General features: G+C 37.8%; 2 protein-coding genes across 2 annotated transcripts in view; both read right to left on the bottom strand.

Annotated features, from left to right (window-relative positions):
* Positions 1-18,789, bottom strand: part of LOC116423786 (guanylate-binding protein 4-like) — a 20,972-nt gene extending 2,183 nt beyond the window's left edge. Inside the window, exons 1-10 of the mRNA XM_031969370.1 lie at positions 18,606-18,789; positions 17,086-17,281; positions 11,782-11,909; positions 9,008-9,117; positions 7,897-8,090; positions 5,556-5,801; positions 3,848-4,128; positions 2,795-3,007; positions 2,171-2,273; positions 1,068-1,261 (exon numbers count right to left, since the gene is read on the bottom strand). Of these exons, the coding sequence (XP_031825230.1) occupies positions 1,068-1,261; positions 2,171-2,273; positions 2,795-3,007; positions 3,848-4,128; positions 5,556-5,801; positions 7,897-8,090; positions 9,008-9,117; positions 11,782-11,909; positions 17,086-17,275 (1,659 nt within the window). The 5' untranslated portion in view covers positions 17,276-17,281; positions 18,606-18,789. The remainder of the gene's footprint in view (positions 1-1,067; positions 1,262-2,170; positions 2,274-2,794; positions 3,008-3,847; positions 4,129-5,555; positions 5,802-7,896; positions 8,091-9,007; positions 9,118-11,781; positions 11,910-17,085; positions 17,282-18,605) is intronic.
* Positions 18,790-35,703: 16,914 nt separating this feature from the next.
* On the bottom strand, positions 35,704-61,775 carry LOC100929421 (guanylate-binding protein 4). The gene is made up of 11 exons (XM_031968566.1): positions 61,613-61,775; positions 58,929-59,124; positions 51,776-51,903; positions 49,049-49,102; positions 48,028-48,118; positions 43,718-43,963; positions 42,025-42,305; positions 40,978-41,190; positions 40,362-40,464; positions 39,259-39,452; positions 35,704-36,883 (listed from the first exon to the last, which is right to left on the bottom strand). Exons 2-11 carry the CDS (start codon positions 59,116-59,118, stop codon positions 36,662-36,664), a joined length of 1,722 nt encoding a protein of 573 aa, XP_031824426.1. The 5' UTR covers positions 59,119-59,124; positions 61,613-61,775; the 3' UTR covers positions 35,704-36,661.
* Positions 61,776-72,089: the final 10,314 nt, after the last annotated feature.

Raw genomic sequence — 72,089 nt, 5'->3', positions numbered from 1 at the left:
TCCTATCTGTGTGGCTGAGGACACGTCATTTAAGCTTTCCATGGCCCCCAGGATTTCTCTGAGCCTGCAGTGGTGCTGATTGTACTAGTAGACACTAGTAGCAAGTGTCGCTGCAGTTACTTATAGCAATGAGGTCACAGGACCCGCTCACTCTATTACATTTGCAGGAAAGAGTCAAAGACACACTATGGGGGCCTTGAACTTAGCCCTCTACAGTTTTCAGAAAGGTATGCCTTAGCAAATTCTATCTGTGACAGATTCAGCAATGGAAGTTAAGCCAGGACTTTTTGACTTCAAGACAGAGAGGATCTTGGCAGAGATATTATTGTAGATTGCTGAGCAGGAAATAGAATAAGGAATAAATAGAACAAATAAAATAATACATAATTATTTAAACCTGAATGCACAAGGTAGTTGGGATGGCCCTGGATCTTTGTTTCAGAGAGTTTGGTCTTTAAGTTCTGGAGCCTTCTACTGGGGGGAAAAAGGCCCATTCCAATGAAAGCTAAGAGGTGATTCATGGGTCTCCTATGGGAGAAAAAGCACTAAGGGACGTTCTCTAGACTAATGACTGTGTGCTCACAACTTAGCACATGTATAAATGGGAGGCAGCAGAAAAGCTTCTGGACATTATGTCTTTGCTTTGAACTAATCGTGTCTTCTGGTTGACTAGAAAAACACAGGCTTTGGTAGGGCCTGGAAAACTTTGAATTTTATAGTATAAGGAGCTGAAGAATAATGTGAGCTTAATATAGTCTTGCCTGGACAGCTTATTGGGAGAATTGGGGATGCTCTATGAGTGACACAAAATTCATTGGATGGTTACAACAATAATGTACACTCAGTGAGGCAGACATTAGTGACCCTCTATTACAGGTGAGAAAACTAAGAATGGGGAGGAGAAAAGGGCTCAAACCTAGAGCTTCTGGTGAAAAGTCCAGAATCCTTTGCTCTCCATAAGGTTGATACACAAATAGGCAAATCTGCCTTCCCTGTTTGTTTGCCCAATTATTTCCTGCGATGTATTAACCTCCTAAGCATAGCCATGAATCCCAATCTCCTCATACCTTTAGCTTAGCGTCCAGGATCATATTCTGTTCTTCCAGGATCTTATTCCTCTCTTCCTCCATCTTCCTTTTCAATTGGATGATGTTTTCTTCAAAAGTTCTCTGCTGAGCTTCCATATTTTGATGTATTTCAACTTGTTGCTGTTTCAGCAACAACATTTCCTTTTCAGCTGCTTCTCTTTTGAACTGTTCATCTTTTTGATGGGATGGGAAACATCAAAAATTTAAATCAGATATGACTAGATTTCATTTCTTGTCAGTCAGCAAGCATTTTTAAGTGCTTCCTAGGGGCCAGGCACTGTGTCAAACACTTGAGAGACTCCCTCCCCTTTCAAAAAAGAAGTAAAAGCAATTTTTGCTAAAAGAGTAATAACTCCTATAATAAGGGAAGAAAGAGTATCCAAATAATTATGCGTATGAAAGACAGAAAGAGAGATAATGGGAGAAAATATGAATAAAAAAGTTGGCTTTAAAAGCTGGAGGGATGAGAAAAGGCCTTTTGAAGAAGGTAGGATGTTAGCTGAGGTATGAGGCAGAGCATTATTGCATAGGGACAGTTAGTGGAAAGGCCTAGAGATCAGAGATGTTTTCCTATGATGGAGGAACTGCAAGTAAGTTGGTGCTGCTGAAAAATGCCATACATGGAGGGCAATAAGTTTTCAGAAGCAGTAAAGATAAGAATGGGCTAACTTCTGAATATTCTTAAATATTAGGGAGGAGATTATATCTGATTCTGGAGTTACCTCTAAGTAGTAGGGACTTATTATCCTCCACTGAGCAGGAGGATGACACATGTATTTTCTCCTGAACTTAGAACCCAAATTGATTATGAAAAAGAGACTTAAAATTCCTAAATTCCTTTTTTCTATATTAGATTGAGAAAAGTAGAGCTAAGAAAGTCTGAGGGAGCAGCCTCTCTGACCTGCTGATCATAGTCACAGTTGCTGTTTACAAATCCCACAGAGAATGGAACAGTAGAGAAAAAGAAATCCCAAGTATTTCAGGAAAATGTTCATGTCATAATGAGGCCAATATGCAGAATTTTATTCCAAACCTACCCAATCCCCTGTATGACTAGATCATCAAAGCCCTGCTCTGGTTACCTTGCAAGGCCTTCTCTTGTTCAGTGAGAGCTTGATCTGTCTGCAGAATGGAATCTTCTGTCACTGCCAGTGACTGTAGAAACTTTTGGAGGACCTCATCAGCCTGGACAACCATAAAAGACAGACATACATAATTATCCCCAGACTAAGTCAGATGTTGATAAGAGTAGGAACGATATCTGCTATATAGATTGGATCATTCTTTTTTTTTTTTTTTAAGATATTGAAAACATCTTTGGAACATGATTATCTCAGGAGAATAAACATAGAGACGACTGATGTGACTTACTGGTCAGTGAATACAGGCCAGGCCACAAGGAGGTCCAGCTATGGATATCACATTTCATTGCAAGCTTGAACTTGAGGTACTAGGCCAGCCTGCATTAGGCCTGACCTCTTAGGGTCCTCTTACAGGCTAGCTTTCTAAATCACACAGTTTATTCTCTAGGCAGGAAGAAGGGATTTCTGTCAAGAACTTCTAGTTGAGATGTGCACTAAAAAGTCCAAGACGGTCTAGACTTTCTCCTCTTAGAGTGTTATTGGTAGGAGACAGTCACTGCTCCAACACCCAGTGGAAACAGTGGAAGTCTTTTTGTAACTCCTGACCTCCAGGTTTTTCCTTACCTTTAGCCCTTTCCTGGGCACTTGAAGATAATTGTTTATTATTTCTTCCTTTTTTTTCTTGTAGAGATTGTAACCTCCTGACACAGAGAAGGTCCCTTTAGAAATGGCTTGTCTCAGGGACTGTGAGAGGTGCTCAAGCTGAGTTTGACAATTTTTGGTTGATATTTCTTCATTTTGACGTATGAAACCATCCTTCTTGGTTTCTAAGATTTGCTGCCAATGAAACAAAAAAAAGCAGAGAAAAAGATGAGATGTTAACAGTATTAATAATAACAGAAGATATTGACGTGATGCCTCAAAGGTTATTTTATTCCCTATTTTATTGGGAAGGGAGTGATATTCTGAAGAAACTGTTGAGAAAAGGGAGTGATATTCTCAAGAAACTGTCAAGAAAAGGTCTATCTGCTTTTCTTTTTTGGAAAGATGTATAGTGAAGGAGAATAAAATTTCAAATTCTGAATTTGGGGAACTAACTTAGGCTCTGGTTTTAAATCTGCTAGTCTTTATCCAGGTCCCTATTCTCTTTGGAGCCCACAGTCCTTACCCTCCAAGTGAGGTGATTATATCCCACATGTCCCTGCTGATCTTGAATGTCCATAAGAATGATTCTGCCTTGGGCTAAAGCAAGGGAGAGCTACCAGGCTGAGTAAGACTGAGCAGGTATTTGGACCGGCAGGAGAAGTTCCTGAAAAAAATCTCAGGTTGCTAGGCATGGGGAGGTGTATGTATAGAGATGAGTAAGTCTGTGAACTCAAGAAAAACTGCACTGAGCTTTGAGAGAGCTCTAATGCCACCTATTTAGAAAATATGTGAGTGGATGGTGTTTTGTTTCCTAAGAACTAATCCATTTCAATGTATCACAAGAGGGAGCATCTTTTCATGGCAAGTGAGATTTGGGCCTTTATGCCTCTAGCTCTTTGGAAAGAACAGGTTCTTCTGTTATGGACTGAGAATACAGATCAAAAAAATAAAAAAAAATAAAAAAGTGGAAAGTGTCTGACCAGTCTCTAAGTTTCACTCAGAAAAGTGAATTAAATAAATGAGAAAACATACCACCAATTCCTTCTGAAACTTCTGGTTCTCATCCTTGAAAGAATGCTTCATGAAAATTGAGAGGGCTTCCTTCTCACACAGTGTATGTACGCTTAGCAGGTCCTGGAGAGTTTCTGTGGGGAAGTTCACCTTCAGGGCCATCAGGGCCACATAATGCTCTGCAGCTTTTTGCACAGCAGCTGAATTCTCAATTTGAGCCAAGGACAACACGGCATTCTCCAGGCAGGGAATGTCACCACTAGAGATTGTCTTCACATAGGTCTCCAGCAGCTTTCCCAACCCTGATATTCAAGATGAGGCAAAGAGCAACCTTCATTCAATTTGATCCAAGTGTTACTTAGCTAGTAGAACCTATATCTGGGCAAGGATCTCTTTGATAATATTCTTAACCAGTGACTTCCAAGAACAATTAACCTTGACTAAAGGGGAGAGCAGGATAACTCAATGTAGCCTCTTCTATTTTTTAAACAATTAAAATAGTTAGGAAATCTAAATTTTTTTCACACCTAAATTTGCCTGTTGGCAAACTACGCATTTCTCCTAATTTTGACTTCTGGGGTCAAGCAATTGGATGTAAGCTTTCTTCCAAGGGCTTGTTCAGTCCTTTCACTGATTTTAGGTACCTTCTTCTTGAACTGTTTTGGAAATATATGTCTTTCCTAAAGCAAGGTACTTAGAACTGTTCACAGCGTGCCAGATGTGGCCTGACTGGATCTGAATACTTAATTCATTCTTGACAATGACGGCTTGAATAACTTTGTATTTGAGACTATTGACTGATAGTGAGTTGTTAATCAGTATAATTCTTCAGTTCTTTCCCCCAAGAACTGTTTTCTATCTCTATCTCCCCTATTCTCTACTTAAAGCAAATGGAAAACTTTGCATTTCTCAATAGGTTTCATCATTCATTTGGAGTCACTATGTGATTCTACCAGGATTACATTGTATCTTGTTTAATTCATTGATTGTATTATTCTTCTGTGCCATCTGCACATTATATTATTATTCTATTGGTATTTTTTTATAATTCTGTCAATATTATTGAGGATATTCTAAAACTTTTAGGCTTGGCATTATAGAATTCCCTTCAATTTGACCTCAAGTCATTAAGGGCTGTTTTGGAGATCTGGTCATTTAATGTATTCTGAATCTGCCTAAGAGTATGGTCATCTCTTTTGTATCATTCTCATGATCATAGCATGATACATTGATATATATTCTGTTGAAATCTCACTGTCCTAAATCGACACTGTTTCTCATGATCTACATCAATCCAGTTACAGTGTCAAACAAGGACATTTGCTTAATCTGCTGGATTTTAGTGATTTCCTTTTCTTAGTGCTTACAAACTATCCCCTTCATACTGAGCTCTAGAATATTCTCAAGAATAGAAGTCCAAGTCACTGGTTTATACTCTTCTAAATCCATACACTTTACCTTTGGAGAATTAAAGCAATTCCCTTTCTTTCTACTTGTGGCACCTGTCTACTTCAGTTTAATCTAGTTTATTCTCCGCCAAATATCATTAGCCTTGTCTCAGAGTGCATATTCTTAGGGACTTTTAAACTGAAATCCAGGGAAACAAGAAGGAGATGAAAACAAATATCTTACAATACCTGTACACATACAAAGAAACAAAGAACACATATCCAATCCATATCAAGTATTCAGTGGAGCCAAAAAAAAAAAAAAAAAAAGCCCAACTCACGATTCCCATTCACCATGATGCCCCCACTGAGGATCTTGGGTTTTGCATTGGAAAAGATGTATGAGCAGAAGTTGTCTGTCTGACTCTTGAATTCAGGCTCCAGCTGGCTTTCTTGGACATTTTGAAGACAGGTTAAGAGTTTCTTATCATATATTGGACAGTCAAATGTAAAACACTTGCGTTTTGGAAAGAATTTTCTGATGCACTCTCGTGGAAGGTTGGCCCTTTGAACTTTGGGGTGTTTGTCTGAGGGATAGGAAAATAGAAATTATGGTAAGGTATAGGCCTGGGATAAGGGGGTGATGAAGCCTGGCAATTTCTATATCTAAGTCTTCATGTATTCAATCCTAAGGCAGAATGATAGGCACAGAATTTTTAAAACAAGAAGTGATTTAGGGATAGATTATAGAAATCAAAAGCAACTCCTTATCAGGATAATAAAATATTTTGTTATTCAGAGGAGACACCTAAAAACATGGAGAGAAAATAGATTTGCCCCAAATCTGAATGGAATCTCTCACAGATTCATAGTTGAGCTAAGATTAGGAAGAACTTGGGAAATTACTAGACTAATTATACATAATATAAAAAGAGAATTGTGGCTCCCTAATATGAACAAGATGCAAAACTTGAAGACTAAGGTCAGGCTCCCAGATTAATAAAAGGAGATGCTTTTTGTTTGAAGCTAATAATTCTACCATTATAACCAGAATTAGTCATTGAGATGCAACTATCTCAGAAGTCATTCTCTACACTTCCTTTCCCCCTCTATATCGTCAGTTGCTGGTTCTGTTCTTATAATATCTCTTGCCAATCTGATACTTTGGATGGACAAGTCTGATTATGACATTGTATGGCTCAAGAAGCTAGCTGTAGTGGCTTCCTTAGTGCCTCTGAAGCCAAATGCAAACATGGCTCTTTGATTGAATTCATATTATTCTCTTTACATCTTCTAATTCAGTCACAGTGGCCCTCCTATTCTCTCTCTATGACATTCCATTACTCATTTGCATATTTATGCCCAGGGAGTTCATATGTCTAGACTTTTTCATCCCTCTTCATCACCCTTGGAACATATAATTTTCTGTAGCCTTCTATTTTGACAATATCTCTTACAGAAGCCTTTGATGATCTCTGTAGTCCTTTAGTCCTTTTTGTCTCCCTAGTTTCCCACATTCATTCTATATGTGCTTGCTCTTTACCTACTTATTTTTTACCTTCTAGCATATAAACTTTTTGAGGGTAGGCTTTTTTTCCCTATATGCTGAACACCTAGCCCAGTCCCTTGTGTAAAGTCAATATTTAATTAATGATTTTTGATTGTAATTGAAGTTTATTGTCAAACATGATTTAAAGACATTACCAATGAGATTAGCATCCCCACCTAACAGTATATAATTAGAAGTTTGTATATTTAGATTTATAACTTATTATAAAATATATTAGAAAAAGAAAAAGTTATTAGAATTATTAGAAAAGTTATTAGAGTTATTAGAAAAAGAAAAGTTATTAGAGCAATCTGCATTTGATCAGAAATCTTTAGGATAAGTAAGATATATTTGAGAGAAATAAAGCCAATATTCCTCTAGAATTCTCAAGGGGAACCCCCTCCTAATTAGCTAGTTGACGAATTAGATAATTTTTGCTTTTATATTATTTATTATATATTTTTTTAGATCTTGGATTCCTAACTATTCATTTTATACATAAAGATACTGAGGTCCAGAATTATGAGGTGACTTGCCCAAAGTCACCTAGTCAGTAAGTACCAAAGATGTAACCTGAACTCAGGGCTTCTGACTTCAAGTGTCATTCCTCTTTTGATGTAGGACAGGCCTTTTCAAGGACATAGCTATCTATTTTTGTTTGTTATGAACAAGATGTATTCTGTTAGTAGAGAGGATAAATTCCTCAAGCTGTGCCCCAGACTAAATAAAATAATCTTTGAAATTCTGTCATTCCCTTTTATGAAATTTCATGTTCACCAACCTACTGCAGGGAATATACAAATATTTTTCTTCTTTTGTAAGTTCATAAGATACCAATCCATCAAGAAGTTGAAAAGTTAGTTATGTCAGTGTCTATTCTACTGGGGGAGAGAGGTCATTAGATTATGGAAATTCTGGAGCTACAAAAAAAGAGATAAACTGACTCTCAACAAAGCTTATATACCTTTATAGCTTTAAACCCCCCTTTCAATAATCTATGAGAATAAAAAAAAAAAATAGAAGCTCTAGGAATCAGCATCTAAACTCCAAAGAAAATGAAATACATTTTGTGTCAGTTACCCTGTACTGTCCAGGGCCACTTATGTGCCCAAACTTGTTTTCGAATAAATTACCTTTGATGAGTTTCAAGGCATTTTCCAGGTATTGATCTGGGGTTATGGGATATCCATCTATCTTAAGCTCCAGGGAGAAATCCCGCACTGCCCACACAAAGTCTGGGAAGAAGCCCACAAACTCTGCTGAGTCTTTTCTAGCAGCTTTAGGTGAGGATTTAGTCTTGATTAGTTCTGTCAGCTCTGTGACATAGCTAAGATTATCAATAAGGAAAAGGAAACATCCATCAGCACCATTAGTTCTCACTTCTAATTATTGGATCTTCTCTTCCCTCCACTGAGTCTTAGAAATTCTCTCCCTCTCCTGTCCTTCTGTCCTTATGTGCATTCAATCACAAAACAGGAAAGGGAGCTTTTTGGGGAAGTCTTTGATCAATTTGATGCTTCTTTCATTTCTTTGGTGAGGTCCCAAGTCTCAACCTATTTTCTGTTTGCTATAATAGTAGAACACAAGGTCTTGTAATGAACCAGGCAGTCAAGAAGCATTTATTAAATGTTTAGTATGCATCAAAAAGATGTTTTAAGTGACAGATACAAAAATTAAGATAAAAACATTTCTCTGCTCTCAAGGAGCTCATATTCTAATGGAGGAGATAATATACAAACTATTATACTATGTACATGAATATAGCCCTATACACACACACACACACACACACCCACCCACACACACACATACACACACATACACATCTGTGTATTTCTATCTATGTTGCTAGATTTGTGAAGACATATGAGTAATGTGAGATGAGGAAGAGTAGAGAAGAAGCAGCTTGGCAATGATACGGCAGAGGGAAAGATAAAATGATCAGGACATTTCAGAATTCTTCAGTGTGAAAGTGGAAAACTTAAGTATTATTGGAAACTTAACTGAGGCCCATTCAAGATTTCAGTTATGAAATCTTACTTACTTACTTACTGTCAGACTAGCATCCAAGAATCCATCATTCTAGTTTGGGAAAATTGGCCCAAGAATGTTGACCACCTAATGACAGATATTTCTGGGTAAATTAATTCCTGATGACAGCTCCTAAAGTGTGGGTAGTTTGTCATCTATCCTGATGAGAGAGAATTAGGATTGAAGATAGTCAAAGATATTCTGAAAGGATACTGCATCTGTTCCAAGGCCTGATGGTTGATGGTTTTCATGCTGTTGTACACAAAAGTGCTGCTGAGCAGGACAGCCAAGGCAAAGATCCATGAATCATTCATGGAGTCACCCTATGAAACAGATTATATCAGTGAGTCCATTATTCAACCTTTCTGATTTTGTTTGTGTGTGTGCGTGCACGTACGCATGTGTCTCTCTGTATATGAAGGAGATTGTAGCTCCCAGATGGCCAATGAGAGTTGTAGCAATAAAGACTGACTGGCAGCACTGAAGGTGTGTACCCAGTACCAATTGGGGTCTACCTGATTTCTCTTTTTGTTTGGGAAAGTCTCATGTCTGTTGCTTATCTGTAATGTTCATTCCTCTCTCTCTTTCCCCTCTCTGTAGAAGGTCACGATCAGTTGGGAAACTCAGGGTAAGGTATAAGACCCTTCAGCCCAGAGAGACCTGCTGACAATGTCTTTTTCTGCTCCCCATCTCCCCTAAGGGCTCTCGGCCTTCCTGAGAAGTCAGGGGGTGGTGACAACCTGTGCAGAGATTGAAGCAGAGTGATACCAGCTGGAAGAATGATACCAGGGGACAAACTACATACAATAGCAAGTTGTTTATGTGGTCCCCTGTGCATGGTGGTGTTTTTGTTACATTATATAAAGGGGAAAGTCTTTGAAATAAAGGGACTCCATTTTTCCACCATCCTTGAGAATTCCGTCTCATCACTTCTTCACTAGGAAGGTATATTTTAATCACCCTGGTGTGGGGGCTCTAGAAAGCAATGGTATGTTTTTGTCACCCCAACCTGGGGGCTCTAGAAAGCTGGACACAATACTTTTACATTTCCATGTACTCTAAAAGCCATGATAGGCAAGATGATATCATAGATGTGGGGAGGGGAGATTCATGATTCCATCTGTACTTAGGATATGGATTCTCTTAGTTAAAGAACTTTGAATGGTATGAAAGAACACGTTACTGAGTTTTTGTTGAACTTTGGAATCATGGAGAGAAATCTTCTTGGGTGTGAGGAGAAAAGAGTAAAGGTCAAAAAATTGCCAAGGGCAACCAGCATGAGAGCTATCTTAGGGTTCTGATGGGATTTTTTTAACTTTTTAAAAAGTTGGGTTTTTTTTTTTATTGCTAAGGGAATGGATGTTGACAATAAATCTTTCCGTTTTATGACAGAGGTTTGGACCCCAGGGATTACTGTGCCCATCATGTCTCCCCCAAGAGAAGCTGATCAACTGAAATTTCATCACCATGCTGATTGACTGAATTTGTGATTCTTCATACCTTCTCAACTGCCTCAGTTGCCTCTCTCCTCTGACTGGAGGACTTGAGAGTACAGTACTAAGCTCTTTCAAAGCCTTCTTTTAGAGGGACTTAGATCAGAACTATCTAGGGAACTATTCATTTTCTATCAGCAGGTCTACAGGTCAGCAGGTTTTGATTCCATGCAATACTGTGCCCTGCACAGGAACTCCCCTTTTCCTCTCCCTTATTTCAGGTTCCTTTTATCCTCCTCCATTAGTTTGTAATCTTCTTTTTCTAATTTGTATCCTTAGCATTTGGCACAGTCTACTTGGCACACAGTAGTTGCTTAATAAATTTTTATTGAATTGACTTCTCATTGTCATAATCCTCCTGGGGAGGACCCTAGGACCTTTGCTCATAAGAATTCACAATTTCTCCTTGAGATTCTGCTCATGAATATGGACCTTGAGAGGGAGAAGGGAAAATTGGCAAGGAATCGAATGCTAAGGAGTTTGGGGCCTCAGCATGTACAGTTGAGCCACCCATAGAGATGGTTCCATTCATATCCCATCCTCTAGCCAGCAATTTCAGCTCTTTTGCCTCAGAGGAAGGGTAGGACCCTTGCAAAAACCTACAAGAACAAACATATACACATAAAATAAAGCAATCTGATGTCACAGAATGCTTATAGAATGCGAATAGAATTCTCATACAGAATTTGAGATTATCAGTTTCCCTGGCTTTTTATATACCCAGCCAATAGCTCACATCTGTGCATTGCTTTGCATTTGTATCTAACCATTGCAAAAGTTTACTTGAGCCTAACAATGACCAAAGAATGTAGGTGCTATTATTGTCCCCATTTTAAAATAAAGAAACTGAGTTAAGAGGGGTCAGGTGACTTTTTCAGGGTCACACAGCACATGAATGCTTGAAGCAGAATTAAACTCAGATCTTTCTGACCCTAAGTCCAGCATCTAGCCACTAGATCTGCTGTCTGCTTCTTGAAGTTGAGGACTGTGTGACTTTGGTATTTTTGTCCTGTGAGCCTAATAGGGAGTAGATTCTTAGCAAGTACTTGCTATTTGATGGATTGATCATTTGTATTCACTGGTGAATTTATAGCTTGTAGGAAGAGATTCAGAAGGGGGATTTCAGAAGCTTTAAAAGAGGAACCTCCTGCAGAAAATGGGGTTCCCAGACAACCAGTCTAACCCGAGGTCCAGTGTCAACTTCATTTTGGGACTTTTGGCCGATTTCTTTTGGCCTATTTCTGCAGTTGGAAAAAAAGTTTGGCAAGTCCTCGATATGATGAGAGTGGTAGATCCCTGGGATAGGTCATATATGTTTACATAACATGGCCTTCTTGTTCAGAGTGTCTCGGCCTCAGCCCAGGACCCATCTGGCTCGATCACCCCACATATGCCTTGCACAGGCATTCTTGCAATACATTTTGTGTCCCATGTAAGAGGTCATTCCTTGTTAGGTCACACAGAATCGAGCGAGCAGAATGTCACTGTTTTTACCTTTTCCACGTCTCCAAGGCCCTCGGTATCAAGCAGAACTAAGATATGATCCAGTTTGAGAGGGTGAAGAACACACCACATCCAGATGCCCTTTGTCTCAGACTGCACAGTAGAGCCCAGGGCAAAGCCTGAAAGGAAAGGGGGAGACATGAGGGCCCAATGGAGGTAGAAGGTCCAGAGACTAGAAGAAACTCTTAAAAGAGAGCTCAGGGAAACCTCCTCAATGAGGAAAGAAGAAGAAGGATCATACTTAGCATTTTAGCACATTCTGAAGTGGGTTGTGGTCCCTTTGAGAAACTGATTTGTGATCCTTTCTGATTGATTTGTGATTCAGATTACTCCCAGCCACTCCTCGAAGCTAGGACCTTTGATTCACAAATTCTGGTCAAAAGCACCCCTTTGAATTCCAATAGGAGATCTAGGCTTGTCCCAGCCCCCATCAGATCTGAGCCAACTTGGGACCCCCCATCCCCAACCCCGCCATGGGCCTCTTTAGCTAAATCTCTCATTATGCCAAACTAAAATCCTCTTTTGGCAGAGGTTCCAAACATGCCACTATGCCATGCTTGGCACCCCAAGGAGCTTCTGCCCACTGGAATACTGTTTCCACTGCCTCTTTACTCTTACCTATTTCCTTAACTAGAATTTAACCTTACTTCCAATCCCCATAATAAACCTCTTCTATCAATCTAGGTTTTTGGGTCTGTAGATTCCTTTACAGAGGACCTCTGCGCCGCCAGAAAGGGAATCCTCAGAACTCCCTACCCTTGCGCTGCCACTAGATCTTATTTAACTCCCTGACTATCAGAAACCCTAATTCCATTTGTGTTCCCCAAATCTAAACCTCATCAGTTCCATGTGTGTTCTGTCATTCCATCTTCCCAGTAATCCTGTGAACTGTGTGTTTCTTTTATCTCTGTTTCACAGAGGAAGAAATGGAGATTCAGAGAGGAGGGAGGTGGTAAAATTCATAGCCCAGGGTCACACAGCCAGGAAGCAGCTTTCACACTCAGGTCTTTCTGCTTCCCCCTCTCACATTATCTAGTATCAGCAGCTGGGGTCCAGGGGACTGTCTGCATTCAGTTCACCCAGAGCTGGGAGATTAGACTTGTGGGGTAAGATTTATGTAAAATTGTTCAACAAGATCAGGGGCAGCTTCTGCTGTGCACAGAAACATCATCTTCCTTAACAGTATCAGCCACACCTAAGGCTCCAAAAAGTTTAAACCAACTCCAGAAAGCTGAGTATAGAGAATAGAGTAGCTGAGAGGAAAGCATCATGGGGGTGTTAGCAGAGAACAAGGAAGCACTTGCTCCTGATGGACCAAGGATGCAGGCTAGATGCAGGAGGCTAAGCAGGTCATTGAATATCTTTGTGCCCTTTCCCCACCCAGCCCTCAGGTAACTTTCTAAACCTGGAAGTGACAGGGAATAACTGATCTACATGGGAAGTCAAAGTTTCTACCCTGCAAGAAGCACAGGCCAGTTACAGCCTCCCCTGCCTCTCAGCACACACACAGCCCAGAAATGAGAAGAGTTTCTACAATTAGGCCAGTTTCTGTTTCATTCTGAATTGCTCCTAAAGGTGTCCTTGACATAAACTGCTGGGAGCTGCAATCTCTAAGCTGATTGGCAAAGCCCAGCACTGAGATCGGACGTGCCCAACAGTCATGCAGGAACAACATGTCCTATGATTCTCATTAGTGGACTGCTATTTCCTATGTTATTTATAATTGGCTTGATTACAGCACTAAACATTATCTAAAAAAAATCTGATAACAAGGGGAATTTGGCCAAGTTAACTAGAAATGATTCCACATGCATATTCTGTCCTAATAAAACTAATCTCTCACTGATAGAAAGGATAAAGGAGAGAATACTATGGAAAGCATTATCACTATCGGAAAGAATCCAAAGTTCCAAGAAATAATGGTGTTTACTGAAATGGATGAAGGACTGGCCTTCCCTCCCCTCCCTCAATCTTTAGGTTAAAGGGCCCAGGGATTTCAGAGAAATGTTTGCTCAGCTAGATTAAAGGAGGTGTTTTGCACTTCAAAGGGACTGCTCAACATTGAGGAGTATTTGTTTGGTAACCCTGACCTATAAATTATGTTAAACATCTGCCATTGTATCTTTTGTCCTGTAAAGTCAAGTCACTGTTTAATGTCAAAATATGTCACTAAGGGTGAACAAGAATGCTTATAAGGCTATCCCTACTTCAGTTGGGCAGGGGATCTGAGGTCGTTCCCGGCCATGCAGGCTATCTAGGCTGGTAAGAAATAAATTATTTCTAAATTATGAACCATCATGGCTGGCTTGAATTTTATTGCCTGGGCTATTTCATTTAACAACATAGACTCAGAAAAGATCAGTATGTCTAGGAACGAAAAGATGGTTAAAGTATACCTAGGAATTGCCCTAAATGCCTATATACACAGTTCCAAGTCAGGGAAATACAGGAATCAAACAATCCATAGGATTGACAAAGAAGACATAAGTTGTAATCAATAATTAACACTGAACCATAAAAAAACTTACTCAAATATTAAATGTCAAATGTCGTAACATATAAAAGTCAATAAGTCAGACACATGTCTGAAAACTATGTTGACCTAAAGAAAAATACATGATTATCGTATAGTATAAAAATAAAGCCTGAAGGAGCCTGAGAGAAGTGGGAGCCTCACTTCTATCATTTCCTCACTCAAACTACACCACAACTCCTGGCTTCCTTTGATTCTGACCCTATTCTTCCTGCTCAGCCCCCTGGACCCCCTGCAGAGGCTGGACCCCTGCAATGAACCAACTGTCTCTAAATGGGGGTTGGAAGCAGAAGCAGAAGGCATTTATTACACACCTACAATGTACAAGGCACTGTATTAGGCAATTCACAAAAATTATTATTATTATTATTATTTTTATTAAATAACTTTTTAGTGACAGAACCTATGCCAGGGTAATTTTTTACAACATTATCCCTTGCACTCACTTCTGTTCCGATTTTTCCCCTCCCTCCCTCTGCCCTCTCCCCAAAGATGGCAAGCAGTCCTATACATGTTAAATAGAACGAAAATTATTTGATTTGATTCTGATGACTGCTGTGTAACATAAATGCTCTCATTGCATCCATTTTACATTTGGGGAAAATGAGGCAAACAGCACAAGTGACTTGCCCAGAATCACACGGTGAGTCAGTGTCCAATTCCACAGCAGAACTTGGATTCTGACTCTAGATTCTGCATTCTATCTCTTTTGAAGACTTGTCCAGTATGCCCATAAACTGCAAGTTTGCAGAAAGGTGGTAGTTCTCCTTAATTCCCTGATAACCCAAAATGCTTTCCTCTTGAGGAAAATCATCTTATTTTTCACTATTTTCTGTCATTTAGATTTTGAGATGCATTGGTTTATAGGTATTTATTTATAGTATTATTTGTAGTATTTTAAATATTATGATTGAGTACTATACTTTCTTTAGTCTTTGAAAGACCAACTTGAACCTGACCTTTGCCAGTTTCAAAGTAGGAAAAGTGTAGAGGATCCTTGTACAATTATTTGTTAGATTTGAGTATTGATCTCACCTATTAGTAGCAGATAAGTCTTGGAGCCCTGGAAACAACATCCTCTTCCTCCTGGACACCAGTGCTAACTGCAGCCCACCCCAGGCAGCCATGGTCCAGAAGAACAAGCCATTAGATCCAACTATTGACTCTGCAGGCCCTGTGGTTTCCATTTCTTCAGTAGTCACATTGGCGATTGAAGACCCCCCAAAACAATCCTTGCTTTTGACAAATAGTTTTAAAAAGGTAGTTTTAATCATTAAAGAGACAATAAACAAGATGCAATACTATCTGATTTTCTGTTGATCCCTTAGTTAATGGATCTTTCTGTGATTCCAAGATGAAACCTTGTGCTTATGTTATAGTATGTGCTTTAGTGTAATATTCAGCTCATTATAATATGAGCTTCTTGAGAGCAGGGATTGTTTTGTTTTCCTATTGTTATCGGCTCTTAGCACAGTATGTGATGTGTATTGTTTAATAAATATTCATTTATTAACAGGAAGAAAGGGAGAAAAAGGAGATTCTAAAAGTAAGTTTGTAGATGTTTTTCAGAGCTCACTTTGAATATAGCAATAAACTAAATCAATTCCCAAAACATTTCAGAAGACAAGCCCCACTCTAGTATAGTGCAGAAAGCCCTCACAGGAGAGTAATAGAATCTGGGTTCAAATCTTGCCTATGTTGTTTACTACTTATGTGATTCTGGGCAAATATCACTGTGCCTCTCTGGGGCTGAGTTTCTTCAGGTATAAAGAGAGGGAGGGTAAGGGCAGCAGGTGGTGCAGTGAATAGAGAAATAGCTCTGAAGTCAGGAGGATCTGAGTTCAAATTGGAACTCAGACATTTAACACTCCCTTAATATGTGACCCTGGGCAAATCACTTAACCCCAATTGCCTCAGCCAAAAAAAAAAAAAAAAAAAAAAAAAAAAATAGAGAGTGGTGGGAGTTAATTAAATGTCCCCTGTGGTCTCTTCTTAGCTCCCAGTTGATGATTCCATGAAAGCAATCAATATGTTCTGATTAATCATAGGAGTAACTGACAACTACCTTGTCAGATCTACATAATGCAGAGCAGAAGCCATAACCCTGAGCAGACACAGATTGGTAGTAGGCGAGACAGGAAGTTTCCAGGAGAAAAGTCGCCAGGAGACAGCAACAGGGACACTTTTCAGCGTTTTAAGAAATGCAGACATTTTCAGTGTTGGAGCACACAGGTCTCCATGTGTACTTTTTCTGGGGTAATTTCATTCACAATGAATGAAAAAATGAAAAAACAAAGCATAGTCTAGCTTTTTGGAGGACATTCCACCACCTGGCCCCTTGTCTCCTGCCTGGAATATTCCCCCTTTTTGTCTCTGCCTTTTGGTTTCCCTGTTTTCCTTCAATTCTCAGCTACAATGAAGTGAGAAGCTTTTCTGGATCCTTTCATGCTAGCACTTTTCCTCTTAGGATTATCTCCTGTGTATCTTGTATAGATTCCATCTATACTCATTTGTTTGCATGTTGTCTCCTCCCTATTAGGCTGTGAGCTTCTTTGAGAGCAGGGATTGAATTTTCATTTCTTAGTATTCTTGGCACTTAGCCTAATTTCTAGAACACAGTAGTCACTCAATAAATGCTTGTTGACTGACTGGAAGGCAACAGAGAATGATATTTACCTTCATTAGGTCTCAGACATGCCTCTAGCAACTCTAATGCTATGTATAATATCCTGCAAATACAGACTCCCAGAGTCTCCACTTACCTGAGTTCTTTCCTGCCAGCCTGTTCATCAGGTAGGATTTCCCAGTACGGTACAGTCCAACAATAGCTACCACCACCACTGGCTTGTCGATGGAAGTTAGAATCTGTAGGGCTTTGGGGTTTACTGTTAGTTTTCGATCTCGGTTTTCTACCAGACACATGGGGGCCTCCATAGGTACTACTGATGCCATGGTCACCTGTAAATGCAGAGGAGCCCCTTAGACAGTAATCAAGATCCAGAATTTACATAATCCTCAACTGTGACAGCCTAGTTGAGTTATCAATTAGCAACAGCAGAAGAGAGACTGTTCTGTATTTGTGACATTTTGTCTTGTGGGGAAAAATAATAATGCTATTAATAATGGTGAGAATAGTAATCTTTGTGTAGTGCTCTAAGAGATATAAAACTCTTTATAAATGTAATTTTATCCTCACAACAAGCCTGGAAGATAAGTACAATGAATATGTCCATTCTTACAGATGAGGAAGCTGAGGCAGATCCTTTCTGGTTTAGACACAGGTCTGACTCTTGACCCAGAATTCTATCCCCTTCACCACTGAGCTGCCTTGACCAAGTCTTTATTCTTCATCCCTAGAGCATTCGTAAGCACCTTGAGAAAATATTTCCAATCTGAAAGTCCCATACTGGAAGTTTCTCTGTGATTAAACAATCATATCCTTTTTTTGCATGATGTTGGCCCCTGACCACAGTGGCCATGGTCACGAGGTGGTGTGAGGTAGGCGTAATGTAGGACAGTGTTTGGGACAACTGCTCAGCTGATGTCAACTTAGGGGTCTTTGCAAACTTTATAGATTCAGTTTTCTTTCAATAACAATAAATTACCCTGCCAATGAGATGGCTTAGGTGACAGAGAACCAGACTCTACAGGGTTGAAAAATACAGTTCTAGTATAGTTTCCACTCCCCTAGGCTGAGAATTGAATCCACATCTATAAGAGATCCCACGAAATGATGTGGTCCCATCCCATGCTTGTACACACATATCATTTCATTTCTACTTTTTCTAATGAGAAAACCATGGCTCCTAGAAGTTAAAAAATTTATCCCAAATCAGACAACTAAAGGAGACAGGACTAGGGCCAGAAGCCAAGTTTCCCATGTCACAGCTCTGACCTTTTTTCTTTAAGCTTTTTCCCCCCTCTGTCTTCTGAGGACTGGCTGTGGAACAGACTGATCAACCTCAGCACTTCCCAATGTTTTTAGAGGAATGAATTTGTCTCTAGAGCAAATGCGTCTCTAGAACAAAAAGCCATAGAGGAATGAATTTGTCTCTAAAGCAAATGCGTCTCTAGAACAAAAAGCCAGGTGCCAGTGTTAGACTTTAGAATAAGTAGCTAAGGCCAGAGGATACTGTTTGGATAAATCAGTGTCAAGCAAATATATTCTATTCAGGCCACCCTTTGCCCCTTCTCACTGGGTTTGAATCCTTGACAAAGTCAGAAAATCGTTCAAGAGAAAAGATGTAAACGAGACAAGACAAAACTTGGAAGTAACTCATACCTGTTTCCCAAGGCTTCGAGCCAAACTGTTCACGAATGCTTTCCTGTTTCTTTTTTCTCTCAGCTCCTCTTTTATGTGCTGTTTCTCCTCCTCTCCTCTCTCCTCTTTTTTGCTTCTCTTTGTTCTTCTATTACTTATAGTAGCAAGGAAAGGGTGGGAGGGACAAGAGAAATTGAAACCAAAAGCAAATCTTGCTGTCCCTCACTCCCTTAGCCTAGAATAGGGACTAAAGTAGTATCAGTAGAGTGTCTGGAAATGCAGCTGGACAAGTAATGTCACACCACTCCAACCATCTTTATCAAGAAAACCCCTAATTGAACCCAACTAAACTGATTGAACATCAACAACAATACGTGCACAATCAACGGGTAGAGATTTCTCATTTGAGAACAACATGGAGACGAGCTAGGGAAGAGGAAAATGTCAGGGTTGGATGGTATTTTGGGTAATTGATCATTTCAGGAATCTCTTCAGGGTTGCTCAGGAGAGCCTAGTGTATCTGAAAGAATATTTCTCTCCTCTTGAGGGTAAACTTTCCTTTTAATCTCTCTTTGCAGTGGAAATGACCAGTAATATTTCATTGAGGGTTAAGGACATATCTGACGTTTGTCTAGATGTAGATCCATTTAGATCTCACTGAGCATGAATGGTTATTTCTGCCAGGGGATATCAGAGGCCTCCTTTATGTTATCAGTTAGATTTGGAATTTACTAATCATTTACTATGTGCCAGGCACCCATTAAGCAGGATAGAAAGTCTTCTGTGTAGATTTGGACAGTCAGAGAAGGGAAGAGATTTAAACTATATGAAAAACTAATACTTTATTCTACAATAAACTAAAAATGTATATGATTAAGAAAAAAATTGGAAGTTAACCATGAGAAAAACTTTTCACTGCCATGTCTACAGAAAAAAGTTTTAGCCAAAGAAGGGACCCAATGATTATGTAGGATGAAATAAATAATTTTGTCTGAAACTAAAAAGCATTTGCACATTAAAAATCAGTATAACTGATATAATAAGTGAAACAATTCATTGAGGGAGAAGAAATCCTTGCTTCAATATCTCTGATAAAGTCCTTATATCTAAGATATGTAAAGAACTAAGAAATATATAAAATTAAGAGCTTTTCCCTAATGAATAATTGTTCATTATCTATGGACAAAATTTATGAATGGTTCTCTTTTAAAAATATTTTAAACATTCATTTTTTATATTTTGGGTTCTTAATTCTTTCTCTATGTAGCTCTTCTCCACCCCTTAAGAAGGCAAGCAAAATGATATCAATTATAAATGTGAATCATGCAAAACATTTCCATATTAGCCACGTTACCAAAAATAAAGCAAGAAAAAAGCATGTTTCTATCTGCACTCAGATTTCATCAATTCTCTCTTTGGAGATGGATAGCAATCTTAATCACTGGTCCTTTGGAATTGTCTTGATTCATTGTCTTGATCAGAGTAGCCAAATCTTTCATGGTTGATCATCATTATAATAGTATTATTAACCTATACAATGTTCTTCTGATTTTGCTCACTTCACTTTGCATCAATTTGTGAAAATATTCCCAGATTTTTCTTGAAACTATTCTCCTTGTTACTTCTCATAGCACAATAATATTCCATCACATTCATAACTTGTTTAGACCTTCCAAAATTGTTTGACATCTCTTTAATTTCCAATTCTTTATACAAGTCATTCTCCAATTGATAAATGGTCTAAAAATATGACCAGCCAATTTTCAGATGAAGAAACTGCAACCATTTCTAGTCATATGAAAAAATGCTCTAGATTATGATTGATCAGAGAAATGCAAATTAAGATAACTCTGAGAAACCACTACATACTTCTCAGTTTGGCTAAGATGACAGGAAAAAAATAATGATGAATGTTGAAGGAGATGTGGGAAAATTGAGACACTAATACATTGTTGGAGGAGTTGTGAACTGATCCAAGCATTCTGTAGAACAATATGGAACTATGCCCAAAGAGCTATTAAACTGTGTATACCCTTTGATCTACCAGTGTTTCTACTGGGCTCGTATCTCAAAGAGATCATAAAAAAGGATAAAGGGTGTGCAAAAAATGTTTGTAAGAGCCCTTTTTGTAGTGGAAAGAAACAGGAAATTGTTAGTGAGTGGATACTCAGTAACTGAAGAATGACTGAATAAATTATGGTATATAAATGTTATGGAATATTATAGTTCTATATGAAATGATCAGCAGGATGATTATAGAGAGACCTGGATGAATTGATACTGAATGAAGTGAGTAGAACCAGAACAGTATACAGAGCAATATCAAGATTATATGGCGATCAATTGTGATAGACGTGGCTCTTTTCAACAGGGAGACAATTCAGATCAATTCCAATGGCTTTGTCATTTGCATCCAGAAAGAAGACTGTGGGGACTGAATGTGAATTACAACATAGTATTTTCAATTTTTTGTTGTCGTTTGCTTGCATTTTGTTTTCTTTCTCATAGTTTTCCTTTTTGATCTGATTTTTCTTGTGCAGCATAATTGTGGAAATATGTATAGAAGAATCATACATGTTTAATATATATTGGATTGCTTGCCATCTAGGGGAGGAGGTGGAGTGGAAGGGAGAGAGAAAAAATTGGACCACAAGGTTTTGCAAGGGTGAATGTTGAAAATTATCTAAGCATATATTTTGAAAATAAAAAAGCTTTAACAAAAAAGAAAAAAAATTCTAATTCTTTGCCACTACAAAACAGACCCATTATAAATATTTTTCTATATATAAGGACTTTTCCGTTTTCTTTGATCTCTTAACTATATAGTCTCAATATTGGTAATGCTGTGTCAAAGTTTACATACTGTTTTAAAAAAGAGAAAAGGACCCACATATTAAAAAAAATATTTGTAGCAGCCCTTTTTGTAATGGCAACGAACTAGAAACTGAATGGATGCCCACCAATTAATTGGAGAGTAGCTGAATAAGTTATGGTATATAGATGTGATGGAATATTATAGTTTTATAAGAAAGGATGAGCAGGATGATTTTGGGCATAGTTCCAAACTGTTCTCCTGAAGGTCTGGAACAGCACACAACTATACCACCAATGCATGGGTGTGGCTATTTTTTCTCACATTCCTTTCATTTTCCCTTTTCAAAAATAGTTTTCCTTTTCTGTCATATTAGTCAATTTGATAAGTTTAAGGTGGTACCTATAGGTTGATTTAATGAGTATTTCTCTAATTATTAGTGCAATAAAGAAATTTCTAAAAGTGACTTGATAGTTTTGATTTCTTCTCAAAAGTTCATACATTTTGATTATCAACCTGGAAATGACACTTATTTTTATAAATTTCATTCAGATCTATACTATTTTTGAGAAATAAGGCCATTCTAAGGAACTTGGTATGCCACCAAAAATAACTTACCCAGCCAGAATGAGCATTTTTTTCCAGGGAAGAAGATGGCCGTTCAACGAAATAAGCAAATTTCATCTTTTTTTTTGATGAAAAAACCAGAACTTAACAAAAAGTTTGATCTACAAATATAGAACTCAAGAGAAACCTAAAAAGGTAAAAAGAAATCTTGGGAACTATATTTCTGTTGTAAAGATGTATAAAGAATACATGTATACCTTGTTCTAGAAACTAGAGGTGGAAAGGACATTGTACCAGAAAAAGGGTAAAGTGGGGGTACTACATCTCAAGAAGAGGCAAAGGAAACCTATTATATCTGAGAGAAAGAATGGAGGGGGATGAATATAGTGGGTATCTTACTGCCATCAGAATTGGCTTTAAGAGAAAAATTTTAGACATATTCAATTTATGGTGAAACTTCTCCCACCTCATTGAAAAGTGAGAAGGGAAAAGTGAAAAGGGAAGGAATAAGCTAAGCAGAAGGGAATATGGAAACTGTGAGGGAAAGGAGTAAGATAGGGGGAGGAACTCTAAGGTGGGGGGGGAGGATACTAAAAAGGGAGGGCTGTGAGAAGCAAGTGGTGCTCACAAGTTTAATACTGGGAAGGGGGGTAAGGGGGAAAGAAGGGAGAAAAGCATAAACAGGGGTTAACAAGATGGCAAGTAATACAGAATTGGTAATTTTAACCATAAATGTGAACGGGGTAAACTCCCCCATAAAGAGGAAGCGGTTAGCAGAATGGATTAAAAGCCAGAATCCTACAATATGTTGTTTACAGGAAACACACCTGAAGCAGGGAGATACATGCAGAGTAAAGGTAAAAGGTTGGAGCAAAATCTACTATGCTTCAGGTGAAGTCAAAAAAGCAGGGGTAGCCATCCTGATCTCAGATCAAGCAAAAGCAAAAATTGATCTAATTAAAAGAGATAAGGAAGGGCACTATATCTTGCTAAAGGGTAGCATAGATAATGAAGCAATATCAATATTAAACATATATGCACCAAGTGGTGTAGCATCTAAATTCTTAAAAGAGAAATTAAGAGAGCTGCAAGAAGAAATAGACAGCAAAACTATAATAGTGGGAGATCTCAACCTTGCACTCTCAGAATTAGATAAATCAAACCACAAAATAAATAAGAAAGAAGTCAAAGAGGTAAATAGAATACTAGAAAAGTTAGATATGATAGATCTCTGGAGAAAACGAAATGGAGACAGAAAGGAGTACACTTTCTTTTCAGCAGTTCATGGAACCTATACAAAAATAGACCATATATTAGGACATAAAAACCTCAAACTCAAATGCAGTAAGGCAGAAATAGTAAATGCATCCTTTTCAGACCACGATGCAATAAAAATTACATTCAACAAAAAGCCAGGGGAAAGTAGACCAAAAAATAATTGGAAACTAAATAATCTCATACTAAAGAATGATTGGGTGAAACAGCAAATCATAGACATAATTAATAACTTCACCCAAGAAAACGACAATAATGAGACATCATACCAAAATGTGTGGGATGCAGCCAAAGCGGTAATAAGGGGAAATTTCATATCTCTAGAGGCCTACTTGCATAAAATAGAGAAAGAGAAGATCAATGAATTGGGCTTACAACTAAAAATGCTAGAAAAGGAACACATTAAAAAACCCTAGGCAAATACTAAACTTGAAATTCTAAAAATAAAAGGAGAGAGAAATAAGGCCATTGCCAGAAAACAAATTTTTTCTCCAATTTCTTACTTTCTTCTAATTTTGACTGCATTAATTTTATTTGTGCAAATCTTTTAAAATTTCATAAAATCAACCCTATACATTTTATTTCCTGTGATCCTTTTTATCTCTTGTTTAGTCTCAAACTTTTCACTTATCCATATATGTGACAGGTAAATTTTTCTATGCTCCACTAATTTCTTCTTGATATTATCCTTTATGTAATTTAAGCCTAAGAAAGACTTCATTTATTATTATGCTTTCTAGCATTTTTTAATAGGAAATGGGTGTTATAATTTGTCAAAAGCTTTTTAAAAAGGCTATCTCCCTCCAGAAAAAGAACTGGTAAAAGTTTGAGTGCAGATTGAAACATCCTTTTCTTCCTTTATTTTTGTTGTTTTTGCAAGTATGTATTTTCATTTACAAAATGGCTAATATGGGAATATGTTTTTCATGACAATGAATATCATATTGCTTGCTTTCTTAAGGAAGGAGAGAATTTGGAACTCAAAAATTTTAAAAATGAATGTCAAAATATTTACATATAATTGCTAAATTAAATAAATAAATGATGAAATAAATAAAAATATATTAAGTTAAAAAAAATGGAACCCAGCCACAGCATCAGTCCTTCCTGGAGAAATTATGGGAGAATAGTGCCTCTTTTGGATCTGTCTTTCACTCTACCCCAACTCCCTCTTCCAATATCAGGACTTTCTAAAGGGAAGAAGAATCTCTGCCAGAGTCTTTCCACCATGTCCCACAGTGAGGACAAAAACAGGTGAAGAACCTGCTTGATAAAGGAAGGTGGATTTCCTGATTAGTGACAAGTTCCTGGATAGTGACTGACTTGGATTTTTAGAGACAGAGTGCTTTGACTATGTCAATCTCTTGAGGAGAAGAGCATGGGCTCAGTGCCTGGCACATGGTAGATGCCTAAGAAATATTTATTTGGTTGCATTTAACACATTTATTTATTTATAACATTCATTTAAAAAAATTGTGTTCCAAATTCTCTCCCTCCTTTGTGCTTATCCTATGTGAGTTGAGACTTGTTAAGCAGGTAAATATTTCAAGAGCAATTATTTATGGGAAATCATGCAAAACGGATTTCTATATTAATCATATTGCAAAAAAAGCAAGAAACATAAAGTAAAAGTTACAATTATGATTCAATCTTCACCCAAAGTTTCATAGTTCTCTCTCTAGAGGTGGAGGGCACTTTTCATCATGGATCCTTTGGGATTGCCTTTGATCATTGTATTATTTAGAGTAGCTAAGTCTTTCACACTTACCCAACCTACCTTTTTAATATTATTACATATAAATTTCTTTCCCCTACTCTCTAGTCCAGCCAACCTTAACTTCTTGCTGTTCTTTCTTCCCAGAATTTCATCTCCCATCTCCCTGCCTTTGCAATGACTATTCCCCCAGTCTTGAAATGCATTTTTGTTTGACCTCTGCTTTGTAGAAGCCTTTGTTTCCTTCAAAATATTGCTCAGGTAATACCTTGGATGTGAAAACTTTCCTTTTCCCCTACCAGCTGATAGAGTTACCCCCTCCAAATTTGCCTTATATTAATTTTGTAAGTAATTATGTGTGTGTTATTTCATAGATGGATGGTAGATTCCTTGAAGGCAGAGAGAGTTTGTAGGACCAGAACCTAGTATAGTTCCTGGAAAAGAATAGTTACTTTATGTATGCCTGTGCATTGACTGTAGTGGAAAGAGTGCTGGTGTAAAAGTAGAAATACAAGGCCTTCATCTGGATCCTGGCCTTTCTGAATTAGGTGACTTTGTGCAAATGGTTTTATCAATCCAGTTCTAACTTTTCCCAAATCTAAAATGGGGACATCTACTTTTTCCTTTTGGCAAAACATTTTTGTGACCAACGAACTAAAAATTATGGAAACATGCTACAAAAATATAAAATAAGAGTATCAATAATGTGTTAGTTTTGTTGACTGTTGATATTTATTTACATGGTCTCATCTTTTTTGTTGCAGTTTCTTTTTCTTTCTTTCTTTCTTGTTTTCTTGCTTGCTGAGGCAATTGCAGTTAAGTGACTTGCCCAGGGTCACATAGCTAGGAAGTGTTAAGTGTCTGAGACCAGAATTGAACTCAGGTCCTCCTAAGTTCAGGGCTGGTGCTCTAACCACAGCAACACCTACCTGCCCCTTGTTGTACTTTCAATATTAGTGTAAGAAGCTTTGGGTTTATTAAACTTAGTATTTCTTGGATAAGCTTTCTTGGCTATAGATGTTCTTACCTCTTTCCTGGTTCCCAGAAAATGTAAGCTTCTTGAGGACAGAAACTCTTGTTTTATCTCTATATACAATTTGGCATTGTGCGTGGTGCATAGTAGGTGCCTAATAAATGTTGAATGAATGAATGTCATCCTTGGCCTGTCCATATTCTGAAATCCCACCTTATCTAGAGTCTTCCTTGATGGAAATTTCCATCTTTTTTTCTTGACACACTAATCAGACACAGTATCCTGCCTTTTCTTATAAAACATGTGGCTTCTTCTGCTTTACTTTGATATATAGGATAATACACACTGAACTAGAGGGATATGGAGATGGAGAGTAGATAGATGAATAAATAAGAGCTTGACTCAATCTGGGGTATAATTCTTTTTTTCCCTTTATGTAAAAGTTATTATTTTTTTAATGAACAAAAATCTGTTGTTTTTCCCTTACTCTCACCTTAGGCTGCTAGGTAGCAGTAGTTAGAGCACTGCTCACAGAATCAGGAAAGTTTAGGGTAATGAATATGTGAAGTGTCCCAATGGATTTTTGATGATTTACCTTCAATACGTTTATTAAATAACAAAAGGAAATTCCTTTGGTAGTGATCTGGAGACTGGGATTAGAGTAAGGAATGATTTGAGGACTCAGAATCTATTGGGAAGTTAATATGGAATGGAGAATTGGAGTAGTGATTCCAGAAAGCACTTTGGAAAGCCCCCAAAGTTGTTCAGCTGGGCATATGTTTTGAGCCAGTTATATTTCTATTAGGCTTATGTCTCAAAGAGATCACAGAAAGAGGAAACAGATCCATATATATACAAATATTTATAGCAGCTCTTTGTGTGTGTGTGTGTGCTGGTTAAGATGAGAAACTCAGGAGGGTGGCCATCAATTGGGGAATAGCTGACCAAATTATTCTTTATGAATAAAATGGAATGTTATTCTGCTCTAAGAAATGAGAGGAAGCAAAATTACAGAAAAACCTGAGATGTTCAGTGTAAACTGATGTTTAGTGAATTGAGCAGAAGGGTGGGGGGAATTTATACAATAATAGCAATGTAGAGACAAACAGTTTCAGAATTCTTTTTTCTCTTCTTTTATTTAAAAAAAATAAAAATAGGAAAGAAATAGAAAACAAAATAAAATAATAGAAAAAGGAACATTGTCATGTGCCTCTCAGAACAGAACATCAGGGAAGATTCAAAATATATGACAACAAATTACCAATTCAAGAAAGTAAATATATATTAGTACAAGTAATTATATTCATGAGTGTCCATCTTTTTTTTTTTTTTTTTAACTTTCTTTTAAATTGTTCTTTTGTTCTCTGCTAAGTACTTTAATTTTTCCCCTTCATCTGTAATGGGCTTGGAACTCTTGAGTTGATGCCCTGAGGTCAGGACAGCCGAGCAGCTAAGCACTTAAGGCCAACTACCAATTGGACAATACTCTATGGACATATGCTTGGAAAATGGCCCTTCCCACTATCTTGTGCTGGCTCCATGATTGGTGTATACAGAGGATTGTAAGAGGGACTAGGGGGTCCTTAAATCAAGATTAGCCAGGGTCACTTTGGTGCTAGATGAGGGAGAAGGAAGGTTGAGGAGATTCTGCTTCCATCCAATTCAATCCTACCTCTAAAGACCACGAATATAAAGACGAAGGACTTTTGCTTATCCTGACTCTGGCCGATTTCCAATGTATCCAGGGTGCTAACGTGGTCATCACATTCATCCTCCTACCAACCCCAAGCAGGTTATAGTTAAAAAAGGATATACTTATGTATACATATGTAGATACATGCATACACATACACACACACATTGCACCCTTCCCCATATGATTTTTATCCCTGCTAACTCTTCTGCTTTAATTCTGCTCCTTAACTTGCCTTGCTATTAATTCCTCCCACCCCTGGATTCTTCCCTTATCTTCTTCCCTCACCCTTTGTTTTCCCATTCCTCCTTCCCTTCCCCCTTATTTTTCTTTATAGATTTTGGAGTGTGCTATATCCTTTATGATATATATGTACTATTGCCTATTTAGCCCATTCCTTACATAAGCAAATTTTCAGAACTACTAACCTTTTTATCTCTCTGTAACGCCTCTGTGTCTATTCTTCCTCTGTACCTCATTTGTATAACATGATTACTATTTTTATTTTTACCTTAACTCTGCTCTATTCTTTCTTTTTAGCTACCTTATTTTGATGTTAATCTTACGCATATGACATACATTTCCCATGTGAAAAAAACATATACAATTTGTCCATGTTGCATTTGTTGAAATTTATCTTTGATATTGGCTCTTATATGTTAAATTTTCTGTTAAATTTGTGTTTGGTTGATAGAAAGTCCTGGAAATCTGCAAGTTCATTGAATGTCCATTTTTTCCTCATTCAATATTATAGATAATTTTGCTAGACATGATATTTTTGGCTGCAGGCCTAGGTATTGTAATTGTTGGTTGATATGATTCTAGGACCCGTGGTTTTTATTGTGGCTGCTGATAATTCCTGTACAATTCTAATTCTAGCTCCAGCATATTTGAATTTTTTTTTTTTCTTGTTTCTTGCAAAAATTTCTCTTTGATCTGGGGGTTATGAAATTTGACAGTAATATTCCTATGTGTTTTCTATAAAGGATTTCATTAAGGTGGTAATCAGTGGATTTTTTTTTTCTATTTCTACTTTCCCCTCATGTTCTGTTACTCTAGGACAATTTTCTTGGATGATTTCTTGCATTATAGTGTCAAGATTCTTTTTTGGTCCCAATTTTCAGGCAGTCCAATCATTCTTATATTTTCCCCGTTTCATCTTTTCTTCAGATCTATTATTTTTCTTAAAAGATATTTCACATTCTGTTCTATTTTTTTTCATTCTTTATAATCTGTTTCATTATTTCTTGGTATCTCATAATTTCGCTGGCTTCTCCTTCCCAATTCTAATTTTCAAAAAGAATTTTTAAATTTTCAATTCAAATTTTCAAAAACTCATCTTTGAGACTTTGTATCTCTTTTTCTAGTTGGATAACTTTTTTTTCTTCTAATCTTCTTATTTTTCTTTGATTTTTTTTTAATTTCCTCAATGTCTCTTGTAATATTCTTCTCTAAAATATAATGTTTTTTGGGAGAAGATTTCTTGGGGGGCTTCTGGAAGCATCCAGTAGTCACCACAAGTGTAGCCAGGGATTAAAGTCCAAATCCTTTATTGTTGCCTTCCTTGGGCCCAGTTAGCTTTCTTAGAGGACTATCTCTCTCCTTGGTTCCAAGAGCTCTTTCCGCTAGTCCTTTGTCTCTGCCAGCTTCTGCCTCTAGCTTCCTCCGAATGTCTCCAGCCAGCACAGGGGTGGAAAATGGAATTAATCTGTCTCTGCCTACGAGAGTGGGCTTGTGCGCTCTGACTTGTGAATCTCCTGGACTGAATCCTGTTTGAAACTCCTAGCTTATATATGTTCTCTTAAAGATGTGAATCTTGTAGAACTCTAATAAGTACTAAGTACATTATTGAGCTAGAGAACTGTTAAGTACCATACTAAATTAGATAATGGATTTAGCACCTTATAAGATTTCTAATAGTCTCTCACTTGATTTTTAAATTTTTTTTGACTTACTATGGTGGGCTTCTTCTTTGTTGGTTCATCTTTTTTGTAAAAACATAAGAGGCATTGTAAGCACATCTAATCATGGGTAGGTTATTGGGCCTCAAACTTCCTTTTGGTTTTCCCCTCTGACCTGGAACCCCAAATCAAGAGCTTCACTCTCCAGCAAATGCCTGCAGCGTCCCTGCCCCTGTCCCTGCCCTCCTGGTGTGCTGGTTCCTTTTCATCCAGGGTCATCTCCCTGCAGCACAGCTGGGCCTGGGTTGTTACTAATCAGCCAAAGTTCCCTCAATCTTCCCAAAAATTTAGATCCTGACTAAGTAGGTAAGGGTAAAGAGTCCAGGAGGTGAAAGTTTCTGTGATTTCAATTTAGGATTCACCCAAACCAGCTGCCCTCGGGCTCTCCACTGGGTGTTTCTGGGGAGTCAGCCTGAAGTTGTTTTCACTTCACATAGGTTCTCTGTCTTCAGGTTTTCTTGTGTTGTACCAGGAGGACCTTTGTTATGCCCCAAATATTCTTGACTTTTCACCAGTCTATGTTCATCCTGGGATGCAAATTTGTTCTACTAATAGGAATCTGAAGAGCCTGAAATTTACCAACTTTTTCCCAAAATCCTCCATCCTGAAATTCTTAAGAACAACAAAAAGGGAGAAATATTTAGGAATTAAGGTCAATGCAGTCAAGAACCAGGATTCAGAGGACCAATTATGAACCGAGCATCTCACCTTCAGAAAGGTGTTGAATTTCAGGTGTAGCATTAGAAAAAACATATTTTTGAATATATCCAATATGGAAATTTTTTTGCATATTAGTTTCATGGAATAATTAACATTTATAGAATACCTGAAGGTTTGTAAAGTCCTTTATAAATACTATTTCATTTGATCCTTATAACAATTCTGAGGAATAAGTGCTACTATTCTTTTCACTTATTGATTGAAAAGAAATTTTTTTTTAAATTTCATAACTTTTTATTTACAAGTATATACATGGGTAGTTTTACAACACTGACAATTGCCAAAACTTTTGGTTCCAATTTTTCCCCTCCTTCCCTCCACCCCCTCCTCTAGATGGCAGGATGACCAGTAGATGTTAAATATATTAGAATATAAATTAGATACACAATAAGTATACATGACAAACTGTTATTTTGCTGTACAAAAAGAATTGGATTCTGAAATATTGTACAATTAGCCTGTGAAGGAAATCCAAAATGCAGGTATTCAAAAATATAGGGATGAGGAATTCAATGTAATGGTTCTTAGTCATCTCCCAGAGTTTTTTGGCTGGGTGTAGCTGGTTCAGTTCATTACTGCTCCATTGGAACTGATTTGGTTGATCTCATTGCTGAGGATGGCCAGGTCCATCAGAACTGATCATCAGATAGTATTGTTGTTGAAGTATATAAGGATCTCCTGGCCCTGCTCGTTTTACTCAGCATCAGTTCGTGTAAGTCTCTCCAGGCCTTTCTGAAATCATCCTGTTGGTCATTTCTTAGAGAACAATAATATTCCATAATATTCATATACCACAATTTATTCAGCCATTCTCCAACTGATGGGTATCTATTCAGTTTCCAGTTTCTGGGAAAGAATTTTTTTTTGCCCTGGGGCAATTGGGATTAGTGTTTTGCCAAGGGTCTCACAGCTGGGAAGTGTTAAGGGTTTGAGGTCACATTTGAATTCAGGTCCTCCTGACTTCAAGGATAGTGCTCTATCCACTCTGCCACCTAGCGGCTCCAAAAGGAAATTTTTTAAAAAAGGAGTTTGCACTGTTTTCTCCTTAGGAAACCTGAAAAAAAAATGCCAGAAATTTCTTCTAGCTCTGAATAGTCCCTTTGTATTTAAATAAAATCTAAGCTCTTCTCCTTCCCTGCTTCCTCTGCTTTCTGAACAAAGTACCACTACTCAGTTCCCGGCCATTTTTAGGAAAATATTTTTGACTTCATCAAAGCACAGTTCATACTTTGTTTCCTATAAACTTTGAGGTAGGTGAAAAGTGAAACTGCAACTGATTGAATTCTAGGAAATCAGCCCATTACTTGGTTGTTTGTGAATGTGTTCATGTATGTCTCCATGGAGGACTTTGCACACCAGAGGATTCTATATTTGATCTTAGGGGTGACTGGTTACCTCTGGAGATTAAGGAATAGAGATATGACGTGGGCAGACCTGTATTTAGAAAGATCACTTTGATTGCTGGATGTATGGACTGAAGTGAAGAGACATGTGAGGTCAGTAGTCCAGGGATGAGGCAAAGAATCCAAACACTAGGGTATTAGTAATGCCAGAGGAGACATCATAAAGTAGAATCAATAGGACTTGGCAATGGTTTGGGATGGGGAGTAAGAGAGAGTGAGGAGTTGAGGATAACACCACAATTAAGAGCTTGGATGACTGAAAAATATAATCCTCTGTTCAGTATTCTTTAATGGTGTGATTTTAAAATATATTTAGATCCTTGACCTATTTGGAAATGGTTGTAGCATATAGAACAGAGGCTCAGTCCTGATGAAGAGTTGGCCAATCAAACTGAGAAAAAGTGGTCAGATGGGTAAGAGGTGAATCAGGAGAGAGCAGTGTCACAAAAACCTAAAGAGAGGATCAAATTAAAGAGGGTGATCTATAGCTGAAGCAGCAATGCACGCTTAGGGAGAGACAAGAGGCAATGTGATTCAGGCAAGGCAAATCAACCCATCACCCCCCACCCCATCTGTTCTCAGACTTCTATGGGATAGGTCCTGACCTGAACCCAGGAGCTTGGTGAAGAGCATTTTCCTTCAAACCTCCAGAACTGCCTCAGTCTAGGAACTGTGCCAGTACTAACGGAAGTCAATTGTGGAGAGAGAGAGAGAGAGAGAGAGAACTCACCTTTCTCATGAAACTGCTACCTTGATGCTACCAAGAGTCAGCTTAGCATGGGAACCCCAGATGTAACTCCTCACTATCACTGCTTTTAGCTCAGCTCTCATGGCCACTAGGTTAGTTCCTTATGTGAGGGATAGAAAATCCTATCCAAAAATGACTACTCAGAGACCTCTCAAAGTAAAAAGCAGAAAAGTTGTTTATTTAATTAATTCTCATGAGAATGAATAATTCCACTGCGAGGAGGGAAAGAGGGAGAGCTCATGGTAGAAGGACTAAAGAAGGGGATAAGGTATACTGTTTTTATAGGTTTTAGATACAAAGGATTACATCATGAGTTGGAGAACATCAAGAGATAGGTGCCCCCCTTCCGCCCCTTAATTGGATGTTATTCATGCCAAAAACAGCAGTTTCCTTAGTTCTGGGAGGAACCATACGTCAGGCAACTAATTGTCCAGATGTTGGTAACTTGAACAGTGATAAATGCCATCATTCGAGGTTAAAGACATATGTCTACAATCTAAGTACATATTGGCTAGCACTCAACATACTCACGCAGGTCACAGAGACCTAGAGAAACTAAAATATAGAAGAGGAATTTAAATGTCCTTGGAAGTTCTTCACTTTATCTTTACTACACGCAGCTGCTGGAAGTTCTTCAACTAAACACACACACACACACACACACACACACACACACACACAGTGGGAAATCAGCCCATATTTGTGCGTTCTTTGCATGCAAGCATGAGTGTGTATTTGCCAAAGCTGTGAGGTTCATAATTTAAAAAAAAATAAAGAATCTATTTTCTACATGAAGAAACTTTAAAAGAGTCACTTGAATTGAATTGTAGAATATAATTGTCAAGAAATTGCTTTGAATCTGGAAATACCCCTCTATCATGGAGCAGGCTCCTTCGCATTGCTGTGTTATTTCTAGAGGCCCCCACTTTGGAGATGTCCCCAGAAGCCTGCTTCATTCCTCTTTTGGAGGAACTTCTTATGCTCTCTTTCTCCTGCTTCCTTGCTTTTCACCCCTCTTTAATGTCTTGTCATCTTTCATCAGAAGGTAAGCTACTTGAGGACAGAGACAGTATTCTCAGCACTAAGGAGAGTACCAGGCACATAGAAAGTGCTTAATAAATAATGTTCCTGGCTTTGTCTTGATATATTCCCTGGAAACCTGAATCCTTCTGCTTATGGTCTATTCAAACAATTGTGCTCAAACATTGACATTGCTGTCTTATTGCAATGCTTTTGGGAAGTGTGTTTCCTCTTTTTCTTACTTTCCCTTTCTCCTTTTCTTCTAGTCCTCAGTGTCAGCAGACATGATAAACTCATATTTTAGTAATATCTCAAGTATATATTTTCTAGGTTTTATTTAAGACTTTGTAATTTGGAGTTAGATTGAACTATCATGTGAAAAATATGAACTTAAATTAGCATATAATTGGACAATCAAAATAAAAAATAAATCATACGGTTATCTTATTGATATAATGAATTTGTTGAAACCGCATAATACATTGTAACTGTCTTTACATTTTACTTGCATACTAACTCGCCTTTAATTTGCAATAGGGATTAAGTTCAGTTTGCATTCAAAATATAAAACATGCAGATGTGAGACCCTAGATATAAGGATATAAGAATTTAATATGTCATCATCCTTCCTCTATTAATGAGTTTTGGAATCGTTCTATTTGTTTCAAGAATTACAATTTAATTTTAAATTAAATGTAATGATGTATTGAGTATATGAACTAATTGAAAATGTCTCCAATTCTAATTGACCTTAAAATTTCCATAATTTGCCACAATACATGAAGGAGGAAAAAAAAGGATGCCAAATTGGTTTTGTTGTTCTTGTTTTTTTTTAATGTAATTTGTTTTTTGGAGGGATCCTTGATTTCTATTTCTTAGAATTCATTTAACAAATCAATAAATGTTTAAGTGTTGCCAATGTGCCAGGCATCATGCTAAGGTCTGGAAATGAAAATGTTGGAGTTCAAGGAGGACCCCCAAAAGTTTGAGGTTCCAGACTGGTGATGTGAGGTATCTCAAAAGAATTTGCAAGATTGGGCCTATCTCCAAGAAAAGGACGAATTTTATTATAATTGTAACCCCAATTAAAGCATGTAATGGGCTGAGGCTTGAGTTGATGTACTGAGGTCCCAAGCACATGAGGCTAAATAGTAATTGGACTATACTCTATTAATATACATGCTTGGATAAAGACTGCCTCCCCCCCCCACTCTCTGTGCAAGTCTTGATATGTTGTATAGGAAATGACGGTTTTGGTGGGTGGAGGCAGAGAGACAGGAAGAGAGGCTGGGAGAGATTGGGCCTGAGTTCTATGCTGGTAGCTGCTGGTCGTGTGGCTGCTGATCTAGTTAGCTTCTTGACTCAGCTGCACACATTGCTATTGCCCATTCTCTTCCACCTCTGATCTTTCTTCACTGAGAATAAAGATTGATGATTTTTCCCTTAAGCTGAATTCCTGACTCTGGCTGATTTTAAAATACGTGGTCTTCACAAAGGCAGGCTAAGTTCCAAAAGAAGTTAGCAAAGAATCAGGAGCAAGAAGATAAATTTATAGGAAAAAAGTTAAAGAGAGACCAGGTACTTCATGTCACTGATATGCTAGTTTTATGGCTTAATGGTGGAGCTGAGGAGTGGTGCACTTCATCATTATCTCAGAAACTTTGTGATCACAATGTTTGTGGAACTATAGCACTCCCAAGGCCAGGTGGCCTTATAGTTAAGACCAAGTAGCCTTAGGATTATTGCTATATCCTCCCTAAGAGTCATACCACATCATTCCCCCCTCAAGAATTGGTACTTAAATTCATTTGGAGCAAAGGGATGAAGGTCTATTCTTCTGGAGCTGCTTATTCTGGTAAGGGGTGTAGAGCTGGCTCTTCTTAGTGGAGTCCAGAATGAGGAGGTCAGACACGTGACTTGAAGATGGCAGCAGCATCCAGGGAGTGCTGAGTCTCAGAATTAGGCAGTCAGTGGTATTCGCGCTGAACAAGTTGTTCATATCCTTTGACCATTTATTAATTGGGAAATGTCTTGATTTCTTATAAAATCAATTCTCTAAATATTTTGGAAATGAGGCTTTTAGGATTAGGAAATGTGGAACATCTTCTGGACAACGGTAGAGCAAAGATTCTGAGACCCCCTAATATTTTTCAAAAAGCAATAATATTTAGAATTGGAGGAGACTTGAGAATATTTAGTTCAGCATGCTTATTTTACAGAGAAGGAAACTGAGGCTGGTCAAGTGCTTTGTTTGTACACCATACAGGTAGTAAGGCATTTCAGTTCAGGTCTTCTGACCATAGAGTGAAAACATGTAACATATGATAACACATAAATATTTCTATTTTAAAATATAATTGAAAGTTTCAAAATAAAAAAAAAAAACTATTCTACTTGCCCTTTTAAAAATCTTAAGAAGCATAAGGAACAAATTTATGTTTTATCATCTCTGAAGAGAAGTTGGAATCTGCTTCCATGGTTGCCCGATCATGTTTGGAGACAAGAAACCTCAGTTCAAGTACCATCTTCTGTGTGACTTTGGAAAAATCATTGTATCTCTGTGCCCTGGAGTTTCATCATATTAAGAGCTAGCATTTACATAGCACTTTGAGTCTTCAAAGTGTAACACTCATTTTATCCTCATGCCAAGTTTTTGAAATAGGTGCTATTATTTCCCTCATTTTTGGGATGAGGAAACTAAAGCACAGAGAGGTTTATTTTTCTTAGGGTCCTTCAGCTTATATACAGTCCTTGCCTGCTGTTAGATTTCAACTCAGGTCTTCCAGTCCTCTCCACCTATTGCACCACCAAAAGCCATAAGTAAAATAAGGAAGTTAGATTTCATGCTTTTCCAGGCTCCTCTAGCTCTAAATCCTCTGAGCCATTGAATAGAAGGGGAGAAACTGAAGCTTCCTGCCTTCCAGACCATTTACCTAAAGAATAAAAGTCTTTTATTTAGTTGGATGATGTCTCATCTCACTTATACTGAGGAAATGGATGCTTTTACTTTGTCCTTGTCCTTTATGCTATATAGTGAGCATCTCCTTTATTTTTTAATACTTAATTGAATTAGAAGCAGGGAACATACACCCATTCATACATTAACACATATTATAAGGTATCAGTGCCATATTTCATTAGGTGGAACAAATATTTTCTTTAACTTTTTTGAGAAACTGAAATTCATTTGGTCATTTGAAAATTCTGCTCAATGCATTTAACCCCAATCCAATGAGTTTTCCTGTGCCAGGTAAGATGGACATCAGTCCAGTGCTAAAAACATCTAAAGCTGAGGACCACCAGGAGGACTTTTTACTCTCAGCCTCCCTCATCTCTTTTTGTAGATTCTCCATCTGTCTTTTCATCTCTTCACCTTTCTCATGAAATCCTTCCTCCAACAGCTTTTTTTGTTCCTAAGAGAAGACAATAGGGTATCAGCATTGCACTTTGGGTTTCTATATATTTCTACTGCTTAAGTAGGTTAGAAGAAGGGGGAAAAACAGTTGGGATGTCTCCTCAGCATTCCTGGGCCATGAGAAAAACCAGCTAGAGGTTAATTCTTCTCTGCAATGACTTGTTATTTCCCCACTCCTGGAGACTAGAGGTGAATCTAAAGGCTCAAGTCTGTAACAGCTGAACACTAGGTGAATCTCAATGCTCAAGCCTGTAACAGCTGAACACCGGGCCACTTGTGTTGGAATCATGGTCCTAAATGAGGAGGGAGCTTGATGGGACAATGCTGGACTTGGAATGAGGGATACCTGAGTATGAATCCTGTCTTTGATCCTTACTAGCTGTGACTGGAGTCATGTTCCTTAACCTATAATAGCCCCCAGCTCCCCAGTTTGTTGTGAAATAATGTTTGCGTTTTAATCCTTACAGTGACATATAAAATGCTAGCTCTCATCTTCAGCATTATTCTCAATTCCTATAAAAGTGGCCTACATGTTTAAAAAAAAAGAGGCAGAAAATGCTATGTAGAGAGTGCCTCAGTATGGCTTCAGGTCAACTTCAAAGAGGGTTGGCCCTGTGATCAACACTGAAATGAATGTGGATCAATATTTGCTCTATAAGCCTGGCTAGTTATTCCATGTGTTTAGGCAGGGCCTCCTCTATCCTATGGTTCTTTGGGTAGGGACTTATTGATTATGGTCCTAAGAAAACAAGGTCAGCTACTGGATATGTTCTTCCTCCAGGACTCAAGAGTTTGGGGCTCAGGTAGGAGGGTACAATCGACTCAGTCTGGGATACTTGACGCCATTCTAGCAGCTCAAACCTCAGGGGTCTCAGCAACCAACTTGCATTGTCCATGGTCCTTAGGATTACCATGAAATCACACCCAGTTTGGATTTTTTTAGGATCTTTTTTGAGGCCAGAGAGACTTTGATGAGAATTTAAGGGATTCATCAGAAGCAGGTGAAATGTTGGAAAATCTAATCCAGTTCCCTTTGAGGTTTCCCTCTCTGTGTTATGGGCTTAAAAGTCCTTATCATTGGATCGTAAAGGTTCATGACACTTGGTGGTTTTCAAGTCTTTTAAAAAAAATTTTGTTAAACAGTTGTCATGGAAGCTTTTTGCCATCACAATTATATACAAAATAGTAGGAATGTAGTTGTTTGCAGAACATATGTTCTTGTTCCTTGAGCTTACATTGGCCGTTGTACCTTTCTTAGCACTCAATTATACAAAGCAGAGTGACATTAGTGAGAGCTTTAGAATCAGGAAGACCTAAATTAAACTTCTGATACATCCTATCCTATCTGTGTGGCTGAGGACACGTCATTTAAGTTTTCCATGGCCCCCAGGATTTCTCTGAGCCTGCAGTGGTGCTGATTGTACTAGTAGACACTAGTAGCAAGTGTCGCTGCAGTTACTTATAGCAATGAGGTCACAGGACCCGCTCACTCTATTACATTTGCAGGAAAGAGTCAAAGACACACTATGGGGGCCTTGAACTTAGCCCTCTACAGTTTTCAGAAAGGTATGCCTTAGCAAATTCTATCTGTGACAGATTCAGCAATGGAAGTTAAGCCAGGACTTTTTGACTTCAAGACAGAGAGGATCTTGGCAGAGATATTATTGTAGATTGCTGAGCAGGAAATAGAATAAGGAATAAATAGAACAAATAAAATAATACATAATTATTTAAACCTGAATGCACAAGGTAGTTGGGATGGCCCTGGATCTTTGTTTCAGAGAGTTTGGTCTTTAAGTTCTGGAGCCTTCTACTGGGGGGAAAAAGGCCCATTCCAATGAAAGCTAAGAGGTGATTCATGGGTCTCCTATGGGAGAAAAAGCACTAAGGAATGTTCTCTAGACTAATGACTGTGTGCTCACAACTTAGCACATGTATAAATGGGAGGCAGCAGAAAAGCTTCTGGACATTATGTCTTTGCTTTGAACTAATCGTGTCTTCTGGTTGACTAGAAAAACACAGGCTTTGGTAGGGCCTGGAAAACTTTGAATTTTATAGGATAAGGAGCTGAAGAATAACATGAGTTTAATAGAGTCTTGCCTGGACAGCTTATTGGGAGAATTGGGGGTGCTCTATGAGTGACACAAAATTCATTGGAGACATTAGTGATCCTATATTACAGGTGAGAAAACTAAGGATGGGGAGGAGAAAAGGTATCAAACCTAGAGCTTCTGATGAAAAGTCCAGAATCCTTTGCTCTCCATCAGGCTGATACAAAAGTAGGCAAATTTGCCTTCCCTGTGTGTTTGCCCAACCTTTTCCTGTGATGTGTTAACCTCCCAAGCATAGCCATTAATCCCAATCTCCTCATACCTTTAGCTTAGCGTCTAGCATCATATTCTGTTCTTCCAGGATCTTATTCCTCTCTTCCTCCATCTTCCTTTTCAATTGGATGATGTTTTCTTCAAAAGTTCTCTGCTGAGCTTCCATATTTTGCTGTATTTCAACTTGTTGCTGTTTCAACAACAACATTTCCTTTTCAGCTGCTTCTCTTTTGAACTGTTCAGCTTTTTGATGGGATGGAAAACATCAAAAATTTAAATCAGATATGACTAGATTTCATTTCTTGTCAGTCAGCAAGCATTTTTAAGTGCTTCCTAGGGGCCAGGCACTGTGTCAAACACTTGAGAGACTTCCTCCCCTTTCAAAAAAGAAGTAAAAGCAATTTTTGCTAAAAGAGTAATAACTCCTATGATAAGGGAAGAAAGAGTATCCAAATAATTATGCGGATGAAAGACAGAAAGAGAGATAATGGGAGAAAATATGAATAAAAAAGTTGGCTTTAAAAGCTGGAGGGATGAGAAAAGGCCTTTTGAAGAAGATAGGATGTTAGCTGAGGTATGAGGCAGAGCATTATTGCATAGGGACAGTTCGTGGAAAGGCCTAGAGATCAGAGATGTTTTCCTATGATGGAGGAACTGCAAGTAAGTTGGTGCTGCTGAAAAATGTCATACATGGAGAGCAATAAGTTTTCAGAAGCAGTAAAGATAATAATGGGCTAACTTCTGAATATTCTTAAATATTAGGGAGGAGTTTATATCTGATTCTGGAGTTACCTCCAAGTAGTAGGGACTCATTGGAGGTCACTGAGCAGGAGGGTGACACATGTATTTTCTCCTGAACTTAGAACCCAAATTGATTATGAAAAAGAGACTTAAAATTCCTAAATTCCTTTTTTCTATATTAGATTGAGAAAAGTAGAGCTAAGAAAGTCTGAGGGAGCAGCCTCTCTGACCTGCTGATCATAGTCGCAGTTGCTGTTTATAAATCCCACAGAGAATGGAACAGTAGAGAAAAAGAAATCCCAAGTATTTCAGGAAAATGTTCATGTCATAATGAGGCCAATATGCAGAATTTTATTCCAAACCTACCCAATCCCCTGTATGACTAGATCATCAAAGCCCTGCTCTGGTTACCTTGCAAGGCCTTCTCTTGTTCAGTGAGAGCTTGATCTGTCTGCAGGATGGAATCTTCTGTCACTGCCAGTGACTGTAGAAACTTTTGGAGGACCTCATCAGCCTGGACAACCATAAAAGACAGACATACATAATTATCCCCAGACTAAGTCAGATGTTGATAAGAGTAGGAACGATATCTGCTATATAGATTGGATCATTCTTTTTTTTTTTAAGATATTGAAAACATCTTTGGAACATGATTATCTCAGGAGAATAAACATAGAGACGACTGATGTGACTTACTGGTCAGTGAATACAGGCCAGGCCACAAGGAGGTCCAGCTATGGATATCACATTTCATTGCAAGCTTGAACTTGAGGTACTAGGCCAGCCTGCATTAGGCCTGGCCTCTTAGGGCCCTCTTACAGCCTAGCTTTCTAAATCACACAGTTTATTCTCTAGGCAGGAAGAAGGGATTTCTGTCAAGAACTTCTAGTTGAGATGTGCACTAAAAAGTCCAAGACGGTCTAGACTTTCTCCTCTTAGAGTGTTATTGGTAGAGACAGTCACTGCTCCAACACCAGTCGGAAACAGTGGAATCTTTTGTAACTCCTGCCTCAGAGTTTTTCCTCACCTTTAGCCCTTTCCTGGGCACTTGAAGATAATTGTTTATTATTTCTTCCTTTTTTTTCTTGTAGAGATTGTAACCTTCTGACACAGAGAAGGTCCCTTTAGAAATGGCTTGTCTCAGGGACTGTGAGAGGTGCTCAAGCTGAGTTTGACAATTTTTGGTTGATATTTCTTCATTTTGACGTATGAAACCATCCTTCTTGGTTTCTAAGATTTGCTGCCAATGAAACAAAAAAAAGCAGAGAAAAAGATGAGATGTTAACAGTAGTAATAATAACAGAAGATATTGATGTGATGCCTCAAAAGCTATTTTATTCCCTGTTTTATTGGGAAGGGAGTGATATTCTGAAGAAACTGTTGAGAAAAGGGAGTGATATTCTCAAGAAACTGTCAAGAAAAGGTCTATCTGCTTTTCTTTTTTGGAAAGATGTATAGTGAAGGAGAATAAAACTTCAAATTCTGAATTTGGGGAACTAACTTAGGCTCTGGTTTTAAATCTGCTAGTCTTTATCCAGGTCCCTATTCTCTTTGGAGCCCACAATCCTTACCCTCCAAGTGAGGTGATTATATCCCACATGTCCCTGCTGATCTTGAATGTCCATAAGAATGATTCTGCCTTGGGCTAAAGCAAGGGAGAGCTACCAGGCTGAGTAAGACTGAGCAGGTATTTGGACCGGCAGGAGAAGTTCCTGAAAAAAATCTCAGGTTGCTAGGCATGGGGAGGTGTATGTATAGAGATGAGTAAGTCTGTGAACTCAAGAAAAACTGCACTGAGCTTTGAGAGAGCTCTAATGCCACCTATTTAGAAGGTATGTGAGTGGATGGTGTTTTGTTTCCTAAGAACTAATCCATTTCAATGCATCACAAGAGGGAGCATCTTTTCATGGTAAGTGAGATTTGGGCCTTTATGCCTCTAGCTCTTTGGAAAGAACAGGTTCTTCTGTTATGGACTGAGAATACAGATCAAAAAAAAAAAAAAAAAAGTGGAAAGTGTCTGACCAGTCTCTAAGTTTCACTCAGAAAAGTGAAGTAAATAAATGAGAAAACATACCACCAATTCCTTCTGAAACTTCTGGTTCTCATCCTTGAAAGAATGCTTCATGAAAATTGAGAGGGCTTCCTTCTCACATAGTGTATGTAAGCTTAGCAGGTCCTGGAGAGTTTCTGTGGGGAAGTTCACCTTCAGGGCCATCAGGGCCACATAGTGCTCTGCAGCTTTTTGCACAGCAGCTGAATTCTCAATTTGAGCCAAAGACAACACGGCATTCTCCAGGCAGGGAATGTCACCACTAGAGATTGTCTTCACATAGGTCTCCAGCAGCTTTCCCAACCCTGATATTCAAGATGAGGCAAAGAGCAACCTTCATTCAATTTGATCCAAGTGTTACTTAGCTAGTAGAACCTATATCTGGGCAAGGATCTCTTTGATAATATTCTTAACCAGTGACTTCCAAGAACAATTAACCTTGACTAAAGGGGAGAGCAGGATAACTCAATGTAGCCTCTCCTATTTTTTTAAACAATTAAAATGATTAGGAAATCTAAATTTTTTTTCATACCTAAATATGCCTATTGGCAAACTACGCATTTCTCCTAATTTTGACTTCTGGGGTCAAGCAATTGGATGTAAGCTTTCTTCCAAGGGCTTGTTCAGTCCTTTCACTGATTTTAGGTACCTTCTTCTTGAACTGTTTTGGAAATATATGTCTTTCCTAAAGCGAGGTACTTAGAACTGATCACAGAATTCCAGATGTGGCCTGACTGGATTCATTCTTGACAATGACGGCTTAAATAACTTTGTGTTTGAGACTATTGACTGATAGTGAGTTGTTAATCAGTGTAATTCTTCAGATCTTTTCCCCAAGAACTGTTTTCTATCTCTATCTCCCCTATTCTCTACTTAAAGCAAATGGAAAACTTTGCATTTCTCAATAGGTTTCATCATTCATTTGGAGTCACTATGTGATTCTACCAGGATTACATTGTATCTTGTTTAATTCATTGATTGTATTATTCTTCTGTGCCATCTGCACATTATATTATTATTCTATTGGCATTTTTTTATAATTCTGTCAATATTATTGAGGATATTCTAAAACTTTTAGGCTTGGCATTATAGAATTCCCTTCAATTTGACCTCAAGTCATTAAGGGCTGTTTTGGAGAGCTGGTCATTTAATGTATTCTGAATCTGCCTAAGAGTATGGTCATCTGTTTTGTATCATTCTCATGAGCATAGCATGATACATTGATATATATTCTGTTGAAATCTCACTATCCTAAATCGACACTGTTTCTCATGATCTACATCAATCCAGTTACAGTGCCAAACAAGGACATTTGCTTAATCTGCTGGATTTTAGTGATTTCCTTTTCTTAGTGCTTACAAACAATCCCCTTCATACTCAGCTCTAGAATATTCTCAAGAATAGAAGTCCAAGTCACTGGTTTATACTCTTCTAAATCCATACACTTTACCTTTGGAGAATTAAAACAATTCTCTTTCTTTCTACTTGTGGCACCTGTCTACTTCAGTTTAATCTAGTTTATTCTCCACCAAATATCATTAGCCTTGTCTCAGAGTGCATATTCTTCTGGATTTTTAAACTGAAATCCAGGGAAACAAGAAGGAGATGAAAACAAATATCTTACAATACCTGTACACATACAAAGAAACAAAGAACACATATCCAATCCATATCAAGTATTCAGTGGAGCCAAAAAAAAAAAAAAAGCCCAACTCACGATTCCCATTCACCATGATGCCCCCACTGAGGACCTTGGGTTTTGCATCGGAAAAGATGTATGAGCAGAAGTTGTCTGTCTGACTCTTGAATTCAGGCTCCAGCTGGCTTTCTTGGACATTTTGAAGACAGGTTAAGAGTTTCTTATCATATATTGGACAGTCAAATGTAAAACACTTGCGTTTTGGAAAGAATTTTCTGATGCACTCTCGTGGAAGGTTGGCCCTTTGTATTTTGGGGTGATTGCCTGAGGGATAGGAAAACAGAAATTATGGTAAGGCATAGGCCTGGGATAAAGGAGTGATGAAGATGCTTAAGCCTGGCAATTACTATATCCAAGTCTTCATGTATCCAATCCTAAGGCAGAATGATAGGCACAAAATTTTAAAAACTAGAATTGATTTAGGGATAGATTATTAGGAATCAAAAACAACTCCCTTCTTATCAGGATAATAAAATATTTTGTTATTCAGAGGAGACACCTAAAAACATGGAGAGAAAATAGATTTGCCCCAAATCTGAATGGAATCTCTCACAGATTCATAGTTGAGCTAAGATTAGGAAGAACTTGGGAAATTACTAGACTAATTATAGATAATATAAAAAGAGAATTGTGGCTCCCTAATATGAACAAGATGCAAAACTTGAAGACTAAGTTCAGGCTCCCAGATTAATAAAAGGAGATGCTTTTTGTTTGAAGCTAATAATTCTACCATTATAACCATTATGAGTCATTGAGATGTAACTATCTCAGAAGTCATTCTCTACACTTCCTTTCCCCCTCTATATCGTCAGTTGCTGGTTCTGTTCTTATAATATCTCTTGCCATTCTGATACTTTGGATGGACAAGTCTGATTATGACATTGTATGGCTCAAGAAGCTAGCTGTAGTGGCTTCCTTAGTGCCTCTGAAGCCAAATGCAAACATGGCTCTTTGATTGAATTCATATTATTCTCCTTACATCTTCTAATTCAGTCACAGTGGCCCTCCTATTCTCTCTCTATGACATTCCATTACTCATTTGATATTTATGCCCAGGGAGTTCATATGTCTAGACTTTTCTCCCCATCACCTCTTCTCCTTGGAACATATAATTTTCTGTAGCCTTCCGTTTTGACAATATCTCTTACAGAAGCCTTTGATGATCCCTGTGGTCCTTTAGTCCTTTTTGTCTCCCTAGTTTCCCCCATTCATTCTATAAGCTTTTTACCTACATGTTTTTTACCTTCTAGCATATAAACTTTTTGAGGGTAGGCATTTTTTCCCTATGTGCTGAACACCTAGCCCAGTCCCTTGTGTAAAGTCAATATTTAATTAATGATTTTTGATTGTAATTGAAGCAGTTTATTGTCAAACATGATTTAAAGGCATTTCCAGTAAGATTCGCATCCCCACCTAATAGTATACCATTAGAAGTTTGTACATTTAGATTTATAACCTACTATAAAGTATATTAGAAAATGAAAATTTATTAAAGCAATCTTCATTCGATCAGAAATCTTCAGGATAAGTAAGATATATTTGAGAGAAATAAAGCCAGTATTTCTCTAGAATTCTCAAGGGGAACCCTTGTCCTAATTAGCTAGTTTAATGTTTTTGCTTTTATATTATTTATTATATATATTTTTTAGATCTTGGATTCCTAACTATTCATTTTATACATAAAAAAACTGAGGTCCAGAAGTATGAGGTGACTTGCCCAAAGTCACCTAGTCAGTAAGCACCAAAGATGTAACCTGGACTCAGGGCTTCTGACTTCAAATGTCATTCCTCTTTTGATGTAGGACAGGCCTTCTCAAGGACATAGCTATCTATTTTTGTTTGTTATGAATAAGATCTATTCTGTTAGTAGAGAAAATGAATTCCTCAAGCTGTGCCCCAGACTAAATAAAATAATCTTTGAAATTCCGTCATTCCCTAAGAATAGGCAATGAGGAAACCAAATTATCAACTCTTGCCAGGATGAGTATACTTAGAACCAGAGATTCTGCTAAATAGTTATTAGAAATAATCCATCAACTTAGAAAGTTCTGGTTATAAAATAAACCCATAAGTCATCAGCTTCTTATATATCACTAACAAAATCCAACAGTCAGAGTTACAAAGAGAAATTCCATTTAAAGTAATACGATAATATAAAATTTAGAATCTGATCTCAAGGAAATCAAAACTTTATGAGCAAAATTACAGACCACTTTTCACAAATTAAGTCTGATCTAACAATTGAAAAATATTAAATGCTCTTGGATAGATAGCAAATATAATAAAGATGACAATATTGAAACTAATCTATTTATTTAGCTATACATCAGGACTCCTTAAAAACTATTTTAATGACCTAGAAAAATAACAAAGTTCATATGGAAAAACAAAAGGTCAAGAATTTCAGGAATTATGAAAAAATCAAAATGAAGGTGGCTTATGTACAATGTAAAATTATATTATAGAGCAGCAGTTACCAAAACCTACTTATGGTATTAGCAGTAGTGAAATTAGTTGATCAGTGGAATAGATTAGGTTCAAGGATAAAACATCAACAAATCTAGCAACTAGTCTTTGACAACCCATAGTCCCAGCTTTTGGATAAGAACTTACTGTTTGATAAAATTGCTGGGAAAATTGGAATAATATAGCAGAAACTAGGCATTGATCCATACTTAACGTTACGCAAGATAAGGTCAAAATGGGTTCATGACCTAGTAAAAGATGAATTATTAATAAATTAGAGGAACACAGGATAGTTACCTCCAGACCTGTGGAAGGAAGGTCTTTATGACCAAAGTTGACTAGAGTCATTATGATCACAAAATGAAAATTCGATTAACCAAACTGAAAAGCTTTTTGTCAAAGCAAAACTAATCAGACAAGATTAGAAGGAAGCAATAAACTGGGAAATATTCTTTAGTCAAAGGTTACTGATAAAGGCCTCATTTCCAAAATATAAAAATTAACTTAATTTAAAGAAATCAAGCCATTCTCAATTGAAAAATGGTAAGGATATGAACAGACAATTCTTCAGAGTGAAGTAAATTGAAACTATTTCTGTCTATGAAAAGATGCTCAAGTCATTATTAATCAGAGAAATGCAAATTAAGACAACTCTAAATACTACTACACCTGTCAGATTGGCTAAGATGACAGGAAAAATAATGAATTGTTGGAGCGATCGGAAAACTGGGACATTGATGCATTGTTGGTGGAGTTGTGAACAATCCAACCATTTTGGAGAGTAGTTTGGAACTAGTCAAAAGTTACAAACTGTGCATACCCTTTGATCCAGAGTGTACTACTGGGATTATATCCCAAAGAGTTATAAAGAAGGAAGGGACCTGATGGCCGAATGTTATGTGGAGCCTTTATGTAGTGGCTAAAAACTGAAACTGAATGGACATTAGATCCATCAGTTGGAGAATGGCTGAATAAATTGTGGTATAGAATATTATGGAATATACTTCTGTAAGAAATGACCAATGGATAATTTCAGTAAGGCCTGGAGAGACATTACAAACTGATGCAGATGGAAATGAGAGGACCAGGAGATCATTATATACTTCAAAAAATCTATATGATGACCAGTTCTGTATGGACCAGGCATCCTACAACGGATCAACCAAATCATTTCAATGGAGCAGTAATGAACTGAACCAGCTATGCCTAGAAAAAGAACTCTGGGAGTTTGACTAAAACCATTACATTGAATTCAATCCTAGATGTTGATTACACCTGATTTTGATTTCCTCACAAGCTAATTGTACAATATTTAGAGTCTGCATTCTTTTGTACAGCAAATAACGTTTTGTCATGTATATTATTGTTATCTAATTTATGATTTTAATAATTTAACATCTACTGGTATCCTGCCATCTAGGGAGGGGGGGGTGAAAATGAACAAGGGTTTGGCAATTGTAGCGTAAAGTTACCCATGCATATATCCTGTAAATAAAAGGTATTAAATTAAAAAAAAAAATTCTATTCCTTTATGAGATTTCATGTCCCAACCAACTGCGGAATTAATACAATTTCTTGAATTCATAAGATACCAATACATCAAGAAGTTGAAAAGTTCATTGTCAGTTCATTCTACTGGGGAGGATTAATTATGAAATTGGAGCTAAAAAAGAGATAAATGATTCAAAGTTATACCTATAGCTTAAACCCTTCAATAATCCATGAGAATCAAAAAAAAAAAAAAAATAGAAGCTCTAGGAATCAGCATCTAAACTCCAAAGAAAATGAAATACATTTTGTGTCAGTTACCCTGTACTGTCCAGGGCCACTTATGTGCCCAAACTTGTTTTCTAATAAATTACCTTTGACGAGTTTCAAGGCATTTTCCAGATATTGATCTGGGGTTATGGGGCATCCATTACTTAGCTCCAGGGTGAATCCTGCCAATAAAGTCTGGGAAGAAGCTCAAAACTCTGCTGTTTCTCTAACAGCTTTGGTGGAATTTATCTTATTTGTTCTGTCAGCTCTTACATAGTAGGATTATCATAAGGAAAAGGAAACATCCATGCATTAGTTCTCATTCTAATTTATCAGTCTCTTCCTCCCTGAGCTAGAAATTCTCTCCCTCTCCTGCTCTTCTGTCCTTATGTACATTCAATCACAAAACAGGAAAGGGAGCATTTTGGGGAAGTCTCTGATCAATTTGATGCTTCTTTCATCACTTTGGTGAGGTCCCAAGTCTCAATCTATTTTCTGTTTGCTATAATAATAGAGCACAAGGTCTTGTAATGAACCAGGCAGTCAAGAAGCATTTATTAAATGTTTAGTATCCATCAGAAAGATGTTAGTACAGATGAAAAATTAAGTAAAAATTTCTCTTCAAGAGCTCATATTCTAATGGAGGAGATAATATACAAACTATTATACTATTACGAATATGAGCTTACCACACACACAATCCACACACACACATCACATCGTGATTTCTATCTATTCTAGATTTGTGAACATATGAGATTGATAGAAGGAGAAAACTTAAAGTACTGAGGGAAAGATAAAATGATAGGACATTTCAAATTCTTCAGTGAAAGTGGAAAACTTAAGTATTATTGGAAACTTAACTGAGGCCCATCCAAGATTTCAGTTATGAAATCTTACTTACTTACTTACTGTCAGACTAGCATCCAAAAATCAGTCATTCTAGTTTGGGAAAATTGGCCCAAGAATGTTGACCACCTAATGACAGATATTTCTGGGTAAATTAATTCCTGATGACAGCTCCTAAGGTATTGCATCTATCTATAGAATTAGGATTGAAGAATAGTCATTTCTAAAAGGATCTGCATCTGTTCCAAGCCTGATGGTTGATGGTTTCATGTGTACCAAAAGTGCTGCTGAGCAGAGCAGGGCGATCCATGAGTCATTTATGGAGTCACCCTACAAAACAGATTATATCAGTGATTCCATTATTCAACCTTTCTGATTTTGTGTGTGGGGGTGTGCCCGCATGCATGCATCTGTCTCTTTGTATGTGTAAGAGATTGTAGCTCCCAGATGGACAATGAGAGTTGTAGCAATAAAAACTGATTGGCAGCATTTAAGGTGTGTATCCAGTACCTATTGGGGTCTACCTGATTTCTCTTTTTGTATGGGAGAGTCTCATGTCTGTTGCTTATCTGTAATGTTCATTCCTCTCTCCCCTTCCTCTCTCCGTAGAGGGTCACAGTCAGTGTGGTAAGGTTTAAGACTCTTCAGCCCAGAGAGAACCTGCTGACAAAGTCTGTTTCGGCTCCCCGTCTCCCCTAAGGGCTCTCGGCCTTCCTGAGACGTCAGGGGATGGTGACAACCTGTGATTGAAGCAGTGATACCAGCTGGAAGAGTGATACCAGGCGGCAAACTACATGCAATAGCAAGTTGTTTATGTGGTGGTGTTTTTGTTACATTATATAAAGGGGAAAGTCTTTGAAATAAAGGGACTCCATTTTTTCACCATCCCTGGGAGTTCCACCTCATCATTTTTTCACTAGGAAGGTGTATTTTAATCACTCCAGTGTGGGGGCTCTAGAAAGCAATGGTATGTTTTTGTCACCCTAACTTGGGGGCTCCAGAAAGCTGGATATTTTAATCACCCCGGCATGGGGTTCTAGAAAGCAGGACACAACGCGTCTCCATTTCCATGTACTCTAAAAGCCATGATAGGCAAGATGAGATTATAGATGTAGGGAGGGGAGGCTCATGAGTCTATCTGTCCTTAGGATATGGATTCTATTAAATAAAGAACTTTGAGTGGTACCAAAGAACACTTTACTGAGTTATTGTTGAACTTTGGAAACATGGAGACATCTTCTTGTAGGCTATGGGTTTGAGGAGAAAGAGTAAAGGTCAAAAAATTGCCAAGGGCAACCAGAATGAGAGTTATCTTAGAGTTCTGAGGGGATTTTTTTTAATCTTCTAAAAAGCTACTTTTTCATTGAGAAGGAAAAGGATGTTGACATTAAATCTTTCCATTTTATGACAGAGGTTTGGACCCCAGGGACTACCATGCCCATCATGTCTCCCCCAAGAGAAGCTGATCAATTTGCTGGTTGACTGAATTTGTGATTCTTCACATCTTCTCAATTTCCTCAGTTGCCTCTCTCCTCTGACTGGAGGACTGGAGGGTACAGTACTAAGCTCTTTCAAAGCCTTCTTTTAGAGGGACTTAGATCAGAACTATCTAGGGAACTATTCATTTTCTATCAGCAGGTCTACAGGTCAGCAGATTTTGATTCCATGCAATACTGTGCCCTGCACAGGAACTCCCCTTTTCCTCTCCCTTATTTCAGCTTCCTTTTATCCTCCTCCATTAGTTTGTAACCTTCCTTTTCTAATTTGTATCCTTAGCATTTGGCACAGTCTACTTGGCACACAGTAGTTGTTTAATAAATTTTTATTGAATTGACTTGTCATTGTCATAATCCTCCTGGGGAGGACCCTAGGACCTTTGTACATAAGAATCCACAATTTCTCTATGGATTCTGCTCATCAATTGAACCTTAGAGGGAAGGAAATTGTGCAAGGAAGTAAATGATCTAGAGAGTTTGAAAGGCCTCAGCAAGTACAGCTGAGTCACCCACAGAGATGGTTCCATTCATATCCCATCCTCTAGCCAGCAATTTCAGCTCTTTTATCTTCAGAGGAAGATGGAACCATTGCAAAAACCTATAAGAACAAACATATACACATAAAATAAAGCAATCCGATGTTATAGAATGCTTATAGAATGAGAATAGAAATCTCAAATCGAATTTGAGATGATCAGTTTCCCTGGTTTTTTACATACCCAGCCAATAGCTCACATCTGTGCATTGCTTTGCATTTGTAACTAACCATTGCAAAAGTTTACTTGAGCCTCACAATGACCAAAGAATGTAGGTGCTATTATTGTCCCCATTTTAAAAATAAGAAACTGAGTTCAAGAAGGTCAAGCATGACTTTTTTAAGGTGACTCAGACATGAATGCTTGAAGCAGAATTAAACTCAGATCCTTCTGACCCCAAGTCCAGCATCTAGCCACTAGATCTGCTGGCTGCTTCTTGAAGTTAGGGACTGTGTAACTTTGATATTTTTGTCCTGTGAGTCTAGTAGAGAATAGATTCTTAGCAAGTACTTGCTATTTGATGGACTGATTTTTTTTTTTATTCACATTCACTTTTTATTCACAATTTATAGCTTGTAGGAAGAGATTCAGAAGGGGGATTTTAGAAGCTTAAAAAAGGGGAACCTCCTGCAGAAAATGGGGTTCTCAGACAACCAGTCTAACCTAAGATCCAGTGTCAACTTCATTTTGGATTTTTGGCCAATTTTTTTTGGCCTATTTCTGCAGTTGGAAAACGTTTGGCAAGTCCTCAATATGATGAGAGTGGTAGATCTCTGGGATAGGTCATATATGTTTACATAACATGGCCTTCTTGCTCAGAGTATCTCAGCCTCAGCCCAGGACCCATCTGGCTCAATCACCCCACATATGCCTTGCACAAGCATTCTTGCAATACATTTTGTGTCCCATGTAAGAGGTCATTCCTTGTTAGGTCACACAGAATCGAGCGAGCAGAATGTCACTGTTTTTACCTTTTCCATGTCTCCAAGGCCCTCGGTATCAAGCAGAACTAAGATATGATCCAGTTTGCGAGGGTGAAGAACACACCACATCCAGATGCCCTTTGTCTCAGACTGCACAGTAGAGCCCAGGGCAAAGCCTGAAAGGAAAGGGACATCATGAGGCCATATGGTGAAGTAGAAGGTCCAAGAGATCTAGACAAACTCTTAAAAGAGAGCTCAGGGAAACCTCCCCAATGAGGAAAGAAGAAGAAGGATCATATCTAGCACTTTAGCACATTCTGAAGTGGGTTGTGGTCCCTTTAAGAAACTGATTTGTGATCCTTTCTGATTGATTTGTGATTCAGATTACTCCCAGCCACTCCTGGAAGTTAGGACCTTTGATTCACAAATCCTGGTCAAAAGTACCCCTTTGAATTCCAATAGGAGATCCAGGCTTGTCCCAGCCGCCACCAGATCTGAGCCAACTTGGGCTCTTTCAGCCCCTGTCAGATCTAAGTCAAGTTGGGACCCCATCCACAGGCCCCTTTAGCTAAATCGTTCATTATAAAAAGAGCCAAACTAAAATCCTCTTTTGGCAGAGGTTCCAAACATGCCAGCTATGCCATGCTTGGCACCCCAAGGAGCTTCTGCCCACTGGAATACTGTTTCCACTGCCTCTTTACTCTCACCTATTTCCTTAACTAGAATTTAACCTTACTTCCAATCCCCATAATAAAGCTCTTTTATCAATCTAGGCTTTCGGGTCTGTAGATTCCTTTACAGAGGACCTCTGCGCCGCCAGAAAGGGAATCCTCAGAACTCCCTACCCTTGCCCCGCCACTAGACCTTATTTAACTCCCTGACCATCAGAAACCCTAATTCCTTTTGCGTTCCCCAAATCTAAACCTCATCAGTTCCATGTGTGTTCTCTCATTCCATCTTCCCAGTAATCCTCTGAACTGTGTGTTTCTTTTATCTCTGTTTCACAGAGGAAGAAATGGAGATTCAGAGAGGAGGGAGGTGGTAAAATTCATAGCCCAGGGTCACACAGCTAGGAAGCAGCTTTCACACTCAGGTCTTTCTGCTTCCCCCTCCCACATTATCTAGTATCAGCAGCTGGGGTCCAGGGGACTGTCTGCATTCAGTTCACCCAGAGCTGGGAGATTAGACTTGTGGGGTAAGATTTATGTAAAATTGGTCAACAAGATCAGGGACAGCTTCTGCTGTGCACAGAAACATAATCTTCCTTACCAGTATCAGCCACACCCAAGGCTCCAAAAAGTTTAGACCAACTCCAGAAAGCTGAGTATAGAGAATAGAGTAGCTGAGAGGAAAGCATCATGGGGGTGTTAGCAGAGAACAAGGAAGCACTTGCTCCTGATGGACCAAGGATGCAGGATAGATGCAGGAGGCTAAGCAGGTCATTGAATATCTTTGTGCCCTTTCCCCACCCAGCCCTCAGGTAACTTTCTAACCTGGGAAGTGACAGGGAATAACTGGTTTACATGGGAAGTCAAAGTCTCTACCCTGCAAGAAGCACAGGCCAGTTACACCCTCCCCTGCCTCTCAGCACACACACAGCCCAGAAATGAGAAAAGTTTCTACAATCAGGCCAGTTTCCATTTTATTCTGAATTGTTCCTAAAGGTGTGCTTGACATGAACTGCTGGGAGCTGCAATCTCTAAGCTGATTGGCAAAGCCCAGCACTGAGATCAGACGTGCCCAACAGTCATGCAGGAACAACATGTCCTTCTATGATTCTCATTAGTGGACTGCTATTTCCTATATTATTTACAATTGGCTTGATTACAGCACTAAACATTATCTAAAAAAATCTGATGACAAGGGGAATTTGGCCAAGTTAACTAGAAATGATTCCACATGCATATTCTGTCCTAATAAAACTAATTTCTCACTGAGACAAAGGATAAAGAAGAGAATACTATGGAAAGCATTATCACTATGGGAAAGAATCCAAAGGTCCAAGAAATAATGGTACTTACCAATTTAGACTCAGAAAAGATCAGTATGTCTAGGAACCAAAAGATGGTTAAGTATCCCTAGGAATTGCCCTAAATGCCTATATACACGGTTCCAAGTCAGGGAAATAGAGGAATCCATAGTGAATGAGATGAGGTGAGATCTTTCAAGACAGTTGTGAAAATTGAGTAAGGCTTCATCTACTTCAGAGTTGGAGTAGGCCTGAAGGACTTTAAGCATCAAGTCAAGGGCATATTTAAGTTCCCTCCCTGCTATCTCCTAAGAGCATACTTAAGTCCTCTTGTTATCCTCCTATGACATCAGTGTCTTTCTGTTTAGGTCAGATATGGGCAACTATTGGTCAAGTTCAATTTCTTGGGTAGTTCCCTCGTTTAGAATGTAAGATCCTCAGCCAATAAGGATGAGGGTCAGTGGTGGGAGGGGGTATTTGCGTTAGGGACAAAAAGTGTTGACCCTGCCCCCTACAGTGCCTCCTCCCTTCGATTGTCTGCTGGATGGGTGGGACACCTGATTCCTGTGAGAACTTATAATAAACTTTGCTTTGCTTCTAGAGATCTCTCCAGCCTTTTTGTTATTAAATGCTGTCTGAACCACACAATAGGATTGACAAAGAAGGCATAAGCAAACTAACAAAATTCACTGACATTTAAGCTTGTATAAGATTTACTTTTCATTATTGGCTTTGCGTAATGTAATCAATAATTAACACTTAACCATAAAAAACCTTACTCAAATATTAAATGTCAAATGAAGTAACATATAAAGGTCAATAAGTCAGACACATGCCTAAAGACTATGTTGACCTAAAGAAAAATATATGATCATGGTATAGTATAAAAATAAAGCCTGAAGGAACCTGACAGAAGTAGGAGCATCACTTCCATCAGTTCCTTACTCAAACTACCCCAGGACTCCTGCCTTCCTTTGATTCTGACCCTATTCCTCCTGCTCAGCCCCTGGACCCTCTGCAGAGGCTGGACCCCTACAATGAACCAACTGTCTCTAAATGGGGGTTGGAAGCTAAAGGCATTTATTAAACACCTACAATGTACAAGGCACTGTGCTAAGCAATTCACAAATGATTTGATTTCATTCTGATGACAGCTGTGTAACATAAATGCTCTCATTGCATCCATTTTACATTTGGGGAAAATGAGGCAAACTTAGCACAAGTGACTTGCCCAGAATCACACGGTGAGTCAATGTCCAATTCCACAGCAGAACTTGGGTTCTGACTCTGGATTCAGCATTCTAGCTCCTTTGAAGACTTGTCCAGTATGCCCATAAACTGCAAGTTTGCAGAAAGGTAGTAGTTCTCCTTAATTCCCTGATAACCCCAAATGCTTTCCTCTTGAGGAAAATCATCTTATTTTTCACTGTCTTCTGTCATTTAGATTTTGAGATGCAGTGGTATTTATTTATAATATTATTTGTAATATTTTAAATATTGTTATTGAGTACTATACTTTCTTCAGTCGTTGAAAGACCAACTTGAACCTGACCTTTGCCAGTAGCAAAGCAGGATGAGCATAGAGAAGCTTTGTACGATTATTTGTTAGATTTGAGTGTGAGGACTAGAGATACCCAGCTCTTGTAGGTTTGGACCCCTACAAAGGATGCTGCCATGGGAACCCTGCTCACTATGTGGAGGCACGACTGAAGGGTCTTTACAAACATTTTAGAGGAATGTAAGGTCTTAAGAGAGTTTTTTGGGAAGAGAATAATACAGCTGGACTTCTTCTGAGGGCTTCCTGATAGCAGGGAACCTTGCCAGTTTCCCTAGAGAAATCCAGGAAGGAGGAAGTTGGCTGGTAAGACATGACAACATGCTAAAATTTGATGGGAGTGTGTATTTTTATTTGGGGGGGGGAGGAGAAATCAGTGGTGGCTCCTCATAAAAAGTTAATTCCAGAAAAGCCTGGCAATGATTATCTTCTTCTTACCTAGGTTGATGAAGAGAGAGAGAGAGGCCATTTTGGCACTGAAAACATTCAGTGCTAAATGGACTCAGATGATATTTTGTGAATGCTCCTGGCCAGTGGTGTAACTCCCATGAGATGGGAACTTGTTTAAATATCTTGCAACTCTGAATGTTTTTTTCTTTTTGTAGGGACCCTTGGTAGAAAGGGGGTCTCACCAGAGACGGATACTAATTTTGTGAGAAATGGGGACATATTACAGCATATTATATACCATACATCAATGATTTAAAGTTTTAAACGTTGCACGATAAAAGAAAGAATATTGATGGAAGGTTATATTTTCCCAGCAGTTGACAGAAGAAAAGTTCTTTACCAACCATATCTTATAGAAAATTATGAGACAACATATAGAAATAATAAAATAAAAATGAAAAGTAATTCCACCCAAGTCAATGAGAATAATTAATGAGATTTTGGTAGGGTTCAGAAATAGTCTATTTAGACCCAGAATTGCAGTCCCAAATCAAGAATCTTATACACATATATGTGTGTATGTGTGTATATAGACATGTATGTATATACAAACACATATATAAGATGAAATGAGCTATTGTCGTAGCTACCACTACCACAACTGCTGACCCTCTGTCACATTAGGGTAAGTAAGCCTACTTGTGAACAGCAGTGTGCCCCAGACCATCATCCCTCTTGACAGTCTGGCCCACAAATCCAAATGTATATTGTAGAAGAATGAAACTCTCATCTTGTGGAAACCCCCCTCCCCACATGGGTCACATTTCTGCCTCCATATTATCATCACCTCCCAGCAGACTTTGTAGAGGTAGCTCAAATCCCTTCTCCCAAAACCACTAGGAAGAGTAACATCCTTATCCTCTATTCCTAATTCTGACCATTGCTGCCATTGTCCTGGGGATTAAATTCTTGGAAATAGGGATAAACCATCCTTATCACCATCATCAGCAGCTGACTAACAGCCACTTATTAGCAGCAGGTAAGTCTTGGAGCCCTGGAAACAACCACATCCTCTTCCTCCTGGACACCAGTGCTAACTGCAGCCCACCCCAGGCAGCCATGGTCCAGAAGAACAAGCCATTAGATCCAACTCTGCAGGCCCTGTGGTTTCCATTTCTTCAGTAGTCACATTAGCGATTGAAGATCCCCCAAAACAATCCTTGGTTTTGACAAATAGTTCTACAAAGGTGGTTTTAATCATTAAAGAGACAATAAACAAGATGCAATACTATCTGATTTTCTGCTAATCCCTTAGGTAATGGATCTTTCTGTGACTTCAAGATGAAACTTTGTGCTTATATTATAGTATGTGCTTTAGTGTAATATTAACCTCATTATAATATGAGCTTCTTGAGAGCAGGGATTGTTTTGTTTTCCTATTGTTATCGGCTCTTAGCACACTATGTGATGTGTATTGCTTAATAAATATTCATTTCTTAGCAAGAAGAAAGAGGAGAGAAAGAAGATTGTAAAAGTAAGTTTGTAGATGTTTTTCAGAGCTCACTTTGAATATAGCAACAAAGTAAGTCAGTTCCAAAAACATTTTAGAACACAAGCCCCACTGTAGTATAGTACAGAAAGCCCTCACAGGAGAGTAATTGAGTCTGGGTTCAAATCTTGCCTATGTTGTTCACTACTTATGTGATTCTGGGCAAATATCACCGTGCCTCTCTGGGGCTGAGTTTCTTCAGTTATAAAAAGAGAGGGGGGGGGTGTGGGGGGGTAAAGGCAGCAGATTGTGCAGTGAATAGAGCACCAGCTCTGAAGTCAGGAGGACCTGAGTTCAAATATGATCTCAGACACCTAACGCTTCCTAACTGTGTGACCCTGGGCAAGTCACTTAACCCCAATTGCCTCAGCACAATAAAATAAAATAAAATAAAGAAGGGGGGAGTTAATTAAATGTCTCCTGTGATCTCTTCTCAGCTCCCAGTTGGTGATTCTCTGAAAGCAATTAATATGTTCTGATTAATCGCAGGATTAACTGACCACCACCTTGTCAGACTGAGGAGGGAAAGATTCCAATCTTTGATTCCCAACCCCCCCTAGTTAATGCAAATTATCCTTTGACTCACAAATCCTGGTCCCTTTGAAGTCCAATAGAAGATCCGGACCTGTCCCAGCCCCACCTGGATCTGAGCCAACTTTGGGGCTACGCCCCAAAGCCCCTCAAGCTAAGTCTCTGACTTAAAAGGGCCATGCTGGGAACCCCTCTTTGCAGAGATTCCAAACATGGCAGCCATGTGAGGACCCTCTGTCCACTGGACCCTCTGTCCAGTGCCCTCCTTATCTCTACCTTCACCTATCTCCTACTTCTAAACTCAGTAATAAACCTCTTTTATCAATCTAGCTCTCCGGGCCAATAAATGCTTTTATTGGGAATTCCTGCCACTACTAGACCTCATATACCGCCGTATCCTTGGGCTGAATCCAAGGGGGTTGCAGGGGAACTCTGTTTGACTCTCTGTACCCCAAACCTGCCACCTTAACTAGACCTTAACTAAACCCTAATTTCATTTAGGTACCCCAAATCTAGACCTCAACATGTAGTCTATACCTCAACAAGACCAACATAATGCAGAGCAGAAGCCATAACCCTGAGCAGACACAGGACTGGCAGTAGGTGAGACAGACAGTTTCCAGGAGAAAAGTCACCAGGAGACAGCAACAGGGACAGTTTTCAGCGTTTTAAGAAATGCAGACATTTTCAGTGCTGGAGCAGACAGGTCTTTGTGTGTACTTTTTCTGGGGTAATTTCATTCACAATGAATGAAAAAATGAAAAAACAAAGCATGGTCTAGCTTTTTGGAGGACATTCTACCACCTGGCCCCTTCTCTCCTGCATGGAATATTCCCCCTTTTCCTCTCTGCCTTTTGGTTTCCCTGTTTTCCTTTAATTCTCAGCTACAATGAAGTGAGAAGCTTTTCTGGATCCTTTCATGCTAGCACTTTTCCTCTCAGGATTATCTCCTGTTTGTCTTGTATAGATTCCATCTGTACTCATTTGTTTGCATGTTGTCTCCTCCCTATTAGGCTGTGAGCTTCTTTGAGAGCAGGGATTGAATTTTCATTTCTTTGTCTTCTTAGGCACTTAATAAATGCTTGTTGACTGACTGGAAGGCAACAGAGAATGATATTTACCTTCATTAGGTCTCAGACATGCCTCTAGCAACTCTAATGCTATGTATAATATCCTGCAAATACAGACTCCCAGAGTCTCCACTTACCTGAGTTCTTTCCTGCCAGCCTGTTCATCAGGTAGGATTTCCCAGTACGGTACAGTCCAACAATAGCTACCACCACCACTGGCTTGTCGATGGAAGTTAGAATCTGTAGGGCTTTGGGGTTTACTGTTAGTTTTCGATCTCGGTTTTCTACTAGACACATGGGGGCCTCCATAGGTACTACTGATGCCATGGTCACCTGTAAATGCAGAGGAGCCCCTTAGACAGCAATCAAGATCCAGAATTTACATAATCCTCAACTGTGACAGCCTAGTTGAGTTATCAATTAGCAACAGCAGAGGAAAGACTGTTCTGTATTTGTGACATTTTATTTTTAGGTTCACAGATCTGGTGATGACAAATAATGATGATATTAATAATGGCCATGATAATAATAATAACCTTTGTGTAGTGCTTTAAGAGATATAAAGCTCTTTATAAATGTAATTTTATCCTCACAACAAGCCTGGGAGATAAGTACAATGAATATGTCCATTCTTACAGATGAGGAAGCTGAGGCAGATCCCTTTTGGTTTAGACACAGGTCTGACTCTTGGCCCGGAATTCTATCCCCTTCCCCACTAAGCTGCCTTGAGCAAGTCTTTATTCTTGATCCCTAGAGCATTCTTAAGCACCTTGAGAAAATATTTCCAATCTGAAAGTCCCACGCTGGAAGTTTCTCTGTGGTTAAACAATCATATCCTTTTTTTGCATGATGTTGGCCCCTGTCCACAGTGGCCATGGTCACAAGGTGGTGTGAGGTAGGAGTAATGTAGGACAGTGTTTGGGGCAACTGCTTTGAGATACTTTTTTTTTTAGTGCCTGATGCTAGTCTCTTTTTAGTGTTGCCTGAGTGACTTTGAGGTGATTTCTGTCCATATCTCCCTTCTCCCACCCCATTGGAGAGATCCCATTCAATTTCCATTTACTGACTCCTGTTTTGTCCTCTGAATTTATGGACACCACAGAGCTCCTTGGTTTGACTGTGGCATGGATTTGATCACTAGCATCCTGGGAGAGTCGATAGAATTGTGTGGGAATCAAGAAGAAATACTCTCTGACAGAAAAAATTCTGTTGCAGCCTGGCTATCTAACTATAGATAAATCATATAACCTGCCAACAGCCCATGGATCTTTCTGAGATTGATTACAAATTGCGGAACAGTTGTGGGCCTACATTGGTGGAGGGACTTTCATGCCTAAGAGATAATTATACCAAAGAAACCTTAGCTCCAAGCCAAAAAAAAATCAATTTTTTAAATAGAGAACAAGGACCTGAAATCCTGACCTTAGCACAGGAAGGTAGAACCAGTCTCTCAGTGGCTGTTCCGATAAGACCCTGGCCATCCCCAGTTCCTTCAGGTAAGGGAGACCCTAGGCCCAGAGCCCAGAGTTGAAGCCAGCCTTTTCACAAGTTGTAGATCTCTAAAGCTCTTTACCATCATTTCTGGGAGCCAAGAGTCCAGGAGTGGGGACAGTCACCCTCCCTGTCTTTCTCCCAGGATTTCTAGAGATTCCTTTTGCCAGTTTGTTGATGTTTCCCCTGTGTTTCTGGTCCAGTGTAAATAGTCTGTAAATATTTCCTCTTGGGAACACCCCAGAAGTTGGATCATGGCAGCCTTCACTTTATCAAACACAGAGGACAGACTATCTTCTATATCGATCCTGAACTCATCATATAATATAGTTCTCATTAGATAAAGTTGTGATAAAGTACAAGAAGACTATGCTTATTTCTCTTGAATTTAAAATGGCCAACACCTGGATATTTTGGGGTCAGGAAAGGACAAGAAAAAATAACAAGATATGCCATCCCCTAACATGGAGTTTATCAAAGACATATAGGGCTGGACTTGGAATCAGGAGAAACTGAACTTATATCCTGTCAGCTACACAGCCCCGTGGGTAACCACACACCTAATGTTTCTGCACCTCAGGTTCCTCATCTGTGCACTGGGGACAATAACAAAGTGCTGACTTCACTTAAATAAGATAATTTCTCAGCTGATGTCAACTTAGGGGTCTTTGCAAACTTTTTAGATTCTGTCTTCTTCCAATAAGAATAAATTACCCTGCCAATGAGATGGCTTAGGTGACAGAGAACCAGACTCTACAGGCTTGAAAAATACAGTTCTAGTATAGTTTCCACTCCCCTAGGCTGAGAATTGAATCCACATCTATAAGAGATCCCACGAAATGATGTGGTCCCATCCCATGCTTGTACACACAAATCATTTCATTTCTACTTTTTCTAATGAGAAAACCATGGCTCCTAGAAGTTAAAGAATTTATGCCGAATCAGACAACTAAAGGAGGCAGGACTAGGACCAGAAGCCAAGTTTCCCATGTCACAGCTCTGACCTTTTTTCTTTAAGCTTTTTCCCCCCTCTGTCTTCTGAGGACTGGCTGTGGAACAGACTGGTCAGCCTCAGCACTTCCCATTGTTTTTAGAGGAATGAATTTCAGAATGAGTCTCTAGAACAAAAAGCCAGGCGCCAGTGTTAGGTTTTTGAATAAGTAGTTAAGGCCAGAGGATGCTGTTTGGAAAAATCAGTGTCAAGCAAATATATTCTATTCAGGCCACCCTTTGCCCCTTCTCACTGGGTTTGAATCCTTGACAAACTCAGAAAATCGTTCAAGAGAAAAGATGTAAACGAGACAAGACAAAACTTGGAAGTAACTCATACCTGTTTCCCAAGGCTTCGAGCCAAACTGTTCACGAATGCTTTCCTGTTTCTTTTTTCTCTCAGCTCCTCTTTTATGTGCTGTTTCTCCTCCTCTCCTCTCTCCTCTTTTTTGCTTCTCTTTGTTCTTCTATTACTTATAGTAGCAAGGAAAGGGTGGGAGGGACAAGAGAAATTGAAACCAAAAGGAAATCTTGCTGTTCCTCACTCCCTTAACCTATAATAGGGACTAAAATAGTATCAGTAGAGTGTCTGGAAATGCAGCTGGACAAGTAATGTCACACCACTCCAACCATCTTTATCAAGAAAACGCCTAATTGAACCCAACTAAACTGATTGAACATCAACAACAATACTTGCACAATCAACGGGTAGAGATTTCTCATTTGAGAACAACATGGAGACGAGCTAGGGAAGAGGAAAATGTCAGGGTTGGATGGTATTTTGGGTAATTGATCATTTCAGGAATCTCTTCAGGGTTGCTCAGGAGAGCCTAGTGTATCTGAAAGAATATTTCTCTCCTCTTGAGGGTAAACTTTCCTTTTAATCTCTCTTTGCAGTGGAAATGACCAGTAATATTTCATTGAGGGTTAAGGACATATCTGACGTTTGTCTAGATGTAGATCCATTTAGATCTCACTGAGCATGAATGGTTATTTCTGCCAGGGGATATCAGAGGCCTCCTTTATGTTATCAGTTAGATTTGGAATTTACTAATCATTTACTATGTTACAAGCACCCATTAAGCAGGATAGAAAGTCTTCTGTGCAGATTTGGACAGTCAGAGAAATGGAAGTAGAGTAGAACTGGGAAGAGATTTAGTTTATATCAAAAAACAATACTTTATTTTACAATAAACTAAAAATGTATATGATTAAGGAAAAAAATTGGAAGTAAACCATGAGGAAAACCTTTCAGTGCCATGTCTACAGAAAAAAGTTTTGGCCAAAGAAGGGACCCAATGATTATATAGGATGAAATAAATAATTTTGTCTGAAACTAAAAAACATTAGCACATTAAAAATCAGCATAACTGTTATAATAAGTGAAACAATTCATTGAGGGAGAAGAAATCCTTGCTTCAAATATCTCTGATAAAGTCCTTATATCTAAGATATGTAAAGAACTAAGAAATATATAAAATTAAGAGTTTTCCCTAATGAATAATTGTTCATTATTTATGGACAAAATTTATGAATGGTTCTCTTTTAAAAATATTTGAACATTCATTTTTTATATTTTGAGTTTGTAATTCTTTCTCTTTATAGTTCTTCTCCACCCCTTAAGAAGGCAAGCAAAATGATATAAATTATAAATGGGAATTATGCGAAACATTTCCATATTAGTCACATTACAAAAAAAAAAAAAGCAAGAAAAAAGTATGTGTCTATCTGCCCTCAGATTTCATCAGTTCTCTCTTTGGAGATGGATAGCAATCTTAATCACTGATTCCTTGGAATTATCTTGGTTCATATTCTTGATCAGTGTAGCCAAATCTTTCATGGTTGATCATCATTATAATATTATTATTAACCTATACAATGTTCTTCTGATTCTACTCAATTCACTTTGCATTAGTTTGTGAAATATTCCCAGGTTTTTCTTGAAACTATTCTCCTTGTTACTTCTCATAGCACAATAATATTCCATCACATTCATAACTTGTTTAGACCTTCCAAAATTGTTTGACATCTCTTTAATTTCTAATTCTTTATACAAGTCATTCTCCTATTGATAAATTGTCAAAGAATATGAACAGACGATTTTTAGATGAAGAAACCGAAACCATTTCTAGTCATATGAAAAAATGCTCTTGATTATGATTGATCAGAGAAATGGAAATTAAGATAACTCTGAGATACCACTACACACCTCTCAGTTTGGCTAAGATGACAGGAAAAGATAATGATGAATGTTGAAGATGTGGGAAAATTGGGACACTAATACATTGTTGGAGGAGTTGTGAACTGATCCAAATATTGTGGAGAACAATATGGAACTATGCCCAAAGGGCTATCAAACTGTGTATATCCTTTGATCCAGCAGTGTCTCTACTGGGCTTGTATTTCAAAGAGATCATAAAAAAGGGCAAAGGATGTGCAAAAAATGTTTGTAGGAGCCCTTTTTGTAGTGGTAAGAACCTGGAAACTGTTAGTGAGTGGATACTCACTAACTGAAGAATGACTGAATAAGTTATGGTATATAAATGTTATGGAATATTATAGTTCTATAAAAAAAATGATCAGCAGGATGATTATAAAGAGATCTGGAGATATTTACATTAACAGATACTAAATGAAGTGAGTAGAACCAGATCAGTAAACAGAGCAACAGAAACTTATATGGTGATCAATTGTGATAGACGTTTCTCTTTTCAACAGGGAGACAATTCAGATCAATTCCAATGGCTTTGTCATTTGCATCCAGAAAGAAGACTGTGGAGACTGAATGTGAATTACAACATAGTATTTTCACTTTTTTGTTGTAGTTTGCTTGCATTTGTTTTCTTTCTCATATTTTTCCTTTTTGATCTGATTTTTCTTGTGCAACATGATAATTGTGGAAATATGCATAGAAGAATCACACGTTTAATATATATTGGATTGCTTGCCATCTAGGGGAGGGGGTGGAGTGGAAGGGAGAGAGAAAAAATTGGACCACAAGGTTTTGCAAGGGTGAATGTTGAAAATTATCTAAGCATATATTTTGAAAATAAAAAAGCTTTAACAAAAAAGAAAAAAATTCTAATTCTTTGCCACTACAAAACAGACCCATTATTAATATTTTTCTATTTAAAGAAAAAATTCTATTTACTTTTTCTTTGATCTCTTAAATATATAGTCTCAGTATTGGTATTGCTGTGTCAAAGTTTACATACTGTTTTAAAAAAGACAAAAGGACCCACATATTTGTAGCAGTCCTGTTTGTAGTGTCAACAAACTATAAACTGAGTGGATGCCCATCAATTAATTGGAGAGTAGCTGAATAAGTTATAGTATATAGATATGTAGGATATTATAGTTCTATAAGAAAGTATAAGCAGGATGATTTGGGACATAGTTCCAAATCGTTCTCCTGAATGCCTAGAACAGCACGCAACTATACCACCAATGCATGCGTGTGGCTATTTTTCTCATATTCCTTTCATTTCTCCTTTTTAAAAATCGTTTTCCTTTTCTGTCACATTAGTCAATTTGATAAGTTTAAGGTGGTACCTTTAAGTTGATTTAATGAGTATTTCTCTAATAAATAAAGAATATAAAGAATAAATAAAGAAATTTTAAAAAGTAACTTGGTAGTTTTGTTTTCTTCTCAAAAGTTCATACTTTTTGATTATCAACTGGGAAATGATACTTATTTTTATAAATTTGCTTCAGATCTATTCTATTTTTGAGAAATAAGCCCATTGTCAGAGAACTTATAACAATTTTTTCTGCAATTTCCTACTTTCTTCTAATTTTGACTGCATTATTTTATTTGTGCAAACCTTTTAAAATTTTAAAATCAACCTTATACATTTTATTTCCTTTGATCCTCTTTATCTCCTGTTTAGTCTCAAACTTTTCACTTATCCATATATCTGACAGATAAAGTTTTTCTATGCTCCACTAATTTCTTCTTGATATTACCCTTTATATAATTTAAGCCTAAGAAAGGCTTCATTTATTATTATGCTTTCTAGCATTTTTAATAGGAAACAGGTGTTATATTTTGTCAAAAGCTTTTTAAAAATGCTATCTCCCTCCAGAAAAAGAACTGGTAAAAGTTTGAGTGCAGATTGAAACATCCTTATCTTCCTTTATTTTTGTTGTTTTTGCAAGTATGTATTTTCATTTACAAAATGGCTAATATGGGAATATGTTTTTCATGACAATGAATATCATATTGCTTGCTTTCTTAAGGAAGGAGAGAATTTGGAACTCAAAAATTTTAAAAATGAATGTCAAAATATTTACATATAATTGCTACATTAAATAAATAAATGATGAAATAAATAAAAATATATTAAGTAAAAAAATGGAACCCAGCCACAGCATCAGTCCTTCTTAGAGAAATTATGGGAGAATGCGGTAGTGATAAAACTTTGTCCTAGATACTGTGTGAGAATGGAGAAGACTGGTGATTTTCTATAGTGCCTCTTTTGGGTCTAACTTTCACTCTACCCCGACTCCCACTTCCAGTATCAGGACTTTCTAAAGGGAAGAAGAATCGCTGTCAGAGTCTTTCCACCAAGTCCCACAGAGAGGACAAAAACAGGTGAAGGACCTGCTTGATAAAGGAAGATGGATTTCCTGATTAGTGACAAGTTCCTGGATAGTGGGTGACTTGGACTTTTAGAGAGACAAAGAGTGCTTTGACTATGTCAATCTCTTGAGGAGAAGAGCATGGGCTCAGTGCCTGGCACATGGTAGATGCCTAAGAAATATTTATTTGGTTGCATTTAATACATTTATTTATTTATAACATTCATTTAAAAAAAATTGAGTTACAAATTCTCTCCCTCCTTTGTGCTTATCCTATGTGAGTTGAGACTTATTAAGCAGGTAAATATTTCAAGAGCAATTATTTATGGGAAATCATGCAAAATAGATTTCTATATTAATCATATTGTAAAAAAGCAGGAAACGCAAAGTAAAAATTACAATTATGATTCAATCTTTACCCAAAATTTAATAGTTCTCTCTCTAGAGGTGGATGGCACTTTTCATCATGAATACTTTGGGATTGTCTTTGATCATTGTATTATCTAGAGTAGCTAAGTCTTTTACACTTACCCAACCTACCTTTCCAACATTATTACATATAAATTTCTTTCCCACACTCTCTAGTCCATCCAACTTTATTTTCTTGCTGTTCTTTCTTCCCAGTATTTCATCTCCCATCTCCCTGCCTTTGCAATGACTATTCCCCCAGTCTTGAAATGCATTTATCTGACTTCTGCTTTGTAGAATCCTTTGTTTCCTTCAAAATATTGCCAGCTGGATAGAGTTGTCCCCTCCAAATTTGCCTTATATTAATTTTGTAAGTAATTATGTGTGTGTTATTTCATAGATGGATGATAGATTCCTTGAGGGCAGAGATAATTAGTAGTAACAGAACCTAGTACAATTCCTGGACAAGAATAGTTACTTCATGTATGCCTGTGCATTGACTGTAGTGGAAAGAGTCCTAGTGTAAAAGTAGAAATACAAGGCCTTCATCTGGATCCTGGCCTTTCTGAATTAGGTAACTTTGTGCAAATGGTTTTATCAATCCAGTTCTAATTTTTCCCAAACCTAAAATGGGGACATCTACTTTTTCCTTTTGGCAAAACATTTTTGTGACCAACGAACTAAAAATTATGGAAACATGCTACAAAAATATAAAATAAGAGTATCAATAATGTGTTAGTTTTGTTGACTGTTAATATTTATTTACATGGTCTCATCTTTTTTGTTGCAGTTTCTTTTTCTTTCTTGCTTTCTTGTTTTCTTGCTTGCTGAGGCAATTGGGGTTAAGTGACCCTGCCCATGGTCACATAGCTAGGCAGTGGTAAGTGTCTGAGGCCAGAATTGAATTCAGGTCCTTCTAATTTCAGGGCTGATGCTCTAATCCTTGTGCCACCTAGCTGTCCCTTGTTGTACTTTCAATGTTAATGTAAGAAGCTTTGGGTTTATTGAACTTAGTATTTCTTGGATAAACTTTCTTGGCTATAGATGTTCTTACCTCTTTCCTGGTTCCCAGAAAATGTAAGCTTCTTGAGGACAGAAACTCTTGTTTTATCTCTATATCCAATTTGGCATTGTGCGTGGTGCATAGTAGGTGCCTAATAAATGTTGAATGAATGAATGTCATCCTTACCCTGTCCATTTTCTGAAATCCCACTTTATCTAGAATCTTCCTTGATGGAAATTTCCACCTTCTTTTCTTGACACACTAATTAGACGCAATATCCTGCCTTTCCTTATAAAACATGTGGCTTCTTCTGCTTTACTTTGATATATAGGGTAATACACACTGAACTAGAGGGATATAGAGATGGAGAATAGATAGATGAGTAAGAGCTTGACACAATCTGGGGTATAATTCTTTTTTTTCCCTTTATGTAAAAGTAATTATTTTTTTAGTGAACAAAAATCTGTTGTTTTCCCTTTCTCTCACCTTAGGCAGCTAGGTAGCAGTGTTTAAAGCACTTTTCCCAGAATCAGGAAACCCTGAGATCAAATCTGGTCACAGACAATAGCTATAAGGTACTGGCCAAATCACCTAAGCTCTGCTTGCCTTAGTTTTTTCATCTATAAAAAAGTAACACTTATCTCCCAGGATGTTTTGAGGACCAAATGAGATAATATTTGTAAAGTACTTATCACAGTGCTTGGTACATTGTAGGTATTTAATAAATGCTTATTTCTTTTCTTATTTTCTTACCCTATCAGGGAAAAAAAAGCAAAACAAATTTATTATAGCAAATGTGTATAGTCAAACAAGACAATTCCCATATTAGCCCCATCCAAAATGGTCTACAGTTCTGGAGGGCACCTCCTGTGTTCTCTCTTTCTTGCTTCCTCCTTGTCTGGAGTCAAGATAATTTCAAGGATGACATGCTGTTCTGCTTGCTGGGAGCAGGAAGAGTGTCTGGAACTGGCAGGGTGGGGCTTCAGAAGGCCAGGAACTAATCTACCAGAACCAGTTCTTGTTGGGGGTACAGTGGGATGTAGATCTTCCTCCTGCCTGGGGGTGATTCCTTAAGAGGAGAGAGAGAATGTTATAAGGAAAGAGGCCCCTGCCCATAGGAGGCCAACATGTGGCTTGTGAATACAGGCCTTGGTTCTTTGCTTCTGAGTGTGAGCTTTTGTCTTAGGTGAAAGAGATTGTAGCTTATAATGTGGTGAATTTCAAAAGGGCAGGAGACTGAGCCACCAGCATATCCAAATATAGAGTCTATCCTGGGCTTGGAGTCAACTTGTCCAGCTTTGAGACTCCTAGGAAGGAGGAATGATCTCTGGAACCCAGTCCAGAAGTAGCTGAAAGCAGGGTTTATGTGGTAGCTAGGCCATACTTGGGCACAAACATGGAGGAATCAATGCTATATAGAAACTGTTTGAAGGGTGAGCCCACTCTTCAATGGCTGGGTTTGAATAGGGGAAATTGTGGTCCCTGAAATGTTGGGAGTGAGTGGGAAATATATTTCTGTTTCTGCCATATCTTTGATGTAAATGTCTCCTTGTCAAAGCCAATTTTTAAAATGGTTAGGTGGAATTGGACTGTTGTTCAGTGGTGGCTAGCAGTGGAGGCTACTCCTAGGCTACCCTGCCTAGAATCTGGAGGGGGAGATGCAGGTGGCTTTGTTGTAAGAGGGTGAGGCTATATATATATATATATATATATATTTTTTAAAAGCTTTAAAAAAGAAGGGAAAATGCAGATCCGCAAAACTGATCATTAGAAGGACTGTATCTGACAGCAAGTAAAACATTCCTCACATAGCCATTCTCTCTCCTACCACTTCTGCTGCCTTGTCCAGGGCCAAGTTTGGCTCTCATCCATTTTTTCCTTCCTTCTAACCTAAGGGTCTAAACAAAGAGGAGAGACTCTGAACAGAAAGAAGAGAATAAATGGTTTTGAAAGAGCAAATACAGAAAAATTCTTACCAGTTCTTCAAAGTGAATGCTTCCAGGTTCCTAATCATTTGGTTTTTGATATGCTTCCTTAATTACTTTACTCGTCACTGCTCAATCAGCTCTGATATTTCTGTCTCTGTTCTTAAGATCTGGACTTTCCCAGAGATCTGATGATTTAAAAAAAAAAAACACGAACAAAAAACCCAGTCACCAAATATAAATCAAACAACTTTGTCAAGGAAGTAGAGGAAATTCTTTATTGCATAATTCAGTGATTCACAGTGATAACAGAAAAATCACAAAACTGAATTGTGTAATGGTAACGCTGACAGGATTACTTGGGGGAGAACATTAAGATGATTCTCAATAATTTGCAATAATGGAGGGGAGCTGATGCCTTTAATCATCCAGAAAATTTTTGAGATCCTTCCCATCTTGAATTAAACAAGAGTGTTTCTAGAGAATTTAAAGCTTTTATATACATATATAATATAAAGCTTCTCTATTTTAGTGAAATTAGAATTAAATATGTCCATCCACTAGCCAGAGTTAATGATTTGAGTGAAATAGTGAAAAGAAATAATGTCCCCTCTTTTCAGTTTCTGGAAACTGCTTCATTGATGATGGCCAGTAAAACTGCTTGATTCTCTGTGATCTTTGAGAAACCTTAAAGATCTGCCACCACTTAATACAATGTTCAACGTGAATATTAGAATGCTGTGGCATAGAGCACTTAAAGGTAGCTTTCATAATCACGTCACAGATTTAAAATTGAAGGAGAAATTAGGGGCCATCTTATCCAGGCCACTTCTTCCCCTCCTCCTTCTTTATGTAAGCTTATGCAGTTATTAAATGGCAGAGCTGGGATTAGAATCCAGGCCCTCTGTAACTACAAATCTAGTATTCTTTCCATTTTTCTTCTGCTGTCAGCTTCTGTAAGAGATCTATAAAAGATTGTGGGATTTTCCTTGTTATTATTGCTGCTTGGTTTTGTTATTTTATGCTATTTATTTCTGAGAGTTTCTTTTGTACCCTGCAACTATGTTTAAGTTATTGATTGTCTCAATGAGTATTTTTGTAGATTCTCTTGGCTTTTCCATGCCATCATGTTATCAATAAATGCAGATAGTTATAGCTCATTTTCACCTTTCTTTATGTTTTTATTTCTTTATATCATCTTATTGCTGTTACTCTCATTTCTAGAACTCTATCAAATTAAAAAAAAACACTCACAGTATTTTTCTTTGGTTATTCATTCATAATTCATTTAATTTCTTTTCCTGAGATCGAGTTAATTATGATCTTTTTGTTCTTCTAATAATTTGATTATTTTATTTTTTGAAGGTATTCTTTTTATTTTGTATACTCATGTTTGCTAGGATATAACTGTACATAATAGGTTCTGATTATTCTTTTTATTTCTTCTTGTTTTCTTGTCATTTCATCTTGCTTATTTACTATTTTATTGATTTGGCTTTCTACTATTTTATTTTTAATCAGATTAGCTAAAGGCTTGTCAATTTTACTAGTCTTTTCAAAGAACCAGCTTCTGTTTTTCTTTATTATTAGTATGTTTTTCTAATTTATTTCTCCTATACTTTTAAAATGTCTATTTATTTGTTATTTATATTAGGTTTGTTTATTTGTTGACTTTCTGGTTTTTAAAATGTGGATTCAATTTATTAATAATTTATTTTTTATTTTTTGATGCACATTTAGGAGGAAATTTTTTTCTTCTAAAGAAAATGCTGATTGTATTTCCAAAATATTGGTATATTGCTTTCATCATCACTTTCTTTCACATAATTATTGTTTCTACGATTTACTTTTTGATACACCCATTATTTAGGATCTCATGGTTGAATCTCCATCTGCATCTTTTTGTTTGTTTGTTTATTTATACCCTCTGAATCAATGACAATTTTCTTTGCATTATATCCTGTAAAACATCTATTTATTATCTTTGTCATTTTTTATTTGTTTGTAATATCCTTGTATCTTGAAACATTGTCATTTTTGGTCAAAGTTACACATGGTGCTGAGATTATGTTTAATTCTTTTGTAATCCCCTGTAGAAGATGCCATAAAATTTTTTAATGTTAGTTTATTCAGAAATTTGTTCATTTCCATATTTTCCCTTTTGTATATCTCTCTGTTAAACATATCTTAAATATAGAGAGGAACATTGAAGTCTCTTGTCACTATTGTGTTACTATGTCTTCTTCTAGTTCAGTTCATCTTTACTATTTGAATGTGGATGCTAAAGCTTTTGGAATATAAAAATTTATTACTTATATTAATATGTTTTCTATGTTTCCTTTCTGCATAATGTTTTATCCATTTTCATTTCTGAAATGTTTGTTTTTGTCTTGTCATGATTGTAATTCTTGCTTTTGGGGATTCACTTGATATATGGTAATTTCTTTGCCTATTCTATCATTTTTATTTTATATATATCTTTATTTTTTAAGTATTTTTAAAATATGCAACAAATTACAGGGTTTGTTTTCTTATCTAATCTATAATTCCCCCCTATCTTATTGGATTGTTCATGTTTAAAATTATGAGTTAGGTTTATATTTTCATTTTTTTGTCTCCAACATTTTTTTCAAATTATTATTTTCCCCTTTTCTTTTGTAAACATAGTACTATTTCTCTTCAATTACTTCAACTTAAACTTTTTCCAGGTGGTCTTATTCCTAATGGCTTTCTTCTATTTCTTTTTTATCCCCCTTCTCTTTGGAATCTTGGTCATTCTTTTTTCTTTCCTGATTTTATCTGGTTATTTAATTCTCCTCTCTTCTCTCTCAGTCAAATAGATTCTTCCTTTGTTATTCAGTAATTTTTCATTCGTGTCCAATTCTTCATGACTCTACTTT

This window comes from Sarcophilus harrisii, chromosome 4 (genome assembly GCF_902635505.1).
Source record: "Sarcophilus harrisii chromosome 4, mSarHar1.11, whole genome shotgun sequence".
Lineage (NCBI taxonomy): Eukaryota > Metazoa > Chordata > Mammalia > Dasyuromorphia > Dasyuridae > Sarcophilus > Sarcophilus harrisii.
Note: the sequence above shows the minus strand (reverse complement) of the source record. Positions and strands in the feature narration are given on the sequence as shown.

What these genes read in the sequence shown, in the direction of transcription:
- LOC100929421 (XM_031968566.1), bottom strand. Translation starts at nt 59,118, where the DNA reads ATGGCATCAGTAGTACCTATGGAGGCCCCCATGTGTCTAGTAGAAAAC. An exon ending in GCTGGCAGGAAAGAACTCAG is followed by an intron (nt 51,904 to 58,928) that starts GTAAGTGGAGAC and finishes CTTTCCTTTCAG; the next exon opens with GCTTTGCCCTGGGCTCTACT. An exon ending in TGCTAGACGCTAAGCTAAAG is followed by an intron (nt 36,884 to 39,258) that starts GTATGAGGAGAT and finishes GTCTTCTCTTAG; the next exon opens with GAACAAAAAAAGCTGTTGGA.